This window comes from Podarcis gaigeae, assembly GCF_964106915.1.
Source record: "Podarcis gaigeae genome assembly, chromosome: 3".
NCBI classification, from domain to species: Eukaryota; Metazoa; Chordata; class Lepidosauria; order Squamata; family Lacertidae; genus Podarcis; species Podarcis gaigeae.
In genome coordinates, this window is record NC_139680.1 from 20,162,511 (window position 1) to 20,234,599 (window position 72,089).

General features: G+C 42.9%; 1 long non-coding RNA gene across 3 annotated transcripts; it reads right to left on the reverse strand.

Moving 5' to 3' along the window:
• Positions 1 to 8,264: 8,264 nt before the first annotated feature.
• LOC310840731 lies at positions 8,265 to 47,865 on the reverse strand. Of its 3 annotated transcripts, none has more exons than XR_014562056.1 (3): positions 47,780 to 47,865; positions 39,599 to 39,778; positions 8,265 to 8,473 (listed from the first exon to the last, which is right to left on the reverse strand). It is a non-coding gene; the product is annotated as an uncharacterized lncRNA (long non-coding RNA). The 3 variants fall into 3 exon arrangements; XR_014562057.1 differs by lacking the exon at positions 47,780 to 47,865 and adding an exon at positions 44,314 to 44,367; XR_014562058.1 differs by lacking the exon at positions 47,780 to 47,865 and adding an exon at positions 44,198 to 44,322.
• Between the last annotated feature and the right edge of the window lie 24,224 nt (positions 47,866 to 72,089).

The window sequence follows — 72,089 nt, forward strand, 5'->3', positions numbered from 1 at the left end:
TATCACAAACACTCTCTCATACATGCAACAGAGTCAGCCTTTTAGTCATGCATACAACAAAAAGAGAACAGAAAAGTAGGGGGAGGATGTGGAGTGGAGTGCAAGGAAGTCTAGTAAAGTTCAAAATTTTCTCATGATGACTACTTTGATGCTGTTTTTGAAATATCAAATGTCATATATATTCCTAATTTTTTTGTGCCCCTGCTTTACTGGTCCCCTAAGCACATGCTTAGTCTGTCTATTTGGTAATCCAGTATGGATTCTCTTTTGGTTCTTTACCTTTAAATTGTATTTGAATTAGACAGCCCTTCAATAGAGGACTGTGATCCACAACGTGGGACACATGGCCACCCTATGCTCACTCCTCTTGTACGGCTTCCCCAAATGCATAAAGGTAAAGGTAACCCTGACATTTAGGTCCAGTCATGGATGACTCTGGGGTTGCGGCGCTCATCTCTCTCTATAGGCAGAGGGAGCTGACGTTTGTCCACAGACAGCTTCCGGGTCATGTGGCCAGCATGACTAAGCCGCTTCTGGCGAACCAGAGCAGTGCACAGAAACACTGTTTACCTTCCCGCCGGAGGAGCGGTACCTATTTATCTACTTGCACTTGATGTACTTTTGAACCGCTAGGTGAGCTGGGACCGAACAACGGGAGCTCACCCCGTCGCGGGGCTTCGAACTGCTGACCTTCTGATCGACAAGCCCTAGGTTCTGTGGTTCAGAGCACTGCGCCACCCCCGTCAAATGCATACTGGGCCACAAAAAAAGGGCTTTGTTTGGCTCAGTGCAGGCACAGGCAAACTTGGCCCTCCAGACGTTTTGGGATTACAATTCCCATCATCACTGACCACTGGTCCTGTTAGCTAGGTTTGATGGGAGTTGTAGTCCCAAAACATCTGGAGGGCTGAGTTTGCCTATGCCTGGCTTAGTGGGTCGCACATTGCTGTGCAGCAAACAAGCCTAATTCAGGCAACTTTGGTTCTTCAGACTTCTGAGCTGTGCTGCTCTCCCTGAGGTCAGCAAAAGTTTTCTCACTAACTGCAGTGGAGCAAAGAATTCTCCCTTGGATTCTTATTTGCGCTGTGGATTTTGGCACCCAGCAGGCAACACAATATGAACAACAATAAAAAAGCACACTGTGGTTTTCTTTCTTATCAGCCTCCTTAGGCTAGTCCTGGATGACCTGCTTTTCTAAGCAAGGTCCTGGGTCCAAGTCTCATTCCTCACAGGAGTTTCTCGACTGATTTGTCACAGAGGAAGGGAAAGGTTAAAAAATGAGTTGATTATGTAAATCTGTCTTGATCTCAACATTTGCTAGTGCTCCAAACACGCAGTGGAAAAGGGAGATCCCTATCGGCAATGGTTTAAACATCCATTTCGAGCTCTTACTATATTTTATGAGATAGCAAACCTTAATCTTTTCACCACCAAATGGCTGCGAGTATTTCAGTGCGAAAATATTCTGAAGGGGATGCCATTTCTTTAATAACAGCAGAACAGTATTGGTGGCTAGGAAACTTATCAATTGTAAGCAGTGATGGATCAGAAGGGAAAGTAAAGGTGAAGCAATCAAAGTGGCATGTTACGTGCAATATGTTGTGTGGTTATTGCCTTCCCCCCCAAGGTATCTGTTAAAAAACAATACAATATCTGTTTTCTCTCCGTAGCAAGAATAATGCTTAGCACGTATTCAGTGCTTTGGTGGGTTCAAAGCACTTCATGTATGTTATTGATGTAATCTTAGAACCCTGTAAGAGAGGTCAGCCTTATTATCCCCATAGTCTATCATATATTGGTTTCTCTAAATAGCACTATTTTTTGGAGTTCATATTTGTGGAAAAGGCATTAGATGTCCTCAGTGGCTTGCCTGAGGTCATGCAATATGTTCATATCAAAGGTGACATTTGAACTGGGTGCTTCCTAGAACCATAGCTCAGCCCACCATCTGCACGCTAGTCACATCAAGTTCTCAAGATGCAAATTTTTCTTCAGCCTGGAGAAGTGCTATAGTGCTATACTATAGTGCTACCTATTTTGGCCGGAATGCACATCTGTGGCTCTTAACTTGAGAGCTGGATTTTACAACTTTGCTCTCTTGTGCCAGTGTTTTATGTACATTTAAGGCTTAGCGCGGAGAGAGACAAGATGGCCTATCAGCCCCAGTCAATATGGTCAATGGTGAAGGCGGTGGTGTAGCATGGAGCTGCTGTACGTATGGCGCGTATTCATGTGTGGTGTGTAACAACGCATGCATATGCACTGTGCTTACGGCGTATGTGCGTGCACTGTGTGTACAGCACACACGCACATGCTGGTGGGTGGTTTGTCCCACTCCCGACACCCTACCACTGGTGCCAGTTCTCCTTCCTTTGCCCCTGAGCATGTGAGTGTGTGTTTGCAGGGCACTTGTGTGACTATGCTAAATATTCACAACTGTTAGCTTTAGGGTTTTAGCGCCAATCCACTTTCCAAGTAGGTTTACAGCCCTTTTGGGCTGCTGCTCCAAACCTTTTTTTTTTTAACCCACTTTCTTTTAGCTCCTAGGACTTAGATCTCATCCGATCAAAGATTATATTGTGAATGCTGTAATGGGACCATCCAGGCACTGTTTTGGGGGGAGAGAAGTGACTAGAGAGGGTGGGGCCAATGGCAGTCTTCCAAATTCCAAATATGCCAACAGGTTGGCAACCTTGGGGGCAGATCTACGCTCATGGTTTTTAAAGCTAAGAAAGAGTTAAGGAATAACCATATAGCCACAAGGTGTTCTATTCTTAACATTATTAAAATGTGGCACCAGAACGTGCTGCAGAGAAACCAGAAACCAGTGAGGCAGCGGAGAGAAAGCAAAAGAGAATGTTTCCAGCTTTGACAGAGGTAAGAAACACTTTATTTTCAGGAGTATGCCTGTGATGTTTCAGAACAATATTTCTATTATTGTTCTAATAACGTTTAAAAGGTCAGTGTAGATCCAGTCCTGAAGGCACATGAAGCAACCATCTTGCTGGGTCTGGCCTGGGTTTGGATGGGAAAGCTCCTGGGAACCACCAGTATTTTGCCTCAGAAGAAAAGTGGGATACAGTGGTACCTCGGGTTATAGACGCTTCAGGTTACATACACTTCAGGTTATAGACTCCGCTAACCCAGAAATATTACCTCAGGTTAAGAACTTTGCTTCAGGATGAGAACAGAAATTGGGCTCCGGTGGCGCGGCGGCAGCAGGAGGCCCCATTAGCTAAAGTGATGCTTCAGGTTAAGAACAGTTTCAGGTTAAGAACGGACCTCCGGAACGAATTAAGTACTTAACCCGAGGTACCACTGTATATGCATGCAAGAAAGGAAGCACACAAAAGGATAACCTCCGAGTAAATTTGTCATTGGTCTTCTTACCCTAAAAGTTTTTTTTATTCTCCCCCCTCCCCCCCTTTTTTTGCTAAACTGACTCATAAAACAAGTTCGGTGAACTATTCCAGCGATTCAGGCATTTGCCTGGGCATGACAAGCTGGTAAACTGATTACAGTCTTGAATAACTGAGAGCTAGTAGATAATGAGATTTCCATGTGCCATATGGGCACACAAATGTTTTCTATTTCTCTCTCTCTCTGGATGCTATCTGCTCCACTTGATAACAACACATGATAGAAATTTTTTTTATATTTTTGTTTTGAGGGGAGGGATACTTCCTGCAGCCCCTGGCTGTGAGATAACAAAATATGCAAGGTTAAGTGATAAAAGACAACAGCTCCAATGTGAGATGTTCTATTACATTCATAAATCCAAAGCGAATGGGGCACTAATGTGATTTCAAGCATGTTACATGCTAAGGGCAGCACATCAAGAATGGAACAGAATCTGCTCAGGAGGAATGAATTGAAAAAGCTAGAAAGCTCAAGAGCTCTTACCCTTCCTTTTTTTATAATATTTTTTATTAGTTTTATGAAATACAGAAAAAAGAATAAAAAGCATATTATAAAAGTAGAAAAGGAAAGTTACAAATTTTTCTTACTCTTTTTTCCAAATCTGTTGGACTTCCCCATGTCCTCCCAACCCTGCATTCTCTGTGATGCATAACGTCTGCAATTTGTTAACTTGTTTCAATACTTATTGTATCTTCCTTTTTATCATGTTACCCAATTTCAAATATATTGTGGCCCAAATCATGTACGTTTTCATTTTAACACAATAAAGTTGTTTCATTATTCTATCTCTGACTCCTTGTACCTTAATTTCCATTTCTTTAATTTAACATTACTGAAGCTAGAATTTCCTAAAAGGTGCGTTTTTTAACATTCATACAACTTATAATATTTTTCCAAATAGTCTTTAAATTTTCTCCAATCCTCCTCGAATGTTTCTTCTCCCAAGTCTCGGATTCTGCCAGTCATTTCGGCCAGTTCCATATAGTCCATCAACTGCGTGTGCCATTCCTCCAGTGTGGGTAAATCTTGTGTCTTCCAATGTTTTGCAATCAGGATCCTTGCTGCTGTAGTAGCATACATAAAAAAGGTTCTGTCCTTCTTAAGCACTCTCTGGTCCACCATGCCCAGGAGGAAGGCCTCTGGTTTCTTAGGTAAGGTAAATCTAAGTACCTTTTTTAGTTCATTATGAATCATTTCCCAAAAGGCCTTCACTTTCGGGCAGGTCCACCAGAGGTGAAAGAATGTCCCTTCCGCCTCTTTACATTTCCAACATTTATTATCAGACAGGTGATATATCTTAGCAAGCTTGACTGGGGTCATGTACCACCGGTATATCATTTTCATAATGTTTTCCTTCAAGGCACTACATGCCGTAAATTTCATTCCGGTGTTCCATAACCTTTCCCAGTCTTCAAACATAATGTTATGCCCCAAATCCTGCGCCCACTTTATCATGGCGGATTTGACTGTCTCATCCTGAGTATTCCATTTAAGCAGCAGGTTATACATTCTCGAAAGTAGTTTACTTTTTGGTTCTAACAATTCTGTCTCTAGTTTCGATTTTTCCACCTGGAATCCAACCTTCTTGTCTACTTTAAAGACCTCTTGAATTTGTGCATAATGCAACCAATCTCGCACCTTGTTTTTTAGTTTTTCCAAGCTCTGCAACCTCCAATTGTCTCCAATCTTTTCAATAATTTCCTCAAGAGCTCTTACCCTTCCTTTAAGGTAAGAGTTCCACAAAGGCTATAAACATATCTAATATTTTCTACTTTAAACAGTGGTGCATGTATGTTTTGTGTAAGCACAATGTTGTTGTTTAGTCATTTAGTCGTGTCCGACTCTTCGCGACCCCATTGGACCAGTGCACACCAAGCACTCCTGTCTTCCACTGCCTCTTGCAGTTGGGTCAAACTCATGTTGGTAGTTTCGAGAACACTGTCCAACCATCTCATCCTCTGTCGTCCCCTTCTCCTTGTGCCCTCCATCTTTCCCAACATCAGGGTCTTTTCCAGGGAGTCTTCTCTTCTCATGAGGCGGCCAAAGATTGGAGCCTCAGCTTCAGCATCTGTCCTTCTAGTGAGCACTCAGGGCTGATTTCCTTCAGAATGGAGAGGTTTGATCTTCTTGCAGTCCATGGGACTTTCAAGAGTCTCCTCCAGCACCATAATTCAAAAGCATCAATTCTTTGGCAATCAGCCTTTTTTATGGTCCAGCTCTCACATCGTCATTTATCATTTTTCTGGGTTCTCTTTCACTTCCCCACACACCCCAATTGTTATATGTTTAACAAGAGTGATCAGAAAACACCAAGAGACCTGTTATTATAATCCAGTCTTCCTCAGCCTGATACCCTCCAGGTGTTCTGAACTACAACTCTCATCAGACCCCTGGAGCATGGCCAATACATGCCCTGCAGGGCACCAGGTTGGGGAGGCTGTTATAATCAATGTGCTGAAGACAGGAAACTGACCTACTGATAGGGTCAATCCAACTAGGAGTGAGGCAGCCTTTTGAGATAGCACATTTTGGTTGACATCAAGGATGGCAAATTGTCAGAACGCAGACTTTTGTTTTATCCAGCCTATGGGTAGTTCGAAAGGTGCTGTCTAGACATTGGACTCCAATTCCCAGCAGCTCCAGCCAGCATGGCCAATGGTCATGGATGTTGGAGCTGTAGTCTAACAACATCTGGATGGCAGCATGTTAGCACCCGTAGGCTAGTCCATGGTTTCTTGCCCTCTTTATTGATTGCTATGGGGTGAATTGGGATGCGGGTGGCGCTGTGGGTTAAACCACTGAGCCTAGGACTTGCTGATCAGAAGGTCAGTGGTTCAAATCCCCATGACGGGGTGAGCTCCCGTTGCTCAGTCCCTGCTTCTGACAACATAGCAGTTCAAAAGCATGTCAAAGTGCAAGTAGATAAATAGGAACCGCTCCAGCGGGAAGGTAAACGGCGTTTCCGTGCGCTGCTCTGGTTCGCCAGAAGTGGCTTAGTCATGCTGGCCACATGACCCGGAAGCTCTATGCCGGCTCCCTCGGCCAGTAAAGCGAGATGAGCGCCGCAACCCCAGAGTCGGTCACGACTGGACCTAATGGTCAGGGTCCCTTTTTTATGGGGTGAATTTAGATATACCAGAATTTTTGGTGTAAGATACACAGAGATTTGTAGGTGGGGGCAGTGAAATAAGGAAGTTAGACTGCAGTATAACTTTGTTTATACCTCTCCCCAACAAACCCATTCCCCACTCTTGACATGCCCCCTCCTTTTGCCCTCTACCCTGGAGTTACTTCTGCCAGCTTAATTTCTTAACACCATCTCATCCTAACATTTCCCAGCCACTCTATCTGGAGTTGAGGACTATACTGATATGTATTAATCACCAGTCACCTTTCTGAGTTCCCTTATTTTCTCAGGAGCTCTTCGGCAATTGCCAAGGTTAGATTGGTTTATTAAAACAAACAGCTCTACAGTCCAGACTAGAATAAAGGCAAGCATTATCTGTTCATTCTTTCTCGCAATTGGAATATTTCAAAGGCCTCCCTTTTCTATCTGAATTATATTTCCTTTTTGTTTAAGTTAAAAAGAAAAGAAGTTTGGGAGAGTTGGAGAAGTCATGATCAGCAAAAATTATAATTCATGCACTTTCCTAGTTAATAACCTCTTATGCACTTTAATAATTTAAGCTAATTATCAGTGGGACTGACTTCTGTGTATACTTCAATTATTGCTTTTAGTACATTTTCTCTCTTTTCTTTCATGTTAGCAATGCCACATGTCTTCAATGTGTCTCTCGTGCCCATTATTGCTGCTCTTCTCATATGATAAACTTATTATCTGTGAGAATATGACCTTGACACAGCAGAGGGGAGGGGGGGAGTCTTTAAAGGATAGCTCAATTAAAATCAAATTCCTCTGCTTAGGTCTGCATGCCATTACTATTCATAAGACTGTGCAACATGATTCGAGCCAGAAGTGCTCATGCAACTTGAATGTTTGTTCTGAAGGAATCATTTTGAAAATGTTTGTGCTGCCATATGCTCTGTTTGTTTCAGTCACTTGTTTGGCTTAACATAGAATCTGATGAACATCAGTTCCTTCTTTCAGATGTTCAATTAGCAGATGTGGGGCAGGAGAAGGGTTGTGCAGTCTGTTCCCATCTCTGACCCCCATATTATCATTAGGCTCAGCATCTGTTGTTCCTTCCTTTCCCCAGCCTTCTGTACCAAGCATGGAAGTCAAGGAGGAGTGGAGGAGGACCAAGGAGCTGGGAAGCCTCTGTAGGCTGAATTTGGAGTATGATCTGAAGGCTCCCTTTCCTTGCCAAAAGATGACTTGTCCTCAACCCATGGCCTTTATGTTTACTTAGGAGTAACAATACTCCTGGTAGGCATCTGATGACCACTGTGCGAGGAGATGTAGTGATGTCCACCAACAGGAATGGCTTTGAAAGAAGAGTTGATGCAGATTATCTAGACCCATTTCTTTCTGGATTCAGACAGAGGTATGGCCCTGAAACAGCCTTGGTTTCTTTGACTTACGAGAAAGGAGAAAGATGTGAGTGGGACATAGCAGAAGACAGCTTTCTCCTGTAGACAGCATAACCAGAAACACCATTCCTTGGATTCTCCATCTCAGTCATGCTTATTGCCCTCCACATACTGAGCTTTCTAAAATATATTAATCCTTTGTGAGAATCCAGTTTAAGGGGCAATTTATATATAACTGATATATATATTCGGAAGTACTTACAGGTGTGATTAATTTATTCTGTAATGCAATATGTGTAAAACAGTGCTGGAAGCCAAAGTTTAAAAAAGTAATTAATTGGTGGAGTACATAATTTGGAGTTGAGTAATTATATTGTGTTTGAATTCAGTATATGATGATAGAATGCCTAATTTCTTATTCCTGCAGCTTGATTATCCTGGATAATGATGTGCAATTAATGCTGCTGTTTCAACCATAGTTTGAGTTGTTTTGCCTTCGGATCAAGCTTAATCCCCGCTGGTCATTCAGTTCCCCGGTTATCTTCCAGCAAGGCTAACTCACCTGTAGAACAGAATGAGTTTTATTAGCTGTGCGGATCCATCCCGCTGAATAAGAATGAGAAATACTGAGCCCAAATGGACAAATGGTACCAAGAGCAAGTGCAATGTTAGGGCTAAGAGCCTTGATTTTGAACCAGCCAACCAAATCTCACCTCAGCCTTAGGTAAGCTGCCTCTCCTCACAATGACTGGTGACGTACTCTGCACACTTCATATGCTAGCACCAGCCAATACAACTGATAACAGGCTTACTCAAGCCATGCCTTCACCCCACCAGCATAAGTAGCTAAGCACTGTGTGAAGGCACCCTTTCTCAACAGAAGGAAGCAAGGGCTTTCTCTGAAGCAATGCCTTCAGCCACACACACTGAGGAGAGGGCTGACAGCGATGGCAGGATGTTGGGGCCCCAGTGTAACACCCTGTACACCATAGCAGCCTCACCAAGGTCCACTGTCCACCACAAACCCATTATTTTGAAGAGGAGTGTGTTCGTTTCTACTTTTGGGGAATCAGTTTGAGAATGTTGCTTCTTTTCTTTCTCTGTGTGTTTTCTCTGAGTTCTGTGCATGTAGGTGGTTCTGACTATCACCTGCTTTTCTTCTGTGAAATGGCTACTTTTGTGCTGCCTGCAACAGATTTTTAGATTTCCAAATATACCCCCAGGTCCAAATAGGTTGGCACCGCTGATAAAACTGGTGCTTAAGCCCAGTCAGGTCCAGATGCTTATTTAAGATTTGACGGACCAACTCCGAATCATTGTGCTCAAGGTCTGGGAGTTTCCCTGAGTGTTGGCTATGCAGTTCCATGAACTGTGATTAGTGTCCTGGATGTGGATGAACAAAGGAGCACAACGGCTTTGGTTTTCATCTTTCCCCCTCTGCCATAGCATCAAGTCTTATCGGACAGGTGCTTTTGAGACTCAACTCTTTTGCCATGTAAGTGCTTCAAAAGCAGAAGCCCAAAGCTCCCTTGGAACAAGTCACCCATGTAATAATGGGCAAATCCGTCAATTTCAGTTTCTCTCCATTTCTTGCTTTTTTCAGTCCTAAGTTCAGGCCTCCAAATTTCTAAATTTATGTACTTTTTGTTGTTGAAAACAAAGTCCACATGAAAATTCACCAGCATTTTAGCGCAGATTTATTCTAATATGTACATTTTTGTACACATTCTTGCAAAGCTGTTTCCCTCAGTATAATGCATCTTTATATGTTATTTTCTGGGAAAACCATAGCTATGGTTTTCCCAGTAGTGATGTATGGAAGTGAGAGCTGGACCATAAAGAAGGCTGATCGCCGAAGAATTGATGCTTTTGAATTATGGTGTTGGAGGAGACTCTTGAGAGTCCCATGGACTGCAAGAAGATCAAACCTATCCATTCTTAAGGAAATCAGCCCTGAGTGCTCACTGGAAGGACAGATTGTGAAGCTGAGACTCCAATACTTTGGCCACCTCATGAGAAGAGAAGACTCCCTGGAAAAGACCCTGATGTTGGGAAAGATGGAGGGCACAAGAAGGGGCGACAGAGGATGGGATGGTTGGATAGTGTTCTCGAAGCTACCAGCATGAGTTTGACTAAACTGCGGGAGGCAGTGGAAGACAGAAGTGCCTGGCGTGCTCTGGTCCATGGGGTCACGAAGAGTCGGACACGACTAAACAACAACAACAACATGTTATTTTCACTAATACAGTACATACATTTTATGCACATTTGCACCCTAGTACACACACTTCTGGACATGTTGCTTGGCTGGAGAACTGCTATGCAAAATTCAGATAATTACAAATTCCAATGATTGGCCCTGTTTTGGTTCACATACTGTTTCAGTAAGCGCAAATTAGGTAGGTTCACCTTGGAATCAAATTTCTCCCTCACCCACGCACCCAATGCATGGGCTGTGATTCTGTCTGTGGTTCATTGGAGTTGTTTTTCTCAAGAGCAGAAGCCAAGCCAATTTTATACATTGCTACTGTCTTCCTTCTTCTTTTAAAAAATCTACTCTAGAGATTTTACTTGTGGAAGTATCAGTGCAGGGAGCAAGAATCACTGCTATGCTATAATGTTTGCTTATGAGAAAAGTCATTTAAAGTCTTCTAAAGTCTTTTTAATGAATAATTTCAGCTTTGCTGTAGCAATTATCTGCACGGTTATTTTCAGTGGATTAAGACATGTTTCAGGGAGTTCATTTTCCTTGCTTCTGACCAAGGCCAATGTTCTACAGATTTTGCTATCCACTTTGCAAGTCTTGGTTTCATTTCCCAAGAAATGAAATAATTTCTCTTGCTCTGGATAGGAATGGAAAGAACGCAGGGGTTGTGCCTTATTCTTTATTACAAGATGTCCAAGGCAATTGCTTTAGTAGGTCAGCGATCATAATTACATACAATATTGTAGTTAATAAAATGCATGCAAGAGATATATAGTCTATGAATATTAACTCCATTATGACCCATTCATCACTTTCTTATCTTGTACCTGTGAAAGTTGGCACATTTTACATGTTTTCAAAATGAATACAATTAATTTTTGTCCGCATGAAGGAAGATAGCTTTATTAATTTGTTTGGCTTCAATCCTGTGACTTATGGGGCAAGGAACAGATTGTGAACCTATGGATAAGCCCACTGACTTCACTGAAACAATTTCATGGTGATTACCACCAGAGGTTCATGAATGCTTTGCCCCAGCTGAAACCAGACCAGCAGCAGGAGCAAAGAAGCCCTGTCTGGGACTTGCATTTTCTGGACACAGTAGGCGCAGAACAATTTGTAGCTGTGAGCTAATATATGAGTATTTGCTTCTGGATAAACTCACTCGCCCAAAGATGTCTGTGCAGCCATTTGTAGTACATTGAAAGCCTAGATGAAGCTTTTCCCAGTCTATTTCTGTTACTTGGTTTGGTGACCTATTGGTGTTTTTTACTTGGTAGGGATTCAGATAAGAGAATATCCTTGGAGAAGCCTGCAACTACGGTGAGAACTTATTATATGCAATGCATGTGCTCAGTTGTGTGGTTTGGGGAGAGTTCTAAGGGCAAGAGAGAAAGGACTGGAGCATCGCATTTGGCTCCCGAGCCTGAGGTTGCTTATCTCCACTTTCCTAACTTGCAGTCAGCCCTCTGTTTGAGTGCCACATGTCTCATCACTCAAACTGAAGGAGAAACAGCCCCTTTCCCTTCTCTCTCTCTCCCTCTCCCTCTCCTTCCCTCCCTCCCCCCCCCTCACACACGAGGCAGGCAAGTAATAACATTGCCTCAATATTGAACATACTATGCATGATCAAGAGTTTGCAGAGGCAAACAAGTAACAACTCAGAACACAGTGTTATTAAGGGGCGGTATTCTGTGTTTTATTTTGTTTTGCCTTTTGATAGCACCTTTGAGTCTTGTTTAATTAAGGAATTTTTAATTCCTCCCAGGCAACAGTGAAGCTATCATGTCAGGCACAAATGATGTGTTGAGCCCAACATAACTGTAGACCTTTGCACATGGCATTTGTTTAAGGTTATTATCGAGAAATGATAGACTGCACCAACCTCTCAACAATAAAGCCAAACATTCGCAGGAGTTACGCTGAGCAGGAGGGAGGTGCGCCACACATAAAAGTGACTTTTTTGTTTCTATTTAAAGTTCCCCTAAGCAGCGCCATTCCAGTGGAGATTTTCCAGCATTTATGCCTTTGTAACCTTTATTTGCGATTTTGGGGGGGAAAGAAAGAAAACCCTTATGTAAACTGTCTCAGAAATAAATGAAAATTCTGCTCATGTGGAAATGCCACCAGCATCAGCGGGCAAATCTATAGAAAGTTCTTTTGTGTTTTGTTTTTTTTAAAAAAATAAAAATCCTGTTTGTGGTATTTGCAGAAACACTGGTTAATTATGAAGAATATAAAGTTTGTTTTGACAGGATGCTAAAGAAGGGGGAATAAAAACAAGAAATTACATATAAAGTAGGTACGGTAAAGGTACACTTGATTGTTACCAAGTGTTCGTTTTTGTGTAATACATTTCATCTCATTCGAAAACACCTAGTAAGGTCATGACTATAGCTGAATAAAGAATCATTATTTACACAGGTCTTCAAATGGTAGGCCCAGTAAGGGAAAACAGAGAAGCTATTTCCATTAGTTTTATTGGAATCAAACCTACTCTCAAATATGGAATAATTCTGACTCATGAGCTTGCATATATAATTTGGCACTTCTGAAGCTGCCTTATATGTCATGGTTAATTGTTGACCCATCTGATCCAATATGGTCCTGTGGTCCTCCAACTACCATTAGCACCAGCCAGGATGACCAGTGGTCAGGGATAATGGGAGTCAGTCAATCAATCAATCAATCAATCAATCAATCAATCAATCACCAACTAGAGCAGGGGTAGGTAAACTAAGGCCCAGGGGCCGGATGCGGCCAAATCGCCTTCTCAATCTAGCCTGCAGACCATATGGGAATCAGGGTGTTTTTACATGAGTAGAAGGTGTCCTTTTATTTAAAATGCATCTGTGGGTTATTTGTGGGGCCTGCCTGGTGTTTTTACATGAGTGGAATATGTGCTTTTATTTAAAATGCATCTCTGGGTTATTTGTGGGGCATAGGAATTCATTCATTATTATTATTTTTTCAAAATATAGCCCAGGCCCCCACATGGTCTGAGGGACAGTGGACTGGCCCACAGCTGAAAAAGGTTTGCTGACCTCTGAACTAGAGGGCCTTGATTGTTTTTCTTAACAAACTAAAGGCACCAATCAACCATGTTTTGTGGGGGGAGGACTAAAAGATCTGGGAATCGGGGCATAGAGAAGTGAAACAGGAGTAATACAATACTATTTCCCCCTGACATCTCATAAATGAGTGACCAGAAGACTGGAGGATCAAGTCCAAATAAGGACTGGCCCATTAGCGCCCATTATGAATTGGATCTTATGGGTTAAGAGCCGATGCATAATGCATAACTAGGTAACAGGTAGGGATAGTACCAAATGGGGTGTTAGGTATCTGTAAGAAGTCCACATTCAAAGAGTTCTGATGCCCTGTCTCACAAGGATGACTCCAAGTAAAAATTAGTCTTATGGCGGATTCATCTGTCTTCTTGACAACCTGATATACATAAGGGGTGTGTACTACATTTGGCCAAGGCCTGAATACTGAGCTAATTTGGGTCTATTTGTGGGACGCGGGTGGTGCTGTCATCTAAACCACTGAGCCTCTTGGACTTGCTGATTGGAAGATCGGCAGTTCGAATCCCTGTAACGGAGTGAGTTCCCATTGCTCTGTCCCAGCTACTGCCAACCTAGCACTTTGAAAGCACATCTGTTCAAGTAGATAAATAGGTACCACTGTGGTGGGAAGGTAAACAGCGTTTCCATGCACTCTGACCTGCCTGTTTTGGTATTTGTTTTTGTGTGAAACACCAACAGACATGGAATTACAAAAGAGTGAGACGGAATAGGTCCTATGCTGGAAGTGAGGTGGTTGCAGCGATGGTCTTCTTGACTTCTTGAGCCTGTAACAATCCTCAGCTTGAGATCTTTTGACTTACCTGGAAGGCAAGTGAACTTGGTGGGGTGGCAGAAAGACTGGTGTCTTTAGACCCATGTGAGACCTGAGAACTCATGGGCTAAAGCAAAGATGGGGAACCGCAGCCCTGAGAGACAGATGCAGCCCCACCCCAGGGTTTCCATCTCATCCTTGGGACTCTGCCCCTTCCCTATCCAAGCTAGCTGTACCACCTTCCCAGCTCAAATCCATTTTGAGCAGGACAGTGGCAGGAGAGAACATTAGCAATGGGCACAGAAGAACAGCTTTCGCTCTTTAATGTGCTACAGAATAACTCCAGGGTGCTCATCATACGGCTTCATGATTTGTTTAGTATTTCACAGTGTGTCCTCAGCATCTTTACCACAAAATTGTTATAATTTAAGGCAGTTTTACGCAGGAGTTACTCTTTTTCTAATCAGAATCTTAGATATGATTGTTTCTGGAAGAAACATCTTAGCAACTGTATTTTTAAGCTTAGGCAGCCATTCAGAATCTGATTACCTTTCCACAGTTTCAAACAAAATGGATTAACGTGTCTCAGCTTTTATTACATTTTCGACACCTGTCATTTGGCATTAAGCTGACACTATGCAGATCTATTGCAGATCAGTATGAATGGACAGAATGTAATGGTATATTATACATAGGAAATGGTGATGGATAAAGCGAGGGTAATTTATGTTATGTTCCTATTAGAGTGAAATATTTCTGGGAGAGCCTTACACGCTTTAGGCAAATCAACTTTTCTGTGGAGTTTAGCGGTAGGAAGGCAACTAATTAATAACTGTTGTTATTGGGTGAGATCCAATGTAGCAGGAGAAAGTGTCTGCTCATACAATAGAGCTTCCCCTTCTCCCTCTTGCAACCTTCTGCACACTCCCAAAATCTATTGTGGGGTTGAAGAGAAATCTTCTCATTGCAGAAACAGATTTCCATTAAACAAGCAAACAGAAATCATTGGATGTCACCTTTTAGCTTTATTTACTCATTGTCTTATACAGTCCTACCTTGGTTCGCAAACACCTTGCTAGTCGAATGTTTTCGCTCCTGAATGCCACAAACCCAGAAGTGAGTGCTCCAGTTTGCGAATGTTCTTTGGAACCCAAATGTCTGACATGGCTTCCGTGGCTTTCAATTGACTGCAGGAGCTTCCAGCAGCCAATCAGAAGCCATGCCTTGGTTTCTGAACATTTTGGAAGTCGTACGGACTTCCAGACCAGATCCCGCTCAACTTCTGAGATGCCACTGTAGCACAAGAAGTTTCAAGATGACTCAACATCAACAAATGCAATGGCATTATGAAATTAAATGACAGTTAAGTTGGTAAAGGTCAAGGGTAACCTGGATGGTTAAGTCCAGTCAAAGGTGACTATGGAGTGTGGCACTCATCTCAGTTTTCAGGATGAGGGAGCCGACGTTTGTTCACAGATAACTTTTTGGGCCATGTGGCTAAACCGCTTCTGGTGTGACGAGTGCCAGAGTGCACAGAAATGCCGTTTACCTTCCCACAGCAACATAATGGCATTATGTTGGTGCTGGTGCTGACCTTTAAAGCCCTAAACGGCCTCTGCCCAGTATACCTGAAGGAGCGTCTCCACCCCCACAGTTCAGCCTGGACACTGAGGTCCAGCTCCGAGGGCCTTCTGGCAGCTCCCTCACTGTGAGAAGTGAGGTTACAGGGAACCAGACAGAGGGCCTTTTCGGTAGTGGCGCCTGCCCTGTGGAACGCCCTCCCATCAGATGTCAAGGAAATAAACAACTATCTGACTTTTAGAAGACATCTGAAGGCAGCCCTGTTTAGGGAAGTTTTTAATGTTTGATGTTTTATTACATTGTTGTTGTTGTTGTTGTTGTTGTTATGATGATGATGATGATGATGATGATGATGATGATGATGATGGACGGGGTATAAATAAATTATTATTATCATTGTTATTATTATTATTATTATTATTATTATTATTATTATTAAAAATTAAGTATAATAAGGGAAGACTGAAAATGATTATACAAAAATCTGCAACAATTAAAAGACATCAACGGCCTCCCTAAAATGTCAGCATGATCAACACTAAAGTACCAGCCAGCAGCTAACTACAGCACAGCAGAAAGAAGAAAATTAAAAATTAAATGCTTGGGAGAAAAGGAAAGTGCTTAGAATATACCATGACTTTATGACTGAGCTACAAGTCTTTCAAACTAGTGTTACTTTCAGACTTAGGACACCACAATGCACCACCAATCTCATTTACTGCAAGTGTCATTTACGTGGGGAGTGGTTTGCTTTCTGCCAAATTCGGAGTCTCTATCCTGCCCTGGACCTTATACCTTTCTCTGCAATTCATTTCTGTGAAAATTAGGTATGAAGAAAACAAGCAGAAGTGCAATTGATTGCAAGCTTTCAGACTTTTAAGAGAATTTATTCATCTATTGTTTCAAAACAATAAAGCAGCCCTTACATTAAGCCACTCAGAAGACATTACAAAACATTTCCCCTCTTTCTGTCATTTTCAAAAAGCATTCCAGACTGACAAGAATCTTCTGTTCTAGTGTGCAAGGGAACAATTGTGAAGTGAAGCAATGCAAGCAGCTGACTGGTGTTCTGCATTGTTGTACATCCCATTATTCCCTCCTTTTTTTGAATTTCACACTCAAGAAAAGTAAGTTTTCAAAAGATGACCTTAACATTCTTTGTACTAATACAAATGCTAAACAGTTAATTTCTATTGCACACATTTTTGTGACAGAAGGACGAGACACACAGCAGGCCTAGTTCTGTCCTCAGACGTGTAACAAGACTGTTTGGTCCTGGAATAGAACAGTATTTGGCACCTAAAGAAATACACAGAAATGCTTTCTCAGATGTGGATTTTAGGAATCATGGTTTATCGCCGTGTAGGAGTTTAGGTGATACACGTAGCTAACATTACAAATTGTGCCTAAAAGTGGACCAGCAACTGGTGTAACTGAAACGATAATGAACCTGAATGCTTCCTTGACCAAATGCTTGTCAAAACTCTTGCAAAAGCTTTTTGTCCTAGAGGAAGTTTACAGAATAGGATGGCAGCCTTCCTGACCAACAGCACATTTGTCCTGTTCAAATTAAGTTTCATCCTGCTCACCTAACTCTGACATGAAGCAATTGTTTGATACCATTAGTATGCACTTTCCTGATCATGAAGAAGTCGACTCAGAACCAAGAGCACCTCGTCAAGAAAGTCTGGACTGGATTTTTCTGTCCCACTTGCCCATTCTGATGTACGGATGTTGTTTCTGTTTTTGTGTGGGTAACAACACCTAGTAGGGGAGGGTTTATTTTAATGCCCCTGGATAATAGGAACTTTATACTGATGCATCAGGGCTCCTTGGCCTGAAACACCGGCTGAATTCAAGGGGAGATTTCACAGAGCAATGTAGGCAAATGCAGAATTAAATGAGAAATGATAGGATGACATTCTAAAAATCCTTGCTCCAAATTATTCTAAAAGTCACGGTGCAAGAGGTATAATTGGCAGGAAAGCATAGAGCTTGTCAGTCCACTGCACTAATTACCCAGTCAAGAGCTTGGAGTGAACTCCTACCAGCCTATGTCGCGGGTCTCTTCCGTCTTAGACAGATCTGCTTCTTTTTCACTTCAGCTCCAACACATTATTCTGAATTTTTAAAAACAGCATCTTCAATTTTTCAGACAAAGATCACCCCTCCCCTGCCGCCTGCTAATATACAAATGTTACTGAGGATTGGCTACTGGCCTCATATTTTGTTTTGGAAGCAAGATGGGAGATTAAGTGCAAAGTATATTTTATATAAGACAGCCAGAAGTCAGTCAATCTCTCTCTCTCTCTCTCTCTCTCTCTCTCTCTCTCTCTCTCTCTCTCTCTCTTTCTCTCTCTCTGAATGAAACATGCAAAATGGCATTAAATGTATTTCACTGTGTCACCAAGAATTCAGTGGAGCCAGCAGTAATGAATATGCTTTTCTCCTCAGCTGGATGAGTGTTTCATTTCTGCCTGACAAGATCATCCGACAAGCAGACCCTGCACTGGCAATGTTGTATATTTTCAAAGGCATGTAAATTAGGTTGACAGGCTCATAAACATAAATTGGCAGGCATCCCACAGCAATGCTCGTTAAGATGCACTAATGCCATATAATAAATACATACTGGTATAATATCTCCATCCATACAGGCACACACAGCTAGGCAGAACATAAGGTGACCTACAATGCGTTTCGTACACTGCAGCATGTGGTGGCATTTAATGGCAACTGCAGAATTACTAAAGGGGTCCTTAGCCCTCGTAGTCAGGCTGATCTGTTTTCCAAGTAAGAAATGCAAAGAGGTCACATTGGGCTGGTGAGCGCATTTGGGATTCCTCTCACACACATCTTGTTAGGAGCGTTTGTTTGTCGAATGCTACAAGCGTTGGCTATTATTTATCACTCCTGCTGTTATTTGTAGCACTATTACTTTCAGTTTTACACATATCTTTATGGTCTTGTGTTCACCTTCACAACAACCCTGCATCATTCTCATTCTCATTTTACGGACAGGGAAACAACTGCTGAGATATACAGTTTTGTTAAATGCATCCTGGAAAATTCCAAGGCTGAAGAAACAGGCCGCTAACACGTGCCCCTCAGGCTTATGCTTGCTGCAGTGGCATAGCATCCTTTATTGGCACCCGGGGCGTTTGTCTACATGCACACTAGGTAGGTTCAGGGATTGGGCACAGAGGGTGAACAAAACCCATTACAGCAGCTGAACCGTCACCACCACCACTGGGCAGGCACAGGGCATGGAGGGTTCACAGGGTTGTACTGCGCCACCCGCCCATGCAGGGGGGAGCCCAGCCAGCCGACATAGCCCTTGGCGGGCACATCCCCCCAACACTAGCCAGGTGGCCATTCAGCGAGGGGGCAGGAGGCACATTGGCAAGGCTCTGAGGCCCAGAAACCCTTGGCAGCAAGCAGGGCAGGGATACCTGCATGGGTGCACCTGGCTCACACACCCTCAAAACCGTGCGCCAGGGGTTATGGCCCCCATGGCCCTCCCCACATTATGCCCTTGGTTCACTGAGCCTTATCTAGTTTCCAAATATAGGCCAGATCAACTTTATTCAGTGGGCTGATCTATTTTTAGCCAAGGTCTAAGTATAAGTGCCACCTAACTGTGCACTGCAGGACAAATGCAGTTTCCCATAACTTCGTAAAGTTTTGCAGCTAATTTCAGAGTCAGACAAAAGGATGCCAACTGAATAAAATATATGGGGGGCCCAGGCAAGACCCACCCTGTATAATCGATCACAAGATGCAGCACATGCACACCATGTGAATGGCATGCCCATCAACTTCAGGTAGGAGTTGGCTCCTATGGTCAAACAACATTAGCACAGTACAGGAGAGGTGGTATCTCTGCCACAGATTTTCCTGCGCATATTTTAGCTGTAAGTCATCAAAAACAATCCATCCAGTAATGGTTATGTAGTGTGCTGATTATACGCAAAGCATTTCATAGTACAGTGGTACCTCAGGTTACAGACGCTTCAGGTTACAGACGCTTCAGGTTACAGACACTTCAGGTTACAGACTCCGCTAAGCCAGAGATAGTACCTCAGGTTAAGAACTTTGCTTCAGGATGAGAACAGAAATCGCACAGCGGCGGCGGTGCAGCAGCAGTGGGAGGCCCCATTAGCTAAAGTGGTACCTCAGGTTAAGAACAGTTTCAGGTTAAGAACGGACCTCCGGAATGAATTAAGTTCTTAACCCGAGGTACCACAGTATAATATAAAGTAAGCCATGTAGAGGCTGTATCCACTGATGCGGTCCTGTTTGCGCAATGACTCTCGCTTGTGTAATGAGACATCCCTTCCTCCCCGTGCCTCGCAAATCTACTCTGAAGGGTTAGGGGACGCCCTCAGAAAAAAAATTGGGAGGAGAGGGAGTTCCATTGTGTGAGCAGTAGTCCTTGCATAATTGGGAAGACTTCATTGGATATAAGTATGAGCAGGGCTTTTTTTCAGGGGGAACTTGCCAGAACGAGGGAGGTGTTCGTGGTGGGTTCCGGCACCTCTTTTTCTAGAAAAATAGCACTGAGAACCAGTCATGACAGATTAGCTCCAAAGGGGGAAAGGAGGAGAATTTAGGGCCAGAGCGGATGATATTATTATTATTTATACCACACCCATTTGGCTTCGAACACATATAAAACACATAATAAAATTTAGCTATTAAAATGCAAACACACACAACTCAGATTTGTGAGATGCAGCCACCCATTTCATGTGTCGTCTAGTCTGGTCTTCAGACTTTGTTTCCTATTGTCTACTGCATCCCTCTGTACAAAATATTGTCTATGGTTGAAACACCCAACTGGAGTCATGTTTTAAGGGAGCAAATGTCTCAACAGATTGGCAAGACTTTGCTTCGTAAAGTGTACACCCATACTAATTTAAGTTGTGCTATATACTGTATTGCAGTGGGAGGGAATTAAGCCCCATCTTTCTATAAGCAAACAAAAAAACCTTAGATCAAGTAAAAAATAGATCTATACGGCAACAGCCTATGAAACTATCAAGAGATTTTGACATTATGTTTTGCAATTTTCAATAGAATGAAAAACAACAATACAACAAATGGCTAAAACTCTCTTGCGTTAATCTTACAGCATATCATTGGAAAAAGCGATATGCATATAAAATAAAATAAAGAACAAATAAGACAACTATCTGATATAGCCACTGCAAAACCAAGCATGATTTTTTCTTCAAATTTAATTTCAAAGAACCTACTTTTTATCAGTTAGCTCTAGAATAGCCTTGGAAAAGCTCCTTGGAAACCCCTCAGCTATTTAGCCATTTATATACACGAGCCAACCAGGAATTTGGGTAGAGTCTATCCATCGCAACCATACCTGTCAAAAATAATTTTGGTAGGTTTATATCTTCTATAATCTTGTAATCCAAGCCAGTAACCAAAGAACATAAACCTAATTTCAGATGTCACTAAATTCTCTACAGAGGTTAGCGAATAATACAATGTGAAAACAGGCACTAATATGCCAATAAAAGTGTATATAGCAATGTATATCCATCAGGTTTTTGAAATGAATTTTATAGCTGTGAGCCACTCAGAGGACTGTAAAGTCAAAAAGCACTACAGCAATGCTTAAGTGAACAAAAATAAGAATAAGTCTCAGGCACAGACTGTAACACCAGAAGTGGCAAATTTAGATTGTAATATCTGAGCATTCACTGCAAATGAGGATCAGGAAGAGCAGGCACCCCAGAAGCTGAGCAGAGGGCTCAGTAATACAGGGAAGGTGCTTGTGACACAGCACCCAACAGGATTGCACTAAAGAGGTCAATCCTGCTGACTGCAGGCTGCTGCTGTTGTGGAAGCATGTTCCTACATTGAAGGTGCTTGCAAAGCAGCACCCAGCAGGATGGCACAGTCTGCTTGCCAGCTGGTGAGCGGAGGGTTCAATCTTGCTGGTTGCAGGGGTCTGCTTTGCAATTGTATTCCCTGCAGGGCTACCACTGCCGCACCCAGCAGGATTGAAGCCTCCTACTCTGTGCATTGCAATTGAGGGGCGGATTTATTTCTCCCCCTTCTCATTTACATGTTTAACTTGAAATAAAACCTAATTATACATAAACCCCAAACCAGAATAGATTGGAGGCTGGATCTGGGTCAGGTCAAATTTTTCCTGGGCTGCCTACATTCTGGCACACCCAGAGTCCTGGGTAAAGGTAGATAAAGGACCCCTGGATGGTTGAGTCCAGCCAAAGGTGACTATGGGGTTGTGGCGCTCATTTTGCTTTCAGGCTGAGGGAGCCAGCATTTGTCCATAGACAGCTTTCCAGGTATTGTGGCCAACATGACTAAACTGCTTCTGGCACAATGGGACACCAGGACAGAAACCAGAGTGCACGGAAATGCTGTTTACCTTCCCACCACAGCGGTACCTATTTATCGGCTTGCACTGGCATGCTTTCGAACTGCTAGGTTGGCAGAAGCTGGGACAGAAGTTGGCGGAAAGACCATAGCACAATGTGAGAGTTTTCAAATAAGAGACATGCCTTCCAACGTAGCAAAAATTAATTGCATTTGACACTTTTAATTTCAGGACCACTTAAGAACAGTTAATACTCTCTGAATCGGGCTTGTCTATTTTTCTTTATATTGTTGTAAGTTTGGGGCCAGGTGTATGTGTGCCGAACCTCTCTAATTCCTGGATCCAGCATGTGTTAAAAGCTAATCAAGCTTTCTTGTTCCAGAAAGTAGCTAAGCTAGTTTCCTGGTAAGGTGATGGGAGATTAAGGGGCTTGGTGCAAGAGGGCAGATAGGTGGCAGGCCCTCCCTCAACAGGCAAAGATAGTTGGGAGCGGAGGTCTAGCAATGATGGGACCTAGAAGCAAAGCAGGATACAGTGGTACTTCGGGTTAAGTACTTAATTCGTTCCGGAGGTCCGTTCTTAACCTGAAACTGTTCTTAACCTGAAGTACCACTTTAGCTAATGGGACCTCCCACTGCCGCCGTGCCACGGGAGCACGATTTCTGTTCTCATCCTGAAGCAAAGTTCTTAACCTGAGGTACTATTTTTGGGTTAGAGGAGTCTGTAACCTGAAGTGTATGTAACCTGAAGCGTATGTAACCCGAGGTACCACTGTATTGGAGAGCGAGAGAACCAGTAGAAATGTTTGAGAGCAATCCTTAATTTCTGTTTGAATCCTAGGACACAGCCATGGGAGAAACAAGGCCCTTTTGAAGTGCTAAGGTTGCATATATGTGTAAATAAACCATATATCATAAAGACACCACAGTCTCCAATGTGCCTCATTTCCAAAAGGAAACATAAACCCTGGGCAAACACCCTGGAAACTTGTACCGTTAGGAGATTGTGGTGGCATGCAACAATATTGTTCATTGTAAAAAGACAAATTTTCTGGATTTGATAGTTAAATGTGGCTACTAAATCAGAGTTGTCTGAATGCCTGATTCCAAGCAGAAAGGGTAGAGTCTGACAGGAATCCTAGGCATGTTTGTACTCAGAAATAAGCTCCAAGGAGCTACCTCCATAGCGAGTTTACAATTTCACTGCACATAATGAAAATTATCCAACGAGTATGCAATAAGCATCTGAACTTCTACCACTCAAGCAAAACTTTTTGACACTGTCAAACGTTCCCTACAAGTTTCCATTCACAGTTATTACATTTAAAAAAAAATATATGTTCCAGGTTTCACCATATGTATGCTGTACATAAATAACATATTTATTCTGTTCCATTGGTGTATTTTAATAAGCATTGCTTTGGGACACCATGCCTGACAATTTAGGTTTATGAGGCTGTCAACAGAATTTACATGGTTAGGAAAATGTGATACAAAGTTGCCAGAGTAAGCTGCTGTCTGTCAAACGTAGCTGTCATGGAGAAATGAAACTTATAGAAGCTTGTACAGGCAGGACCGAATCGAATATGACAGAAAGGGTTTCCCCTTCCTTAAGAAATGCAAAAGATGTGGGGTGCCTGTGACTGTGAGTCATATTGTATCATTCGTTTTCATCAGAAACACTTCTTTAAATATATTATCAAAAAGCAACATATTCTCCTCGGTGGGACGTGTTGTGTCATGCATACTCTGAGGCAAAAGTCACCAACTCTTTTGGCACATTTGGAATTATGAGAGAGTTGCTGTGGGTATAAGTCACCAAATGGCTGTTGTGGAGGGTGTGTGGTAACATCAAATGGATGCCATGGAGCCATGGCTTAACACAAAATGGCCAGCTCATCTAAAAGAGGTGAAAAAGAAGAAGAACCACAAACAGCATACCCCCTATGAAGTGCCATATCCCTCAAGAATGGTGGGGGAAAGGGCACCTACATCAACTACAGCAAAGAGCTCTTTCCACTTCTCACCTGTTCAGAATGGAATGGTGAGTGGCAAGGATGCCAACTTGAATAAAATATTGGGGTGTGTGTCTGTGTGCAGGGACATCCCATCCCATATAATTGATCACAAGACATACATACCATTTGAATGGCAAAGCCCATCAACTATAGGGCCTCCCTTCCCCCAGCCCCATCAAAATATTTTTTTTGGGGGGGAGAAAGAGACCTCAGCCCCTAGGAATTGGCTCCTATGTTGGGCGTATGTCCACACCTGACATTCATTTAAATGTGGATGTGTCTGGGGAGGGCATATTCAATGCAGGAGAGGCTGAGCCAATTCAAACCAGACCGGAGCATGAAGACCAAACAGTCTTTCATGGATTTTTGAGGGGATATTTACTGAGAGCTTTTACAGGTGCCATATTGACAGGGGGTATTGGTGGTTGCTTGTGAGTGCCTGCTTGGTCATCCTTGCTCTGAGGCCTTCTGTTAACATATCGTTCTTCTGACCAGAGCCAGGTCCCAATTTGAAGGTTCTCTAAGTGCCCTCTAGATTCCCTGTCAGTGGTCCCTAGTACCTTCCCTGATGGTGGGGATAAACAGCCGCCATTTACATTTTCCACAATGCCCCAGAATGGTGCTGTAATGGTGTGGGAAAACAAAATGATGACTATACTCAGTTACCAGCTGCTACCTGGCATACCAGACTTTTTTGTTAAGGATAGCAAAGGCTGGTGTCAACTGAGGGCCTTGCTGTTGCTGAGGAGACCAGCAGCTGCTCCTGACATTTGTTTTACAGGTGAGTAGACAGTAGTTTGTTAGCAGATAGCAATTAGTAACACTGCGCCAAAGGTTTTACCCACGCACACCCTCCCTCAACCGTTCTCCATCAATTAATGAGAAAAAGAAGAAGTTGCATTTGAAAATGATTAAAGGAAAGAAAACAGCTCAGTGAACTTCTTGGTGGTGCTGGGAAGAGGGTTTTTTGTGCTTCACCTATTTTTCAAGGCAGTCAGGGAGTGATCTGCAGCCTTTCTGGGTGCTTGCCTTTCTTGAAAACCCTGTGGCATCCTCAGGCGGGCTTTCCTATAAGTACAGGAAATCTGGAAGTCTGTCTGCTGTGTGTCTTAAATCTGTTCACTATTAGTCATTTCCCCGTGTGTAAAAAGTCTTTTTACTGTTTAAGGTAAAAGGAGAGACTTCCCTTCGAAACAAAATCAGCAAGCACACCAATCTCAGTAGTCAAGTGTCCCCAGCATCCTATGCTTCAGTGGAAGACATCATGAGGGAACACATCCAATGTTGTTTGTTTTCTTTTTCAGACCAGGAAGCATGGGAAGCTAGGAAGGCTACAGAGTTCTGGAGAAATATTTATTGAAAAGAAACCACACACACATACCACCCGTGTCCACCATGCAACCATAAAATGGTTTTCCCATGCGGATGAATAGTTTTCTCCTGTGGGTTCCTGCTTTGCATTGTTTTTAATTTTGTCTCCTGCTATTCTCTGAGTTCCCTTTACCTGCTTTCTAGTCGTTTTTATTGTATTTTGAACATCTTCTTGAGACATGTATGTGGAAGGCAATAAGTAAGTAAGTAAGTAAGTAAGTAAGTAAGTAAGTAAGTTAAACTCGACCCCACACCCTCCAACATTCAATTAATTCTAAAGTGCTCTGACAATGAGGTGGAAAAGCAGAAACCCCCTTTAGAGGTGAAGAACTCTTTTGAGAAATCGGAGTACAGGTTTTAGCCCAGTGATAGCTATTATCATCACCAACTGACTATTTTTTTATTTTTACAAGCTATACAGTACTCAGTCTATTTTTAAACATAATAGCTTGATGTACGAACCCTGACTCAACCTCCCTTGTCCTCGCCGCCCCCAATTGCTTATTTGGCAATAAGGGAGTGGACTGCATGGAGTCCAAAGAACAAGGAGAATCAGGATGATTTATTGGTCTCCCCCCCCAAAAAAAGTAAAAGCATTATGTCAATCCCTCTACCCTGTGCCAAATCAGGGTCTCCACAAAGTCACAGAGCATTCTGCCACTCTGTTTTTCTGCACTTTTTGGTCCCAAATAGCCTTTCGTTTTCATATGTATCCATGTTTATTTCAGTCCGTGTCTTTTGCATGGGTTTTTCAAGGAGTGATGCTGTCAAAAATGTTGCACATGAAGTACCAAAGAGATTCTGGTCTGCTGCTGTTGCTGTTGCGTGTTGAGGTCCCCCAAAACACCCCTACCCCAATAACTCACACATCACTCATAATTTTTGTTTAAGATTTTTGGCATAATTTTGGCCACAACTTTATTAAACATACATATTGTGAGTGGTTGCTTAGGCATTGGTTATGACTATCTGTCCCCTCCGCCTTGGGGGACAGCACTGACTCCCGGATTCCAGTGAAAGCCAGTGTGGAGGAACAAGATCAAGGATAACTGGAGCTGCGACACAGACCCTCAGCTTCTCCCCGCATGCTCCTAGGGGCTTACACGGCCCAAACCCGATTCCAGGGATTTGGACGAAAGGATGGTAAGCCCCTGAATTCCTTTAATGGAATTCCCGTGCAGCAGCAGCACTGGAGGGGCAGGCACAGCCAATCCGTACCCCTCCACCAACCAATTTAAACCAATGCCTAACCGCCAACTTTACAAGTTGTGACGATTTGCTACGCAGTAGGCAAAAACCAAATGGCACACACTAATCAGCCAAATGGAAAAATTCCTACCAGGCCCCCGCACCAAGGCGGATGACCCCATGACAGGCATAGCAAGGTCAAAGAACAAGCCCAAACAAGGGAGGGTGGGAGGGTGATCCGATGCCCACAGTGAAAGAGAAAGCAGCTTGCTGTGGGCCTTACTTAAATATCCTCTGATCCAACCCCCAAATAGGCAACATACAAATTGCCTCAGCAACACCACCACCAATCCTCGCCAGGCCCCTTCCTTTGGTCCTGCCTGGCAACTACAGGGTGCTTTGCCTGGCCCCAGCCGCAACACGTGCTCTCCTTTAATGAGAACACGCCTTGTTAAGCACAACAGCTGAAGGTACCATACTTTTCCGTGTATAAGACGAGGTTTTTTTTTTTTACTGTAAAATAATGTTCAAAATTGGGGCGCGTCTTATACATGGATAGTGCATTGGGGGGTGTGTGTGATGGGTTGCAGCCCCAAGCAGGAGCTTGTCCGTGGCAATTGGGTGGGTGATTGGTTGCTGCGGAAAAGGTTGCTTTGGATTGGCTGTTGCTGCTGTTGGTGAGCGGGCACACGCTTGTTGAATTTGGTGGTGTGAGCGATTTAAAGCATTTTCAATCTGGTTAGTGATTTTCAGCATCCCACCCAAAAAAAGCTCAACAACTCACAACTCTGGGCCATCTCCCCCCCATTTTCTTAAATTTGAATCTCCCAAAATAGGGGTCGTCTTATATAGCGGGGGCGTGTTATACAAGGAAAGATACGGTATTTTTAAAAGTTGAAAGCTTGGTTAAAGTTTTTTTTTTAAAAAAAATAAATAAATCCCAATTGCTCAAGCAAAAATCAGACACCCGGAGCTCTTTAGAACCCTGCAGGTGGTGTTCTAGACAGAGACATTTTAAGCCTGAACACCCCTAGAATCCCCTTTCAGACATCCCCTCTTGATGTGAGGATGTCTGAAATGAAGCCATCTAGTGTGTGGACATTGGATTCACCCCTTCTCCTCCCTACGTTCAGGGCACACACTTTTAGGTGATGACTGAATCAGACTAGTTCAGGGTCCCTTCGCCTAACTCAGTCAATGTGCTGGTCAGCTCTCACTGGAGACAAAACAAAAACGGTTCACATGAACCTACCTCCACATTGACTTTCTGCAAAGGCCTTTTTCAACTACCCAGGACAAATGTGTGGGGGTCCAAAGTGGGGTTGGGGAGAAATGCTGCACCAAATGGTTTGTGTGAAAGGCGCTGACACCACAGATCCAAAAGTTAATGGAACAATTTTAAATATGCTGCTCCAACTCAACTTGCTAATCTACATTTAACTAATCCTCCCACTTTATAATGTGACTAAAAATGGCATTCTCTCCCTCACTTGTCGCAAAGGTTTAACAGGAGAGCCACTGAAATGAGAAATAATAATAATGCTCAGCTTCATTATTTTTTCAAAACCTATGTGCTGTGCATTGACAAGTGCAAAGGGTTATAAATAATTGAAGCGGAATCTGCATTGTTAAGCTAAATGTCACCCTACACGTTTGCTCACTTCCTTACTAATTCATCAGATTTGAGAAATTCGCATGGGGGTCTTTAATATGACTTGGATTGACAAAGTCCTACTGAAGTAATATTTTACCGAGCCAAGAGGGGGAAAGGAGTGTGGCGAAAGAACCAGAGTGGATTATTTTTTCATCTAAAGCAAATCCTAGTTTTGCTATTCTCTAGAGTAATCTTTCTGTAGGCATCATCATGTGACTTTTAGGCCAAACACTGAATGGGCATACGTAAGTCACAGAAAGGCCACTGTATCATGACATGGGGGAGTAATTAAAATAAACAAATACATGCATTAATTGGTTTTTGGACTTTTGAGGAGATAAAAGTTATGGGCAGTGTCTGTATTGTTGGGCCTACTCTGATACCATACCCTCCAACGTTTCTCTGATGAAAATAGGGACATCCCTTTCCATAATGATAATTTTACAATTTACACCCCACACATCTGTCTGGGTTGCCCTAGCCACTCTGGGCAGCTTCCAACATAGATAAAGACATAATAAAACATTAAAAATTAAAAAGCTTCCTTATACAGGGCTACCTTCAGATGGCTTGGGCATTGGCTAATTCAATTACCCTCCAACATTTCTCCAATGAAAATCGGGACATCCTAAAGAAAAGTGGGACAACCTGGGATTAAATCAGAAACTGGGACAGCTTCTCTAAATCAGGAACTGTGCCTGGAAAACAGGGACACTTGGAGGGTCTGAGATACTAAACTGAGGATTTGAGTGATCTCTTCCACTCCAATTGTTAGATTGTAATTTAAAAACAGTATCACCTAAAAATAAGTGTTTCATATTGGCCATGTATTGGCTCAGATAGTATGATATCAATGTGTGTGTGTGTGTGTTTGTGTTTGTGTTTGTGTGTGGAATATAATGTGCTTCCTGAACTATTCCCTCAAGAGGAATGTTGCTCTTTCGCCAATGCAATAAGCTCTATATGATAAATACACAAAGTCACTCTCTTAAAAGTCAGGCTGTATGAAAATATTTTTGCCACCATTTGGTTAATGCTTAGTGAACAACCTTAGGCCCAGTAAAGTTATTTAGGAACCAGATCTGGCAATGGCCAGCACTGCGTTAAATTTAAAACAAGGATTTAAGATGCCGGTCCAATATAAGAAACATGGACTTTACCATCTCCACCTAGAATAAATTATAGAATCTCTGACAGCACAGAACCTTAAAAATGGATCTTTCTAGGGAGATGCTCTCACATCTTCCTCTTCTTGAATGCATGCTTTCTCGGACCAAATAATCACATATCCCTAATTCTTGCTTTCCTCTGTTCTGTGTGATTGATCCCTGGCCACCCTTGAACATATTTCACTTCCTGATCCTGCCTGGAGCCTCTGTGCGAAAAGCATGCCCAGCGCTTCAGTTCTTGACCAGCTGTACTGGACTACAATTCCCATCATCCCTGACCATTGGACATGTTGGCTGAGAATGATTTGCAATGGAGTGCAACAACTTCAAAAGGTCCATAGGTTTTCCACTTTTCTTCTATGGTAGGTGCATACATTTTTAATTCTAACATGCATTAAATAAATGAAGGCATACCTCTGAGTAAACTGTATGGGATTTCTAATGCTGCAAGTCTTTTCTCCTTTAAACGTAAAGGTAAAGGGACCCCTGACCATTAGGTCCAGTCGTGACCGACTCTGGGGTTGCGCGCTCATCTCACTCTATAGGCCGAGGGAGCTGCCGTTTGTCTGCAGATAGCTTCTGGGTCATGTGGCCAGCATGACTAAGCCGCTTCTGGTGAACCAGAGCAGCACATGGAAACGCCGTTTACCTTCCCGCCGGAGTGGTACCTATTTATCTACTTGCACTTTGATGTGCTTTCGAACTGCTGGGTTGGCAGGAGCAGGGACCGAACAACAGGAGCTCACCCCGTTGCGGGGATTCAAACCGCCGACCTTCTGATCAGCAAGTCCTAGGCTCTGTGGTTTAACCCACAGCGCCACCCGCGCCCCTCTTTCCTCCTTTATTTGCTTTAAAACAAACAAACCAAAAACACCTTAGTATTAAGTAGCATCATCCAATCCAGAAGCAGACTTTAAAGCCTGCCACACTATTAAACTGCCCCTTGTGTAGTGCAAAGGAAAACTGAATGTTCCCTGTTTCTTTTAGCCCAAGGTGACCAACATACATCAGCTACTTTGATGCGAAAAGGAAGGCTGTAATATGTTTGCAGAGAATTTATGAGCTCAAAGGACTGTAAATTATCACAATCCTAGTGGGTTTCAGGCCCATATTGCCCAATGTACAAAAAGGAAGAAGGTAAAATATAATGGGTCCCCATATTTTAAGCCTGTATATAACTAACATCTCACATAGCAAAAACTTTAATGTCATTTCCTATCTCAGTCAACAATCCGATACAACATTTTTTCCAAAACTTTCTGGGCACCTATTACGGTTTTCAACTTGTATCTGAATTTCTTAAACTCTTTGTGCTTTTGTGGGTTGCTAAGTCATTACAAAATAGCAAAATTAACGGTATTGTAAAGGTATATGCAAGGTACACCAAAGAGAAATAGCAACAACAGCCAGGAAGAATATGATTTTTTAAAAGACTTTCAAATTCTGCACAGTCCTATGCATGCCTACTCAAAGGTGAATCCCGCTGAGTTCAGTGGGACGTATTTCCTGTTGTGTCTGTAGGAACACAGCTTTTTAATCCTGAGAATGTTGCAAATAACACATCCCTTCCCTTTTCTGCATGCCTTTACTGATAATTCTTCTTTCCTTCCAACAGCTAACTCAGACTGTAAGCGCCAACAGGCATGTAGTCAAAACAAGGCCGCTGAGAAACAAGAGTGAGGGGTCAGCATAGCTGCAGGAGGATAAGGTTTCCAAAGTTTGCTGGGGTAACAAAAAATATTAAAGGGGGAAAAAATCCTAAGGGATAGCAAAATAAAACAAAAACACCCTCTCCTGAAGTGGGCAGCATGTTCATTAATTACAATCTGAAAACATATGTTGGAGGGGCAATGGAATGGAATATTCTGAAAAAGAGTGTGGTTGGTGGGCTGGCTGGCTGGAATACTAAACCAGAGTGTCCCACACTGCACAATTCCTAAAATAAAAAAAACCCTGTGCTTTAGCCTAGTAGTTATTTCCCCAAGCCACACAACAACCTGTAAGTTAACTGCTGTTTTTCAGAGAGAGAGAGAGAGCGCACACAAGCTAAGAGGAAAAGCAAGCCGATTTCCCATCGCAAGCGCAAGTCCCATCTGAAACATGCTTCAGTACGTTTCAAGCTTCATAACATAATGCTGCCTCAGACATACGAGCAAAACACTCTATTAACAGTTTTGCGAAATGGAGTGCTGAGCTAGGCTGCGATCTACACTTACTCATTTACTTGTATTTCTAAACATTTCAAATTCAAGTGCTCAGGTCCAGACCTTTCTGGTCTCTGAGACAGCAAAAAGTTCTGAAGCATGAAATGACTTGGTTGCAAGGCTGCAATTTTTGCTGAAATGTCATTTATTCTTACATGGTACAAGAACCTACAAGCTATTGATTTATTTGGTGTCCTCTTTAAGAAAATTTTAGCTTGAACGGCATGTTTAATGGGTTCATATTTTGTTTCGCATTTCGGCTGCCCCATATTTCTTCAGCCGCACGGCAGCTCACGGGGACTGCAGAGCTCAGGCAAACAGAATAAGTTACTGTCAGGATGTGTGTATTCCCTACTCCCCCCCCCCCCAATAAAAGTTGATCATCTTAGCAAAATGACTTCTGCTTCCTTAAACCATCTTTAGCCATTTTCCCCAAGTAGGAGCCTCTAAATTCTTCCTGCAAATTGTTTTCTTTGAAAGACAAAATTCAGTAGTGAATCCATCCATGTCCCCTACTACAGGCTTCCTCACCCTCGGCCCTCCAGATGTTTTTGGCCTACAACTCCCATGACCCCTAGCTAGCAGGACTAGTGGCCAGGGATGCTGGGAATTGTAGTCTCAAAACATCTGGAAGGCTGAGGTTGAGAAAGCCTGCCCTACTGCATAGCTCAGAGGTGGGGGAGAATCCTTTTTAGCCCAATGGTGATCACATTGCCTCCTGGCAACTTTCTGAGGGGCATATGCCAGTGGTAAAGGTAAAGGTACCCCTGACCATTAGTTCCAGTCATGGACGACTCTGGGGTTGCAGCGCTCATCTCTCTCTACAGGTCGAGGGAGCTGGTGTTTGTCTGCAGCCAGCTTCCGAGTCATGTGGCCAGCATGACTAAGCCGCTTCTGGTGAACCAGAGCAGCGCAAGGAAATGACCTATTTATTTACTTGCACTTGACGTGTTTTTGAACTGGTAGGTGGGCTGGAGCTGGGACCGAGCAGCGGGAGCTCACCTTGTCGCAGGGATTCGAACCGCCAACCTTCTGATTGGCAAGCCCTAGGCTCTGTGGTTTAGACCACAGCGCCACCCGTGTCCCATATGCCAGTGGTAGCCAAATCCTAAGGTGGGCAAAAAACTGAATTTTATATTTGTACAGTAGGCTATTTTTTACACACCATCTAGGCCAGTTTTTGCCCCAAACTTTGGTCTCCAGCTGTTTTGAACTGCAGTTCCCATAATCCCTGATCACCTATCTTGCTAGCTAGGGATGATGGGCATTATAGTCCAAAACAAGAAGAGACCCAAATTTGGGAAACACTGGCCCATATGGTATGTAGAAATGAATACAAAATTCATTTTTCTGCTCACCTTTGGATTTGACTACCACTGCTTAGCTTCAGCAGGCCTTGAGTGCCTTCAGATAATATGCTGGGGCTGACATGTTGGTGACTTGGCAGCCTCTGTGTTTCAACTACCACATTGCAATGCCCTCTGATAAGGGTGGTGGTACCCTCCTTCTCCACCCACTCCTTGATCATCACTCAACAATGAAATTATTATTATTATTTATTACTTACTGCCCATCTGGCCAGGCCTCGCCAGCCACTCTGGGCAGCTCCCAACAGAATATTAAAAACACAACAAGACACCAAACATTAAAAAATTCCCTAAACAGGGGTGCCTTCAGATGTCTTCTAAAAGTCAGATAGTTGTTGATTTCCTTGACATCTGATGGGAGGGCATTCCCCAGGGCAGGTACCACTACCGAGAAGGCCCTCTGCCTGGTTCCCTGTAGCCTCACTTCTCGCAGTGAAGGAACCACCAGAAGGCCCTCGGAGCTGGACCTCATTGTTCAGGCTGAATGATAGGGGTGGAGATGCTCCTTCAGGTATACTTTCAAAACGTCTCTTTAATTCCAACAAATCACTTTTCAAGATGCCACTGACTTTACCAGCTACATGCATCAACTTATTGAATAAAGTGCTTTCAGAGTTGTTGGTTTTTTCTGGAGGCAAAGTGATGCAAGGCATTCAGGGATGTAAAGCAGCAAAGGTCTAATCAATAGGACACTTTTGTTGCTGACAACCATTGTGAAAAAATGATCGGTGCTAGTTCTCTTTTACCAGAGAAAGCAAATAACCTGAGTGGCATGCTTCCTCAATGCATTCCAAGTATTTATGGGTTACTTAGAAAGAGAGAAAGAACCCATAAACAAGGCCAGAACAAAAAATAAAATAAAATGCAATTTTATTGATATCCATCTGATTTATGTTTACAGCATATGCTGATAATAACCCCATTTGTCAGAGAAACCATCATGAATACTAAGTTGGAGTTACTGAGTCAAAATCCAAACACCCTGCATTTCCATAGAGAGACCTTCTTGGAAGAAGAAATTTCACCATGACACTTTAGCCCAAAAGTTTTGGTGTATATTTTCCTGTGTGCATGGAAGTTTGTCTAGTGTCAAGGAAGCTTCACGTAGACCTTTCTCACTGTTTGCTTACTAAGATCTAAGCTTAAAAGAAATATTTTTGTTTTTTGCCAGGAAGATCAATGACACTAGTTCTTTCTGAAAATACAAAGTGGGACCAGGTTTATGCATAAGCTCAGGAAAATGTAGCTCTAAATCAAGTCTTGAAGTCAGGGCTGTCTTACGCATATGTGGCACCGAGGTGCAAAGATCCACCTGGCGCCCCCCTCCCAGGTTGCCCTAGGTGCACCCTCCCAGTCCTAGGTGCACAGGAGGGTGGAGCTGGTTGGCTGCCTCAGCATCTCGCTGGCTCGGTTGCCCCTGAACTCGTGGCGCAGAGCTGCCCGCAGCAGAAGAGCCCACCATGGCGCTTCGACCAATGGGCAGGCTCTTCCTCAGATTCAAATCTCAGGCCCCGGACTCTCGGCCTGGCGCTCCTGAGAGCCCGGCACCCGGGTGCCTCACACCCCTAGCACCTATGGGTAAGACGGCCCTGCTTGAAGTTACAGAGATGTTGGCAAATCCAACCACCTATGTGGTCATATTTAGTTCTCCATTTACTGTGCAAGCCAAATCCTGGATTTACTGTGCTATTGATCATAGGTTACTATGCCCCTGCCTCTGCACCTTGAAGCCCGTGATGGCTAAAATACACTCTGCTAGCACAAAATGCATTCAACAGGCAGAAGTCTATCCATGTGCACAGGGCTGCCATCAGATGGGCAGAAGGGGTAGGGTTTAGAGGAGGTCTAAGGCTAGCAGTTGTCTAAAACCACAGAGACTAGGGCTTGCCGATCAGAAGGTCTGCAGTTCGAATCCCCATGACAGGGTGAGCTACCATTGTTCGGTCCCAGCTCCCAGCCTAGCAGTTCGAAAGCATGTCAAAGTGCAAGTAGATAAATAGGTACTGCTCCAGCAGGAAGGTAAATGGCATTTCCGTGTGCTGCTCTGGTTTTGGCAGAAGCGGCTTAGTCATGGTGGCCACATGACCCGTAAACTGTCTGCAGACAAACACCAGCTCCCTCGGCCAGTACAGCGAGATGAGTGCTGCAACCCCAGAGTCGTTCGTGACTGGACTTAACTGTCAGGGGTTCTTCACCTTTACCTAAGCCTAGCAGGGGCACACTCTCTTAGTTTCACTAAGAGTAATTCAGACATTTTTTGAAGGAAGAGCACAATACACAGACATAGCCCAAATGCCCTTTCTCCACATCCAGATTATGTCATTCCCAAGTGTGATGCCTTTACAGAATAAAACACAATTGGCTGTTATTTGTATGTTTTACTTGGAAGTAATGCCCTTGAAATAAATGAGGATTCTTTTCTGTCCTACTGAGAAAAGATTGTGATATTGCATTCCCAGCACCCCCTTTCTGGTTTCCCTTGTCCTCCATGGTCTTTGACACCAGAATGTGTGTTTTTGAGGTCTCACCCTATTCCTGTAACTGTGACTGCTTTCAACACTGACTTTTAATTTTTCCCCAGTCCAAGGTACTAGAATAAGGATGTACAAATTAGGTACATCCTTTTCTTTTCTGAACAATTCCACATATTCTATGATCCACTACTGAGCCAAGTCCTAAATTGAAACATCAACATTCCATATAGGACTGCTAGAAAACCTCTCCCCTCCCCAAAGCCCATGGATACAAGCGAGTCAATTTTCAGGAACTGCTAGCATCTGTATGTTCCAACTGATCTCATCAAGAATTTCTAATTCCCAGAGGTTATGAAAATCACGCATCTTCAATTAAATTGACGAGGTAAACATTTCAGAGTGACACAGAGCACATTCTCTGAGTGAACTCCTTGTTGTTATGGTGCTTCGACTGAGAGAAAGGCAATAAGTGTGTGATATGCCTTTCTTCCTACCAAATGGTACAATGCCTCCCCCCTACCCAACAACAAAAATGCACCAAACTCAGTTTTGGAATCTAGCTAGAAGAATGTTTGTTTTATAACGTTAGGATATCAAGAGGCATTTTATTTCATTTCCGCATTTTGATACAATCCATACTTGTTGTTTCAGGGCAATATGTCTCGGAGGCTCCCAAAATGCCCAACAGAAAGAAAGACAGCCACCTGGCTGATCTGAATTTTCCTTTTGAATCAGGTTCTACAGTGTTGGAGTAATATCCAACTTCTGTCCATTTCCCCAAGCAGAAAGAAAGGACTACAATCTGTGCAAAGTGGGACTTAATTAAAGAGAAGAGCAAAACCACAAAGCCACCACTACTGCCCCTGTCAATTGAAGTTTTGAAAATGAGAGTTTTGGAGTGCCCTGTTGCACTTGATCTTTTGCCAGCAGTGCAGCTTGAAGATGGTACAAGAGCAGGACCGTCATGCTGCCCTATTTCAGACCTACTGTGGTTTAAAAAGAGTCTGGACTACAAGTAATGATGAACTCAGAAATGGTCATTCTGGAGCCCCCACGGGCAAATTGGAGTAATGGAAGTGTATGGAAAGCATTTGTGCAAGAAGGCCTCTCCTCCTTCTGGAGGGGAGGTACTGTGAGTGGGAGACGATTCCCACGTCACGCAGGGCTCGGGTGGCGGTTAGGCATTGGAATGTGTTGTTGGTGTTTGGAAGGGCAAGGTGTGACCATCACCTACCCCTTCAATTTTGGGTATTCTGTTAAAGGAATCTGGCGGTTGTGGATCCTGTCCGATGCCTGTGCGGCTGGGGGCCATGGCACAACCTTAGGTGATATCAGGGGAGAGCTTATAGTTGTATTGGCATCAACAGGCTCCCCCAACTGGTGGTTAACCCCTCTTCAGACTTACCCCTCTCTGAGTGAGTGGAGTCAAACCTTTCGTGGTCCAATGCCTAAGCCAATACCTTCTCACATGCTGTAATCAATAAAGTTGTGGCCTTTCCTTGCCCATTAACCTTATATACCATGTCCACGTGTCTTTATTCCCCAAGCGGGGATTGGATCCTCAAATCACAAGCTCTGGACGTAATCCAAGAGTGCACAAACCATTTCTCCCATTTTGGTCTGCTTCCTGAACCCGGCAGTATCTCAAAACTTTTCCAGCCCAGAATATATTTGGGGGAAGGTGAGAAATGGAGTTTGCAGCATTTTCGTCCTCTCTATGCCCTCTCAAAGGTTGGGCTACCTCAGACCTCCAGGACTGACATGAATTTTCCATTATGAACATCTTGTAGACAGTGTTGCAACATTTACTTTGATGGCCATTTTCTATTGATGTGCCAGAATACCTCCTCAGATAAAAGTTCTCATACCCAAGACTCCCTAGAAGAAATGCCAAGCCTATTTTACAGTTGCATACTCAAACTTTAGACCTTTCCTACCCAGCTGTAAATGCCAGGCACGTTCTCCATCCTGTTCTTCTTGCGTTTTGTTTTCTATTTTGGCACATTGACATATTCCATTTTGTCATGGGCTTCTGCTCATAATTTCTTATTAAAAGCAGTGCAGAAATGAGTACATATTTGAAAATACCAAGTGCCTAGTTAATGCCCTGCAAAATTTCCACTCGCAACTCTGCATCACCAGCTGGACTTCTGAAGCAGGGCCAGGGGCTGAGTCAAGGGTTGGCATTATTGGTCGGCATCCAAGACCCGTTCCTCTACGGGTGTGTGTGTGTGTCCATTGGCAATCCCTGAACCCTGCAGGCCTGATGTTCATTTTCCTTCTTATTGCTGCTTCTTTGCCTGCCCTCCTAGGTGAACGAGAAAGTGCAAGAGAAAGAAAAAAGCAGAGCTGTTGCTACTGCTGCTCATCTCTCTCCCTGGACAGTGAGTCTCACTGGGCCCAGAGGGAGAGGAAAGGCTATTGAGCAGTAGTGGAAGAAGGAGATGATGGAGCCACTGACAAAGACCTCCTGAAACCTGGAGTTGGTTTAATCTTTCTTTGAATGGGGGGGGGGGAATGAACATAGCTGTAGAGGGGACCCCCCATTCTGAACTATCATGGAGAACCAGTGTGGTGTAGTGGTTAAGAGTGATAGACTCGTAATCTGGGGAACCGGGTTCGCGTCTCCGCTCTTCCACATGCAGCTGCTGGGTGACCTTGGGCTAGTCATACTTCTCTGAAGTCTCTCAGCCCCACTCACCCCACAGAGTGTTTGTTGTGGGGGAGGAAGGGAAAGGAGAATGTTATCCACTTTGAGACTCCTCCGGGTAGTGATAAAGCGGGATATCAAATCCAAATTCCTTCTCCTTCTCCTCCTCCTCCTCCTCCTCCTCCTCCTCTTCTTCTTCTTCTTCTTCTTCTTCTTCTTCTTCTTGGATAAGGATAGCATGAGGATACAGAAATCAGTCAGAAACACTACCCACTGCCAGGAGGTCCTACACACGAGTAGGAATCCGGTAGAGACACATGCCTGACTGGCATGTTCTCTCCCTTCTGGTCGGTCGGGAGATTTAAAAGCTTTCTCCAGCCCGAACATCACAGCGACTGATATGAAGAGGCAACAGCACACTTCAGAATCAGCAGAGTTAAGACAGTCAGCATACAGTCTCAGTAGCGCAGCTTTATGGCTAAACTATGTTTATTTACATATACACACGTGGAGCATCGTAACTGAGCTCCTTCCTCTTCAGCATCAGACAGCAAGGAGAGAAAGAACAAAAGGACAAATGTCCTATATCATGGAAACAGAGTAATAAAAACATCTTGTCTCTGTCACTTCCTACAATGTGGAATGAAAACATACACCGTCATGTGATAAAAACAATCCCATGACTGCAACATGGGGAATGAATCCTAACATCCACATCCTTAAAGCTACAACAATTCACTTTCCATTTCTCTCTAATTCCAGACTGAGCTGGTCCAGGATCCATTGGATCCCAAGCTCATCTCGCTGCCATAGTGAAACAGCACCAGGCCTGATCTGAGCCTGGTCACCCTGCCCTCCTCCTTTCACTGGGGCTGGCATAAGTTGCAGGTGTGGTGGTTTTCCTTCTCCTCTGCAAATCCCTGCTGGCGGTGGGTAGGAAATACGATTGTGCTATGTGTAACTCTCTCCTCGCCGCTCTGAGTCCAACTTTCTGAGAATTGAATTTTTTAAAACATGCTTGCTCTCATGCTTACTCACTTGCTTTTTAATTTTCTCCCTCTCTTTTGTCTCAGTCTGCTCACACGAATAGCCTCTGGTAGTCTAGAGAATATGTCACAAGACAGAATACATCACAGTTACTTTCACAACCTTGATCAACAAAGGGCATTGGTTCTCTTAATAACGGTGTAGTTTATTGGCTTTTCATCCATTAAGTATGACTTCTCCACGCCCCTCCTTTTTTCCCACAGGGGTCTACAATATTCAGGTGGTCTTGCTGTCCAAGCTCAAAACCGTAGTCACCCCAATCCCCTCCCTTCCATCCAAGGAAGTTCTTCCCCAGTAGATTGTGGAAAAGGTATTGGGGTGCCTTTGGTATAAACCAGCAGGGCTCTTCTTATAAGGCCACACCTGTGGGTGAGTCTGCCATTATAATGGAAAATCAGCAGGGAGGGCAGGAGGCAGGGGGAAAAAGTGGATTCTGTGGCTTATGAATAAAAGAAAATGATTCAATAGACTGATTTGAAAGTTGACAAGGTAGGAGAGGCAAGTCTGAGGATAGCCCATTCCAAATTAGGGGTAGAAGGATAAGAAACGACTTACTTTGAAAGCAGTGTACAGGCTGATAATAATTTGGTTGCCAACTGGTAGCTTCCTTTAGTGGGCACGCTGCTACATGAAGAAATGGTTGTCTGTCTCTTTAGCATCTCATCTGGTCATCTCATCAGGCATGCATTTTGACCGAACATTTACACAAAACCAGAAATCCAGGGAACCAGAGGACTGGTCAGTTTGTGTTCACCTCTTGTCATGATTTTGTTTTTGCATGCCTTTTAAACAAGGCTCTTGACTTGTAATGTTAGATGGTTAGATTCTGGGTTGCATGGGGCATGATCTCCACTGAATAGAGGTAAAGTAAAGGGTAAAGGGACCCCTGACCATTAGGTCCAGTCGTGGCCGACTCTGGGGTTGCGACGCTCATCTCGCTTTATTGGCTGAGGGAGTCGGCGTACAGCTTCCGGGTCATGTGGCCAGCATGACTAAGCTGCTTCTGGCGAACCAGAGCAGTGCACGGAAACGCCGTTTACCTTCCCGACAGAGCGGTAGCTATTTATCTACTTGCACTTTGACGTGCTTTTGAACTGCTAGGTTGGCAGGAGCAGGGACCGAGCAACAGGAGCTCACCCCGTTGCGGGGATTCAAACTGCCAACCTTCTGATCGGCAAGTCCTAGGCTCTGTGGTTTAACCCACAGCGCCACCCGCGTCCCTGAATAGAGGTAGGAAGCAGAAAAACAAGAACCTCTTAACTTTAAGGTAAAGGTACCCCTGCCCGTACGGGCCAGCCTTGACAGACTCTGGGGTTGTGCGCCCATCTCACTCAAGAGGCCAGGGGCCAGCGCTGTCCGGAGACACTTCCGGGTCACGTGGCCAGCGTGACATCGCTGCTCTGGCGAGCCAGAGCCGCACACGGAAACGCCGTTTACCTTCCCGCTAGAAAGCGGTCCCTATTTATCTACTTGCACCCGGAGGTGCTTTCGAACTGCTAGGTTGGCAGGCACTGGGACCGAGCAGCGGGAGCGCACCCCGCCGCAGGGATTCGAACCGCCGACCTTTCGATCGGCAAGTCCTAGGCGCTGAGGCTTTAACCCACAGCGCCACCTGCGTCCCTCTCTTAACTTTAGATGCAGTATAAACCAAAAGAGCCAAGGATTAGCAGTAAGCACTTGTTTTACCTGACGGTAAGAATGATGTGTTGCTATTTCCCCGAGTTTCTGCTCAGTATGGACAACCAGAAAAGCTGCATCAGCAAAACTAACTCTAGAGTAAGCTGTTCAGTCTGAGTTTATTTTTTCTCTCCTTTTTTTTACCTTCAGGCATGACAGATTAAAGAGTTTATCTATAGACATGGGAAGCATATTTCTCCCTTCGTTTCTTTTTTCTTTTTTTCTTTCTTTTGCCAGAAGAGTAGCTTTAAGAATAGAATAGAATTGCCGGGGGTGGGAGAGAGAGAGAGAGAGAGAGAGAGAGGGACAGTGAAATTGAAAAAGGCGTGTGCATTCACATAATAACCTTTGGCTAGTTGTTTGTTGCTGCAGCAAACAGAACTCAGCAAACCACCAATTGCACGTTGATATTTCCTGCACCGTTCGCAAAGAGCAAGCGATAGAAAACCACACTGAAAATAAAGTTATATTCTTTCTCTTTTCATCATAGGAATGGGAAGATAATAATATGAAGAGTTAATGTGGCTGACACAAAGAGAAGCACAGCACACCCTTCTCCCTCTCCTCCTTCCCTGACATGAGTCAAAGAATTCCTTTACTTATTCTGTGCAACCCATGCTACCTTTCCTGGGATGCTGCAACTAAAACAGCTGACATTTGGGTGAGTGTGTGCATACATTTAAAATAGTAGATCTGTGAGCTGAAGACCATATTCCTTATCTCCAGCAAATGCCAATGGAATTAATAGTGTGTTGTTTGCTTATTTATATTTTAATGTGAGATTAAGCAGGTTAGTGCATGGGAAATAGATTTGAAGAAGTTTTTTGTGTGTGTGGTGTGTGTTTTCATATCATGACTGCATCACTGGATGTTTATTGTTTGGTTAGTACCTTCCCATCTGGTGCAACACCAGTAATTTGGGAAAGACCTATGCAGTGATATTTTTCCAGAAAAAGAGGTGCCCAAACAGCTCCCTCGTTCCCTCAGCGCCCACCTGAGAGGTGCAGGAACTGAGTTCCGGTGAGTTCTGGCTGAAAAAAAGGCCCTGGACCTCTGTGACTGGACTCTACTTATGCTGATGCTATATTCACTGATTTGTCGAAGCTAACGTCATGGGGAAACAGTGCCCTTAGTCCTTATAATGTGTGTGAGAAGTACTTGAAGCAAAGAGAACACGTCTGCAGCCCAAACCACTTTTTCCTACAAAAGTGGGGTTACGACTAAAGCCTATGATGCTATGATTCCATGAGGGTATTCAGGTGATATTATTATTATTATTATTATTATTATTATTATTAACCCATTCATAATATGATTATGCTATTATGCAGAAATGTTCTTCCTACTAATAGTTAACACTTTTTATTTTATGTTTAAATCTACCAGTAAATCACCATGTGATGAAAGTTTCAGGTAGCTTGATTATCAGTAGAATTAGGAACCATTACCTGAACATTACAGTTGTCTGAATGTTCCTGGCCTGTGTGAGGAACATGGGTGCATGAAGTTGCCTTCTACTGACACAGAGGTACATCTAGATAATATTTTAATGGTCTGACTGGCCATGATGACCCAGGGTCTCAAGCCAGCATATTTTCAGCCCTATCTAAAATATCTTTTTGCTGATGGTCTTTATACATCCAAAGCATTTGCTATGGCACTGAACTATGGTGCTGCCACTGGCATCCTACATTGGTTATGAACTGTTGTCTTCACTGGTGACTAGAAGTCAAAGATTACTTAAACTTACGAACAACAAAGCATTTGTAACATAGAATAATAGAATCTTAGAGTTGGAAGGGCCCCAAGGGTCATCTAGTCCAGCCCCTGCAGTGCAGGAATCTCAGCTAAAGCATCCACAAGAGATGGCCATCCAACCTCTGCTTAAAAACCTCCAAGGAAGGAGAGTCCACTACGTCTCGTGGGAATCTGTTCCACTGCTGAACATCTCTTACTGTCAGAAAGTTTTTCCGAATGTTTAGTCGGAATCTCTTTTCTTGCAACTTGAAGCCATTGGTTCGAGTCCTACCCTCCTCCAGAGCAGGAGAAAACAAGCACCCTCCCTTCTCCATGTGACAACCCCTGAGATACTTGAAGATGGCTATCCCATCTCCCTCTCACACTCCTCGTTTTCAGGCTAAACAAACTCAGCTCCCTCAAGTGCTCTTCATAAGACTTAGTTTCCAGACCATTGATCATCTTGGTTGCCCTCCTCTGTACACGTTCCAGCTTGTCAAAATCCTTCTTAAATTGTGGTGCCTGGAACTGGACACAGTATTCCAAGCGTGGTCAGACTAAGGCAGAATAAGATAAAGGTAAAGGGACCCTGACCATTAGGTCTAGTTGTGGCCGACTCTGGGGTTGTGGCGCTCATCTCACTTTATTGGCCGAAGGAGCCGGCGTACAGCTTCCGGGTCATGTGGCCAGCATGACTAAGCTGCTTCTGGCAAACCAGAGCAGTGCACGGAAACACCGTTTACCTTCCTGCTGGAGCAGTACCTATTTATCTACTTGCACTTTGACGTGCTTTCGAACTGCTAGGTGGGCAGGAGCAGGGACTGAGCAACGGGAGCTCACCCCGTCATGGGGATTCGAACCGTCGACCTTCTGATTGGCAAGTCCTAGGCTCTGTGGTTTAACCCACAGCACCATAGAGTGCCCTAGGCTCTGTGGTTTAACCCACAGTGCCATAAAGTGGTACTATTACTTCCCTTGATCTGGACACTATACTTGCATGATCAGTTGCAGGATGAAGCGGATGGTAGGGTACTCAGATATACCTAATGAAGTGGGTTCTAGTCCACAGAAGTTTATGTAGTTCATATGTAACAGACTAGCATGGCTCCCCCTTCGGGAATTCCCCAGTAAGACACACAAATTGCAGAATTGTCACCAGGACAGTTTATTAGTTTAACTCTGGCTTGTGAAGTCTGATATATATCACGTGTTTCTAAATAGCAGTCAGCAAATGAGAAGGCTGTTGTGGAGTAACCCAATAATCCATCCAACCAGCAAAAGTAATTTAACTAAGATGGAGTGAGGGCTTACTATGGAACAATCTATCACTAATGACTGGAACAGGTGCACAAAGTGTCTTAATAAATCAGTAACCTGAAAAGCACATAAATTACTTTGAAGGTTAATGTATTTTCCCCTTGTTTCCCAAACATCTTGGAGGTATTTTCATGAATATTTCAGACACAGCACAGAAAACCTCTGCGGAATATGCTTGAGGTGCTAGATAAAGGAAGAAATAGAAATGATGATACTTTCCTAAGTGAGGATCATTATGGACCATTGCCTTGCAGATCTTCCTAGTAGTGAAACCTACTGAACTATAAACTTTAAAGAAGACTGTTGGATTCACATTATTAACTTCGCTTAAAATCGGATTTTTCAGATCCTTTCAGTTGGTAGTCTAGAAATATTTTTTTAAATGATAATCTGCTGAAGTTTAAATGAGGTTCAGCTGAGTACCTTTCTCCCAATCCCCAGTGCAGGAACCAGAATATTCTGAGATTGTCTGCATTCACATGTCTGAATGTTAACATTGGGGGGGGGGGAATGACATCCCTTTCAACATATATATTTACCACTTTCTCAGTCCACTGCATACATCTGATCAAGTACAGTGGTTACATACGCTTCAGGTTACATACGTTTCAGGTTACAGACTCCGTTAACCCAGAAATAGTGCTTCAGGTTAAGAACTTTGCTTCAGGATAAGAACAGAAATCGTGCTCCGGCGGCGCAGTGGCAGCAGGAGGTCCCATTAGCTAAAGTGGTGCTTCAGGTTAAGAACAGTTTCAGGTTAAGAACGGACCTCCGGAACGAATTAAGTACTTAACTCGAGGTACCACTGTAGGCTGTTTACTGAAAAATACAACATAACTTACTTAGTCTCTTAGGAGCTGCCTGGGCAAAAATGGACAACCTTGGGATCTGTGTAAGGATGTCCCATATGATGAGCTGCAGAACTGTACACAGGAACATCTGTTTGTGCAATATCATATTTCCAGGATCTGGCCTGGCCCCATCCATCCCAACTGTCCATTGAGAGCCAGTGTGGTGTGGTGGTTAGATTGTTACATTCTATGTTACATTATAATTAGAGTGAATATTTTCATAGGGGCTTGCTGCATTGATGAATAATTTAAACTTATGTCTTCCATATTGAACCTACAGCAGCATTATACGCTATGTGGTAAGCCCAAAATTGTATTGAGGTTTAAATGGAAAAGTGGAGAATTATAGGTTTTTAGCTTAATAAAAGCCTCTTTTTTGTATTTTTTAAGAAGATCTAAGTTCACACACAAGCAGGAACTCTCCAAATAGATGCCACTGAAGAAGACGGAGTCAAAACACTTTTGACAAGCCATTTGGAATGCAGCTTTTGTAATCAACGTGTTTCAAGACTTTGGACACAAACAACTTTGTTCATGTGAGATAATACACCATGTGTTGCATGTAAATGTTGGAAAGCCACACAAGATTATTCAGCTATTATTGCAGGGGTCAGCAAACTTTTTCAGCAGAATGCCAGTTCACTGTCCCTCAGACCTTGTGTGGGGGGGACTATATTTTTTTTGGGGGGGGGATGAAAATTCCTATGCCCCACAAATAACCCAGAGATGCATTTTAAATAGAATCATAGAATTATAGAATCATAGAATCATAGAGTTGGAAGAGTCCACAAGGGCCATCAAGTCCAACCCTCTGCCAAGCAGGAAACACCACCAGAGCACTCCTGATATATGGTTGTCAAGCCTCTGCTTAAAGACCTCCAAAGAAGGAGACTCCACCACACGGAAACCTACGGAAACCTTGTTACGACTTTTACTTCCTCTAGATAGTCAAGTTTGACCGTCTTCTCGTAAGCACATATTCTACTCATGTAAAAACATGCTGATTCCTGGACCGTCTGTGGGCTGGATTTAGAAGGCTTTTGGGCCAGATCCAGCCCCCAGGCCTTAGTTTGCCTACCCATGTATTATTGCATGTTCTATTGGCTATCAGCTATAGATTGCATTTTGGTATAGTTTAAAATTCTTGCATATACAGCTTAAAGAAATATATTATGTTCAACTAGACCTTGACTTCACTTGTTTGTCTCAAATCCCCACTCAACCATGAAACTAAGTAGGTGACCTAAAATGGAGGGGGGGGGACCACGTATGCCACCTTGAGCTCCTGAGACAACGACAACAAAAATAAGAAGTAATGGCCTTCAGGGGGGGGGGAAAGGGCTATAAAAGCCTTCATGTTTGTGCTGGGATGTTCTTGAGTAACTGGCCTGCTTCTGGTATGCTCTCATGTGATCTTCAGCTCTGCCCTTTGCTCATCTTCCATACTTCTTGGTTGCCTTCTCGTTCTAGCTTCTGCTTGTCTTTTAACTCTGTCTCCTAACTGGTTCCTCAGCTTTGATTTCCTGGCTTGTTCCTCAGCTTTAGTTTCCTGCCTCAACTTCTTGCTCCTGGTTTATGACTCCTGAGTTATCTTCTACAGCAGCCCACAAGTCACCTCTGACAGACTGACAGGGGCAGTTTCTGTATAGAGCCAGCTTTTATCATTGAAAAGAACAAAACTCTGTTGGAGAATTTGGGTCAAATATGATGTCAGCAATCGTAAGCAGATGAGCTGTGACTGTCTGGCTTTACATATAGTATATATATAAGGCTGCAAGACCAGTCTTATAAGGAGAAATTAGTCCCAATGTCTCTTTTCCATTTTTGCCTCTAGATATAGTTAATAGATATAGTTCCCAGTAGTGATGTATGGAAGTGAGAGCTGGACCATAAAGAAGGCTGATAGCCGAAGAATTGGTGCTTTTGAATTCTGGTGCTGGAGGAGACTCTTGAGAGTCCCATGGACTGCAAGAAGATCAAACCTATCCATTCTTAAGGAAATTAGCCCTGAGTGCTCACTGGAAGGACAGATCCTGAAGCTGAGGCTCCAATACTTTGTCCACCTCATGAGAAGAGAAGACTCCCTGGAAAAGACCCTGATGTTGGGAAAGATGGATGGCACAAGGAGAAGGGGACAACAGAGGACGAGATGGTAGGACGGTGTTCTCGAAGCTACAAACATGAGTCTGACCAAACTGCAGGAGGCAGTGGAAGACAGGAGTGCCTGGTGTGCTCTGGTCCATGGGGTCACGAAGAGTCGGACATGACTAAATGACTAAACAACAACAAGGTTCTGCCTTATTTAGTTTTTAAAATAATAAATATATTTCGCCTAGTAAACTTTTCATCTTATCAGAGGTAGGCATGCTCTGGAATTCTGTCGTCCCCAAATATGATGATATATTTAATATTTCTTGAGGGTGCACAAAGTATCCTATGTTAGAAAATATTGGAACAGAGAAAGTCAATTTCCACCCTGCTTTTCACCACTTCTCGAAGTGATATTGTTCGATTATCAATTATTAAGGGACCAAGCTTTAAGAAATTGCACATATACTATATTTGCCAATATATTCCTGAGAGGGATTTGCTTATAACAGAAGACAAAAACGAGGGCTCAATTTGTGTTTAAACTTATATTGCACCAATAAAATACTTATAACAGAGGATACATTACAATTTTCAATATCTATTCTCTTATTGTCATTCTGTAGGAAACTTAATAATGGATGAGCAAATTTCTCTTGTTCAGCAGAAAAAAACTTCCCTACTTTTCTAAAGTAAACCAATTTGTTATAGCTGATAACTTTATTGCCTAATACTACATGAAAATACAAGTGGAAGAAGTAGGTAAACCCTCTTTGTCATCTAACTTGTGTTTGAATAGGGAGTTTGCCAATATTCTCAAGGAGTTTACCCTGCCAAATGAACTTCAAAATTTTCTTAAAAGACTCCAGCTCTCTTTGAAGTTATTTGAGTCAGGCCCTAAATTAGTGGGAGGATAAAAGTAAACAATAGGCTCTAAACATAATGAAGCTGTCAATAAAACAATCAGACTAGCCATCCGCAAGAAAAAATAGACATTAAAAGAACATTAAGGTTGTGGTGCAAAAACAATAGACGTGAAAAAGAATTAGTTAAGGGTGACACTTACCATATGTTTTTGCAATGTATTGTCATGCTGAAGTAAATTTTAAAGGTAGTTAAGGAGAAACCCTGTTGTGCCTAGGTGCAAAGTACCATATGTTAATTCTTCTTTTACATCACAATGGGGGTGCCATCTTTGCCTCAGACATGCTGGCCCTGACTGCACCATAGATTTGTATAATGGCTTTATTAAACCCCTATTAAACAGCCCACATTGATTTTATTAGGTTCCAACACTCTTCCTAAATTCTGAGGGCATGTTAAAAAAAAAAGTGAGTGCTTTAAAAGCAAGCTGGTTAAAGATCAATTTGTTTTTCATTCAACTTGTTGCTCCATCTCTCACTGCCTATGGAGATTGTTTGTCTATGTTTAAAATCAAATGGCACAAAACATGGCTCCATGGAGCCCTCAGGCATAGGAGACAACTCTTAGGGGCTGAGGGGTCTTCGCCCCCCACAGAAAATACTTTAGGGGGCTGCCCCCCAAGGTTGATGGGCATTGCCATTCAAATGGTGTGCGTGCACCACGTCATATGATTGATTATGTGGGGTGGGGCTTACTTGCCCCCTATATTTTATTCAAGTTAGCACCCCTGCCCTCAGGGTAAGGTAAAGGTAAAGGGACCCCTGACCATTAGGTGCAGTCGTGACCGACTCTGGGGGTGCGGCACTCATCTCACTTTATTGACTGAGGGAGCCGGCATACAGCTTCCGGGTCATGTGGCCAGCATGACTAAGCCGCTTCTGGTGAACCAGAGCAGCACACAGAAACGCTGTTTACCTTCCCGCCAGAGCGGTACCTATTTATCTATTTGCACTTTGACGTGCTTTCGAACTGCTAGGTTGGCAAGAGCAGGGACCGGGCAACGGGAGCTCACCCCGTCACAGGGATTCGAACCACCAACCTTCTGATCAGCAAGTCCTAGGCTCTGTGGTTTAACCCACAGCGCCACCTGCGTCCCACCCTCAGGGTAGCTACGAACTAAATGAAGCAACAGCAAAATCATATAAAATCAATGAGGGAGTGGACTACAGGTCATGTTTTTCATGTAGAAGATCCAAGGTCCAAACACTGACATTACTGTTACTGATGGCTCCAGGACAATTGCAGCAGATAGATGAAATCAATCTTACTTTGAATTGCTCACCAAGTGGCCCCCACAGGCTGGAGACAGCAGTATACAAGGCATTGATCTTAGAGATGAAATTTTTGTGGCCTTGAAAGGCCAGGTAAAAGAAGGACATTTGATCAAGATTATAGGTGCCAATTCTCTGGGTCCCTGGATACCCACAAAATTCCTCATGAAGGGGCCGGGCACTCACAAATTTGCTCTCAAGATATGCATTTGTAAATGTATTTTCACCCCAAATACACATTTTAGAATGCATTTTGTTATAGTCAAGAACTGTGCTGGAATATCTGATTTCCCAGTTCTGATTGTCATATTAGTCCTGAAGACAAGGATCATTTTGGCTCCTATCAGAATCCCCCCCAGATCAAATTCCTCAAACATGCTGTCTAGGAAGTCCTTCCTATCAATACATCTAAAACTTTTGCATCCAAGGTGACTCCTGTTGAGACAAGTTATCATTCACATGCCTGCTATCTGATGGAAGGCCCCTTCCATTTTTGCAGCATTTCAGAATTTTGAACCTTTCTGAGCTGCAGTGGAAATATATTTAAGGACTGCTGTTCTAGGGCTTTTCTTCTTACCCATTTCCTCAGAGGGATCAGTGCATCTTCACACAGTAAATATCTTTCTCAGATGTGAAGACACAAAACTTTTAGCAGAGCTGCCAGAACCAAACATCACCTATTTTCTTTTTATCAATGTGATAACAGACCCTAACAACTCAGTATAGCTTCTGGGTTCTCAAGTGCAGCATAACCTTCTAGCTAGGCATTAAGAATAACAATTGTATGATGTTTGTCTAGCACCTTGTATCCTGTCTGATTAAAAATCATTTGTCTGAACTGAAAATGTGCTTTGTGTTATTGAAGTTTATCTTATTGTATTGTATTTATTAGTTGGTCCCCCCCCCCAAAAAAAAAGCAACTTACCAAAATGATGAGAGCTAATTATAATCATGGGTTTATCTGTCATCATCCCACATTCAACAAAACTACTAGTTGCAAAATGACCCACCGTTATTCTTTTTCTAACTAAATTAAGAATCTAACCTAGTGGTTACCAGAGCATAGACAACCTAAGTTAGGGCATAACTCAGCAACAAGTTGAAGCTACTCCATGCCACCAAAATCACTTGAGGCTTCAAGCAAAAATAATTGACCCAGAAGTACTCCAAAGCAAGGTCTCTGCTTCTTCAGGAAGAGCATAGCTTCCTCCAGAACAGGCCATGTACCACCCATCCAGTGTAGATTAAACTTCAATTTATTGGCTCTCTCATCCATTCTATTACCAAGCTCAGACATTACTCTAATACATTCTGTGCCACACCTACAGATGTAAAGGAAAAAACAGAGGTGTGTATAATCAGCAAAATGTTGATAATGCACACCAAAACTCATGATGGTTCAAATCATGTAGTGGTTTCCTGCTGATGTTTCCTGTAAGCCTCTCCTCTTCCCCGAGGGAAAGTGTTGTGAGTGGGAATCACTTCCCACACTTTCGGGGGGGGGGGTATGACCGGGCCCCTGCGTCACTGGAGTCCCATGTCTGCGTCACGCACCCTGGCCAGCCAATCCACCTGGCTGGGAGGGGCATGGTTTATCTGTTTAAAAATGACCACGGGCACACAAGCGCTGCCTTGTTGTTCCTGCTTCCTCAGACTTGCTGTGGACCTTGGTTGGTGGCCTTGGTTGTCCAAGGGGCCTGGTAGGATTTTTTTCCACTTGGCAGATTGGCACCAGCCACTTGGTTTTTCACCTACCTCGAAGCAAATTGTCACAACTTTGTAAGGTTTGGCGGTTAGGCATTGGAAAATACGTTGTGTGTTGGAGGTGAGGTTGTGACCATCACCTACCCCTCCCCTTGAAGGATATTCCATTAAAGGAATCTGGCGGTCGTGGTTCCTGTCCAATACCCAGGTTAGGGCCATGGTATGACCCTCCGGTGACTCTGGGGGAAAGATTCCAGCTGATTTGCATCAACACACTCCCCTACAGATTGTTAACCCTTGTGTGACTCCCTGCAGAGCGGGCAGGAGTCAAGTATAGTCTTTTCAGATCCAATGGCTAAGCCAATACCACTCACATTCTGTAACCAATAAAGTTGTGGCCTTTCTTAGCCCATTAACCTAAAATGCTTGTGTCCATGTGTCTTAAGGTAAAGGGACCACTGACCGTTAGGACCAGTCGTGAACGACTCTGGGGTTGTGACACTCATCTCACTTTACTGGCTGAGGGAGCCGATGTTTGTCCGCAGACAGTTTTTCCAGGTCATGTGACAAGCATGACTAAGCCGCTTCTGGCAAACCACAGCAGCTCACGGAAATGCTGTTTACCTTCCCACCAGAGTGGTACCGATTTATCTACTTGCACTTTGACGTGCTTTCGAACTGCTAAGTTGGCAGGAGCAGGGACCAAGCAATGGGAGCTCACCCCGTTGCAGGCATTCGAACTTCCATACCAAAACTGGACATAAACCCCATAGTTTAGTTACCTATGACATGTGGCTCTGTATTTAGATGTACCAAAATATTGTAGCCTGGAATTGCAGGAGGAACTTACAGCTCTTCCTTATTAGATAACCATACCTCTGCATCAATATTTTTTCATAATAAAATAAATAAAATAATTATTTAAAAACATAAAATAGAATGAATGGGTTGTTTGTGTCCACCACTCCGCTCTTCCACAATAGATTTTCTGCCACACGTCCATTAAAACTCGATATCAAAGCACAGAAACCAGATTCAACCAATGAAGGAACTTTTTCCCATTTAGTAGTCTTGATTAACACATCACAGTGCTCTGTATATATATAAAAAATTAGTGTTAATAATTTTATTAAAACTATAAACCCTTGGGTTATACTAGATGCAAAAGTTGTGCCCTTTCTTTTATTTTCTAACAAAGATGAAAGAGGAAGTGGCTCTGTAGATCTTTTATTAAAAAATATTAACCACCCCTTAATTTGGACTGGAAGCATCATTAATATTCATTTGTATATAATTGTCTTAATTTTTTGTAATAATGACTTCAGTAACCAACTGTTTGATTGATGGAACTCATGTCTTCTCTGTGAAGGAAATAGGTTGTCTTATAAATTAAAAAAAGGCAAGGAAACTGCCATATATTCATGCATGATATTTTTAGCTGCCCTTAATTACAAGCTAGCTAAATACGCATGCAAACAGTGCTGTGATTGATAGGCTCTTTCTGCTGAAGTGATTGTTTGTCATAAAATGGGAAGGTGTGCAAGTCAAAGGTGTTCTAAAATAAATTGGACTGGAATCAGCCGGGTCCTCAAATCACTGCCTGCAAAACTAAATGGCACCAGCAAAGACAAGGACATCTGGGGTAGGATCACACAATGCCATGCCACATACAACCTACTCAATACATTTTGAAGTCTGCTAGTGTCACAGGGGAGCTGATAGCTCAGGGCTGTGACTTCTACTATTCCTTGCCCCCCTGACTCCCAACTTCCAGTATTTCCCAGCTCTTTTCCTCCTCTGGGGTGTATCCTGCTTCCCACCACCACGAACCTGGGCCCAGACTACCCTCTTCTGCACTCTCCCTGGAAGCTTCTTGGCAAGATGGTCTCCACCACTCCATCTCATCTAGCCAGACCCTGACAGCTAGGTTCATGACAAACAAATATAAACAGTGCCAGAGGGACAACTGAAATAGGAGATGTATCAAATCCCTGGTGGCGGGTAGCCAAATATGACTAGTGCTCTGACTTCAGCTGGATGTAACCCAAGTGACCAACTGTGACCAACGGCTGAGATGAGTGTCACATTTGAATATGGGAAGCTCAAATTCAAACTTTTGCTCAGTCACTGTACTGACCTTGCTTGGCAAGCCAGCACTGTGCCTAAGTCAAATCTACATTTCAGAATTGGTGCAAAGATTAAAAAAATAGATGATTCCATGAAACCACCATGAGCTTCTTGAAGAAGAAGGGAGGGATACAAGTGTGAAAAACAATACATAACTCAGTGTTATATTTCCTCTCAATCAGTAAGACTAATAAGAATAAAAGGGATAAAATAACACAGAGAGAAAGAAATATGCTATAATGTGCTGTGGTTTAGTTAATGATGCTGGCTGGATAGCTCTGTTGTTTAAAGTGTGGTGCTGATAACGCCAAGGTTGCAGCTTCGATCCCCATAAGGGACAGCTGCATACTACTACTACTACTACTACTACTACTAATAATAATAATAATAATTTATTATTTATACCCTGCCCATCTGGCTGGGCTTCCCTAGCCACTCTGGGAGGCTTCCAACAAAATATTAAAATACAGTAATCCATCAAACATTAAAAGCTTTCCTAAATAGGGCTGCCTTCAGATGTTTTCTAAAAGTCTGGTAGTTGTTCTCTTTGACATCTGGTAGGAGGGTGTTCCACAGGGTGGGTGCCACTACTGAGAAGGCCCTCTGCCTGGTTCCCAGTAACTTGGCTTCTTGCAGTGAGGGAACCGCCAGAAGGCCCTCAATGCTGGACCTCAGTGTCTGGGTAGAACAATGGGAGTGGAGACGCTCTTTCAGATATACTGGACTGAGGCGGTTTAAGGCTTTAAAGTCAGAACCAGCACTTTGAATTGTGCTTGGGAACATACTGGGAGCTAATGTAGGTCTTTCAAGACCAGTGTTATGTGGTCTCAGCAACCACTCCCAGTCACCAGTCTAGCTGCTGCATTCTGGATTAGTTGTAGTTTCTGGGTCACCTTCAAAGTTAGCCCGGGTCACCTTCAAGGTAGCATAGTCCTGCGTTGCAGGGGGTTGGACTATTGTAGATGATCTTCAGAGTCCCTTCCAACTTTATGATTCTATGCTAATAAAGTCCGCAAACAAGGTGTCTGTACCACACATTTTTCTCAGCTCACAGTACTAGATGATGGTGACAACAATAAGTTATCTGAGATCTGGAGTTTGTATGTTGCTTCAGTTAATTCCGCAGGCTTTGTGTAATTGGTCTGTAAGAACAATAGCAATAAATGATTGATGTCTACTAGTTTTTATTAGGAGTCAGGCATTTGTACTCTGAAACTCTTATTGAATTTATAATGAATAACAAAACATTTCCTAAGCCAGTGCCTGACATTTGTCCCTGCACATCACGAACCATCAGATCAGATGGCACCATGGCTGGTACATACTCAGTTTTACTCAAACTTGTTGAGAAATTACTATTCCTTCCTGCATTTTAGTCCAGCTTTAGCAGCACATTGTTAGCAGGAAGTTTCCCAACCTAATTCAAGGCTCATCTACATTAAACATTTAAAGCAGTATCATGCCACTTTGAACAGTTATGGTGTTCTCTAAAGAATCCTGAGAACTTTAATGTGCAAGGGTGCTTAGAGTTGTTAGAAAATCCTTATTCTCCTCGCAAAGCTACAATTCCCAGAGTTCTCTGGGAAGAGGAATTGATTGTTAAACCAGTCTGACAATACCGGGGTGCCTGCATTTGCCATCGTTACAAGACAGAAAAGAACTTCTGGAACCTTCCCCAATGCTAAAAAGTATCACACTAATTCCATGTCAAGTTGAGAACAGTTTGTGCATCACTATGTCCAAGTTAGAATGGGGTGTATTGTGGAATAATGGTGCCTTTTAATTGTCCATTGGTTCTTCTGCGGAACAATGAGGAGGAAAGAGTAGTCAAAATGACTTGTGAACCTTCTCCATGGCTGAAGGTGCTTGAAGCATTTCCACTGAGGAGAAATGAGAACCAAGGAGGGAAAAGACAAAAGTTTTGGGATGCCATATCAAAAGACTGGAATTTGGGCTCTTAAATGAATAAGAAGGAGTTTAGGAATGGAAAACGGGAATTATTATGTCAGACAGCACATACTTAATGTATGAAATCCACTGCCCTAGTTTAGGGGCTCTTTAAATTTTACTCAAGCTGTGCAAAGCGACATTTCCATGAGTGGCTCATCTGTGGGCAGGGTAATGCTTGAGTGAATCAACCACATAGCTGAGGGCCAATGGCAAGTCTTACCCATTCTGAATCTATCATTGTATCCCAGTGTGATCCAGCAGGGCTCTTTTTTATGTTCTTGTGCTAGCGAGGAAGCAGAGCCTGAATGTTCTACTAATGTCTATTGGAATTGCAGGAAGTGACTTGCAAGTGTTCTGATGTCCCTGTGTTCATGCCTCCTGGAAAATATCACTTGCAATGCATGAATATGTTATTGAGATTCAGAGGGAGGGAAATATTCATGCAATCAGGACCTTTGTGGGTGAGGATCCCAGTCTCTCCAGCTGCTTGCTGTTTCTTTCATCCTCTTCTAAAATATCACATCATCGTGCTTGTGACACCCAAATCAGCTTGTACAAAAGGAGCTGATGATGAAGGTAGCATATAACTTTATAAGGAGAAGATTACTCAAAAGAGCAGGTGAGCACTTTTAAATATGAGGCTCTGGATCTGTGGAACTTTCCTCTCCTTTGAGGTGTTGTAAAACTTATCAAAACTTTTTCACTTCCTGTGAAATTCTTTGTATGCTTTGCCTGCTTTGCCAGCAGGAATTCCCACTTCTAGGTCATGATTAGTAAAATCCTAGGGATATGCATTATCCCCCTGAGAAATTTGGCATAGATGATAGATATAGATAGATATGAAAGATGATAGACAGATAGATTTAGATGATAGATGATAGAGAGAAAGAGAGAGAGAGAGAGAGAGAGAGAGAGAGAGATGATATAGATGATAGATATAGATAGATAGATAGATAGATAGATAGATAGATGATAGATAGATAGATGATAGATAGATAGATGATAGATAGATAGATAGATATAGATAGATGATAAATAGAGATAGATAGATAGATGATAGATAGATAGATAGATAGATAGATAGATAGATAGATAGATAGATGATAGATAGATAGATAGATAGATAGATAGATAGATAGATGATAGATAGATAGATAGATGATAGATAGATAGATATAGATAGATGATAGATAGAGATAGATAGATATAGATAGATAGATAGATAGATAGATAGAGAGAGAGAGAGAGAGAGATAGATAGATAGATAGATAGATAGATAGATAGATGATAGATAGATAGATGATAGATAGATAGATAGATAGATAGATGATAGATAGATAGATAGATAGATAGATAGATAGATAGATAGAGATAGATAGATAGATAGATAGATAGATATAGATAGATAGATAGATAGATAGATAGATAGATAGATAGATAGATATAGATAGATAGATAGATAGATAGATAGATAGATGATAGATAGATAGATAGATGATATAGATAGATAGATAGATGATTGATAGATAGATAGATAGATGATAGATAGATGATAGATAGATAGATAAATGATAGATAGATAGAGATAGTCTAAAGATGGCTTACCAATTAACAAAATCCAGTCACATATTTAAAAAATAAGAGCTATGTTAAATATCTAAACTCACGATCACCACAAAATTATCAACCAAAGAATAAGAAATGCCCCCAACAGCACAAATAAGATCTCAACAATCAAATGTTTGGGAAAGAGAAAAGTCTCCGTTGAAAATATGTTAATAAAGGTGTGAAGTGCTCTGATGTGCTTCATAGAGCAGTGTTTCCCAACCTTGGGCCTCCGGCTGTTTTCAAACTACAATTCCCAACATCCCTGACCACTGGTCTTGCTAGCTGAGGATTATGGGAGTTGTAGTCCAAAAACAGCTGGAGGCCCAAGGTTGGGAAATGCTGTAGAGGAACGATCTCAATGTCTCTCTCATTCTAAATCTTCCTTTCTGTCTTGCAACATTCTCCTCCTTCTTTGTCCCCAAACACAGAAGCGCCACACCAGAGCTTTGATTCACTGCCACCTTACCTCATTCCTTGTCTCTCCCCTTCCTTCTCAGATTATTACCAGTAAATCCAGTGGTGGCTGCTGCCGATTAGGACTGCTGGGGTGAAAGGCAGGGAGACCACAGTGAAATCTACATCCATATAAAAAAAAAACGCTGTGAAAATGCTTTATTTTAAAACGTTTTAAAACTACATTGAATTTTGTCACTTTTGTATGTTGCACTTTACAACACCTTTAAAACGTTTTATTTGCATCTGTGTAGCTGAGTCCCAGGAGCAGGTAGAGCAGGGTCAATGACAGGCAAATTCTAATTCTAGTTTAGTTCCCATGCCTCTCACTGCTGAGTTGAGCCAGGGCTGTCTCTTCTAGTCACTCTTGTTCCCAAAGGGCTCATTTTCTGAGCACAGACAAGTAGGTTGCTGTCAGTTGTAGAGATAAAGTGTCCTGAACAAGTGTTGTCCCAGATTTGTGTAGTGATGTAGGTTTCAATATTATCAGCAGAGGTACCCCCTTGATCTTCCTGTGTAAATGAACCTCAGGTGTCTCAAAAAATAATTGTGGTCTGAGTTATGTAAGTATGAACTGCTTCTATGTTTTTAATAGCTCATTATGAAATCTCTAACAAAAACATACAGGACTTTGTTGTTGACTTATCCTTGTTGAATGAAACAGAAGGGGCCATCATCTTTGTGTTTTGCTTGCAAAGAAACACAGAAAGAGGTCTATAAACCAGAGTCCTCCAAGATATAATTGGGATTAATGCAGTTTAAGCTGCTGCAGCCCTCTGAGAATTGAAACCTCTAGCTCAGATCACTTGAAGAAGGCACAGCCTTTCACAGGTCAAATAGTGTGCTACACGGGAAAGCCATGTGGGTAATGCCATTAATGGAGGGTATTCACACTGATAAACCTTATGGCTGCAAAAATAAAACAACAACAACATGCAAGCCAGCTTGATACTTTCCCAGTTATTGCTTACATTATTCCAAAAGAGAAAGGAGCCATTTATATATTGGTATCACCATCACTTGGGATGCGGGTGGCGCTGTGGTCTAAACCACAGAGCCTAGGACTGGCTGATTGGAGGTTTGAATCCCTGCAACAGGGTGAGTTCCCATTGTTTGGTCCCAGCTCCTGCCAACCTAGCAATTCAAAAGCACGTCAAGTGCAAGTAGATAAATAGGTCTACTATTTACCCCCAGTGGGACGGTAAACGGCATTTCCATGTGCTGCTCTGGTTCACCAGAAGCGGCTTAGTCATGCTGGCCACTTGACCCAGAAGCTGTCTGCAGACAAGCACCGGCTCCCTCGGCCTATAGAGTGAGATGAGCGCACAACCCCAGAGTTGTCCGCGGCTGGACCTAAGAGTCAGGGGGTACCTTTACCTTATCACCATCACTAATACTATTGACATTACTGCCCACCATTACTAAAGCTACATACCTGTGTTTTGCACCTAGGATTTGTATCCTCAAGTATAGAATGTCAATATGAAGTGAAGTGTCTCCCATACCTAGGTCCACAGTTATGATATGACATGCCACACTTTGTCTGATCAGATGCATGAGGCTAACATACAGCATAAGTGAAGCACACAGGCTGATTGTGAAGTACACCTTGTTATCAATTAACAGAGGAGTCTGATATAAATATACCACCTGAAGTCAGCACATTACAATGATGAGACAGAGAAACATCAGGCTGAAGGTTACACAAAAAATAAATTTATTATAAAATGTATTAACTCAGGCTTAGGAAAATTCATGTACAACTAAAACATGTACACATTGGAATTTTACAATAAATGTATCTATATTTCATGTGCACCCATTTTCCCCCCTTGTGGATAAATGTACCTGCGAAAGAGCTTGCCAATGACTAGTCTTTCTCCTCCAACACTGATTTATTCACCTACACAAGCCCTGTACTTTTGCCTTCCCTTGTATTAGATTTTCTCCGGCAATATTTGTTGGCCTTGCTCTTTGAAACCTCACAAGAATAATAAGGGTCAATATTGCACATTAAGTACCTTGAAAAGTTGGCAGCCATGTTGTCGATTCTCTCTCTGAGTTATGAGAGCACAGAATGAAACAGATGTGGCTTCATAAAATGTGTGCTACATTACATACCAAAGTCCTGAAGAACTAAGCTGAACTCATAAAGATATTCTCCATCACAAAGAAGCAAAATATAAGGATAACAAGAACAGGGGAACAATACGAGGTCTAGGCAAAATTCCAGGTACTCAAAAGTTACAGCTTGCAGTCAAATGGTCAGAGGCAATGGTCACTGTCCAGGTAAGCAAGGATCAGTTCCTCAAAGCAGAAGCAGCATTGGTGGAGGAGTTGAGAGATCTAGCAAGGTCTTCTCACTAAGAGACAAGTAGCTTAGAGTATAATGTAGGATCCAGGCTTTATAGCAGTGGCAGTGGAAAACGTGTGGTTCTCCAGATGTTGTTGGACTCCAACTCTCATCTGCCCTAGCCAACAAAGCTAGTGGTCAAGGATGGTGCTAGCTGGAGTCCAATAACATTGGGAGGGCCACAGGTTACCCTTCCCTGCTTTACAGAGTCAAGTGAAATGGCATTGGTTACCTGACCAGAGGTGAGTTAGCTAGTGTGGTCTAGGCAGTGCCTGGATAGCAAGACTCTGTCTTCAATTCCTTTGGATAAACTTGATGACTGAACAGGTAAGGTGTTGAAACTAGAGCTGTGCGTAAATTGCTTCTCGAAATTCCCCACCTTATTTGTGGACACCCTCTTTTGGGAGTCTATTACAGGCTTCCTCAACCTCAGACCTCCAGATGTTTTGAGAGTACAATTCCCATCATCCCTGACCACTGGTCCTGCTTGCTAGGGATCATGGGAGTTGTAGGCCTGGTCTATTATATCAAATTTCCCCAGTTTGTGGGGAGGGGGAGTTTCTTGGCAGTGGGGCTCACCATTGTCAGTGACACCAAAATGGTGACAAAATGGTGGTGGCAACAAAAAGAACATTTGAAGAAATTTATCTAGAGTGGTCTTCTTTTCCTGGGGAAGTGCAAAAAGGGGAAAATATCAGAAATTTTGAGCCAGCTCTTGTCAAAGCATGCTTGAAGTGTATTAAGAGATCCCTGGCACCTCGTTTTTCTCTTCTCATGACTTCTAGACACTTTGAGCAATAAAATACAGCTTTCGTGAAATCTGTTTGAATGTTGAGAACAAATGCAATGCTCAGAATAATCTCCATATTTTTGTGAGCTTTCCCAGTAGGTGTCCTCCACAGGAGTTGCAGTGTAAGGTATATCATTCAAGGGAGAGAGAGAAATAGCACACTGCATTACAAAATGGCAGAGAATCTAGTAATATGAAATGCTTGAAAATAGCATCTCTGTTAAATGGCAAAGCTATCCGCTGAAACAGGCTCAGCTGACAAGGATAATTTGAATCCACAATGCCTCTGTACTTTACACCACAGCTCCTAAGGCCATTAGTTCCCCTGCCATAGCCATCACGGCCAGACCAAAGCTTCAGAAATAAGGAACACTCTGATGCAGAGATGTTTGCAAAACAAGAGCTGATGCTTCCTTAAAATAAATATAAATAAATAAATATTCTCCCTGCCCGGAGCTGGAGACTTCTATCCACTGTGTTCTTTGAGGCTGGGATGCGAGGGCTGGAGGCCAATGCCGTCGAATGCAAAGCAACTCTTAAAATAGGCAAAAAAGCAAATGACAGGTATATGTGATCAGTCAGGGAACAAGTTCCACGAGTAGCAATGGGGAGCCTATGCTTGTTTGTATGTTTCATTTACTTACCACTTTCATCAAAGGATCACAGGGCTGTTTGCAGTGCGTTTATGTTTATCCATCAAAGGGTTAGCATTCCCTTACGGGAAATCTACTGGGGGCCACATGCCACAAAAAGTGGGTGGGGGCAAGGCTAAAGTGGATGCAACTCTTACTCAGTAGCAGTCTGTGAGATGGTCTGGGTGGGGCGCCACTGCTCTGATAGCCAGTGTGGTGTAGTGGTTAAGAGTAGTGGACTCGTAATCTGGTGAACCGGGTTCGTGTCCCCGCTCCTCCACATGCAGCTGCTGGGTGACCTTGGGCCAGTAACACTTCTCTGAAGTCTCTCAGCCTCACTCACCTCACAGAGAGTTTGCTGTGGGGGAGGAAGGGAAAAGGAGATTGTTAGCCGCTTTGAGACTCCTTAGGGAAGTGATAAAGCAGGATATCAAATCAAAACTCCTCCTCCTCCTCCTCCTCCTCCTCCTCCTCCTCTTCTTCTTCATGGCTTCCAAATGCAGCATGGCACTGGTGCTCACCCAGAGAAGCAGAGGATTGAGAAGCAGAGAGGTATATGAACCTCATCCTACTATGGACACAAAGCAATGTGTGCCATTGGTGTTTCGTCCGGAAATTTATATGACCAGAAGTCTAGTTTAAGCAATCTTCCCCTTCATTTTAAGGAGGAGGACTCACAGGAATCAGGTCTGTACATACATGGCATGGAACACATACACTGGCTATTAAGGCAAAAGGTAAAGGACCCCTGGACAGCTAAGTCCAGTCAAATACAACTATGGGGCCGTGGTGCTCATCTCACTTTCAGGCCAAGGGAGCTGGCGTTTGTCCACAGACAGCTTTCCGGGTCATGTGGCCAGCAAGACTAAACCGTTTCTGCCACAACAGAACACCGTGATGGAAACCAGAGCGCATGGAAATGCCATTTATCTTTCCACTGCAGCAGTACCTATTTACCTACTTGCACTGGCGTGCTTTTGAACTGCTAGGTTGGCAGAAGCTGGGACAGAGCAACGGGAACTCACCCCATCACGTGAATTCAAACCGCCAACCTTTTGACCGGCAAGCCCAAGAGGCTCAGTGTGGTTTAGACCACAGTGCCACCTGTGTCCCCACTGTCTATTACATTAAGTGTGACAGAGAGGATTGAATTTGTGCTTCTCCACCACACAATAAACAAAACTGGCCAGGTAAACATAACTATTTGTTACTGCACTGTTAGAGGTAAAGACACTATAAAAGAAAGAACATTGTCAAAGTAACTTCACGTGCATTGCAAAGATGGCAACATTGGTAGTCAATGGCAACAATGGACCACATAATTTGTTTTGTTCTGAAGGTGTTTTAATGGATATACTTGACCACCTTCAATAGGTACAATTGGCAGTACACCAAACCGGGTTCATACTAAGCCCACACCAATTCCTGGATGCCTTCAGTAAAGTCACAGCTTCTGTGTTGTCCTGATCAGTGATAAATTGGCAGGTTATGTAAGTTCCCACAAGCAGTCTTTATGTTGCTTTTTCCTCTTCAACAATAGTCCGATCAGTGAGCCTTGTTCTCTCCCTTACTACCCTATGGTTTTATGTATTATTTCAGGGACACTATTTTCTTCACAGCATGACAGCCATGATTAAGATCAGAGAGAGAAAAGAGATAATTAGATCGAAAATGAGTATCATTTGAAACGAAAAGGGGGATTTGCTTTTTCCCCAGCTAGCCCAGATACCCTTAATGGCTCCCAGAGTTGTTGCTTGATGTTTCCTGAGATTCTTCCTTCTTAAGGCGCATGAGCTCCGGGTGCTTGGTTAATTATTTTTACTGGCTCAGAAAGCCTGAGGTGCACATGGATACACATGTATGCATTCATCTCTATTTATAAGATCCAGGCTTAGATGTTAACCAATTCCCCTTGCATACAAATACCTCCAAACAAACTCAAATTACAACACCATCTAAAGACCCAAGGAGCAGATAAACAAACTGCCAACCATATGCAAATCCACCCTCAGCCCTGGGGAATTTGAAGACCAAAATATGAGCAACATCAGAAGAGGAAGAGCAAGTCTCGGCTTAGGAGGCAGATTGGAATTTTTCAGCAAGATAATGAAAAGCCCGACGAAGAAACAGATCATGGAGGGGGAGAAAAAAAACAGAAGCGAAGAAAAAAAGAGGAGGAAGAAGAAGGGAGTACAAGCACAAGTGAAATAAATATTCAGCGCACAGCTCTATATCATGCAATCTAGTAAACAGGGGGCAGAGTCAGCAGCACTGAAGTCGCACTGCAAACTCCACAAAGTAAGAAATCAAATGGGTTAGTGCATACTGGGAGGCATGCCAAACCACAGTGGAGAGCAATGTGTGAAGTGGCAAGCATCAGGACATCGGGACTAGTTAGCATGTGAGCAGCCTGAGATGCAGCTTTACCAGCAAGCCTGGGAGTCCGAATTGCAGATTGCAAGCATTTGAAGTCACACTTCATAGACTTTAAAATGATGTGAGACACTGAGTGAGAACCACCTCTTTCTATATGCTGCAATATCCTCTCTCACAATTGGCAGAGGGTCTGCTTCTCCCTGGCCCTGTTGCCAACTGAGCATCACTTTCTGCCATCTCTTATTTCAGGGTTCCGATTCTTTTGCCATTGATATTGTCACACAGAGACCCAAATAGCTTTTTAACTTCTCCTTTGGGCTTTCATTCCCAGACCTGCCACCATCTCATGTTCCACTAAGAATATATCCTCTTTTTAAGCTCTGTTTCCCCAGTGTATTTATTTAGTCAACTCATCCCTTGATTTGATTTCTCCTTCTGGAGCTACTTTTCCATTCACTTAAAATATTGTTATTCTAGTCCACTTTTCCGAGAAATTAAATGTGGCCATCCTAAGGATATTGTTAAAACACCACCCCAATCTCTAAGCGGTGTGAGACTCTGGTGCTTACTCTAGCGATGGCAAAGGGAGCAGATGCTGGCTTTGGGTAAATACTAATTGAATGATGTTTAGGGGTACGTGTACCTCTAAGTACCCCCAGAAAAAAGCACTGACTTAACTGATAACTTTGGCTAATTTTTAATGATGATTTTACAACATACTATCATCTATATAGGACTATGTTCAAGGTCTTGCCACTAATGCAGTAAAGCACTCAACAACTTGGGACCGGGTGACCGGGAAGACCACCGGCCTTGGTGCAGACCTATAAGTTCATTTAGATCAGCTGGATAAATTTTACTCACAGTATTCACACTGTACACAACAACACAGGGCAGGGTCTTGAAAACAGGCATTTTCTGGCATTGCCCCAGTGCTGTGGAATCCCCTTCTCTATGCATTAGTGCCTTCCAACAGCTGAGCAGAGACTTCGATCCTGTGGGGTGCAGCTGCTGCTTCGGGAAGATGCTGCTTTGAGCAGGAGTTGTGTTTGGAGGCTGGTCTTGGTGGCATTTTATGCCATCAAATGCCAACAGTGTCCTTCAGCTCTCTATATTGGACAAACAGGCCAGACCTTACGCCAAAGAATAAACGGACATAAATCTGACATCAGGAATCACAAGACAGAGAAACCAGTAGGAGAACACTTCAATCTCCCAGGACATTCTATACAAGATCTCAAAGTAGCTGTTTTACTACAAAGGAATTTCAGAAATAGACTGGAAAGAGAAGCTGCTGAATTGCAACTTATCACCAAACTTAAAACCATGGAGAGACCTGGTCTGAACAAAGACATTGGATTCTTATCTCATTATACATGACAAAGCCATTTTTCACCTTCTCACCCCTTGCTTTTTCCTGTAAGACCTATTGCAGTCATTAAGAGTCATCAACAGGCTCATCACAGCTATCTGCCAATCACCCATTCCCACCACCCTTCTGAGTAATACCCTTCCCCACCTTCTCACTATATAGAAGGGTCTGGAAACTTCTGTTTCAGTGTATCTGAAGAAGTGTGCATGCACACAAAAGCTCATACCAAGAACTAACTTAGTTGGTCTTTAAGGTGCTACTGGAAGGAATTGTTTTTGTTTTGACTATGGCAGACCAACACAGCTACCTATCTGTAACTTCAAATAATGAAGCAAGTGTAATTTTTACAAGGAATAGTATATATATTTATTGTGTGTGTGTGTGTGTTATTTTTTTTAAAATGAATAAAATCTGTAGAAATGGAAACCAATAGCATCACAGCATTCCTTTCATACTTCTAGTTTTGGAACGCATATGTTTCGTAAGAAATCCACACTTCTTACCCATTTCTGTTTTGTTCCTGTTTGCAAGGTGGCCTAAAACTTGCATGTTTTCTAGACAGTTAACTTTTTGTGTTGTAATTCCATACAAGTTACTTATCGCCCCAGTGCAAGTGAAATCTCTGCTGAAAATTAATTTGGAGAGCCTGGAAACATATTCTGTCTGTTCACCTGTTTGTAAACGATAAGGCCAATAAACAGCCCTTTAAATCGCTTGGTACGGTACTTAGTTCTCGTACATTTTATGGTCCTAAGCACACCTATGATAATGCAACCCTTTTAATCTAATGCATGCTCCACACTGTGAAGCTCAGTGGGCCATCCTGATTGAATGCAGTTTGTTTCATACGGAATATGTGCAGAGAAAGAGAATCCAAGCTGTGCATTCCGAGTCACAAAAAGTTGACTTGTAATATTAAAATCTATCTCTCGGGGAACTGGTTTTAAAGAACTGTCCTTGGCCACATTTTCAAACTTTTAGTAAATGCGGCCTACTTGTGGGAAATGGACTATTTAGATGAAAGTGATGGGTAGTAAACTAGGTGGACATGAAAGGCATGCACCAAACACAATATAGGGCTTACCATAGATTCAGTGATATGGAAATCTGTCTAATTTGACTAGGGCTGACTGAGAGTCTGCCCACTTTGCCTCAGGCCAGAACCTCACTGCGGAAAAACCAGTAAAGGCGAAAGATTTATTATGATCTGAAGAGAAACCAGAGTATTTACTGCAGAAAAACCAAAGCTCTGTGTCTCCCTGTTTAGTAGTGTGGGTGATTTTTTTAAAAATAAAAATAGCTAAAACCTCTTTACTTTCGCAAAATTTAATGACTATTGCAGGCCAGGAGCCAATTCTCAGTAGATAACACCTGTAAAAATTCAGGGAGGTGGGAATGCCAGGGGTTGTACTGCATAGCTTCGAATGTTTAGTTTGTTATAAACTAAAAATATGTTTTTCTCATTTTTTTGGCAGAAATGGATAATATTTTCAGGAAACTGTGGTGAGTGGGATTTCAGCGCAGTCTTATTTCAAACTCCCAGAGACAGAATGAAAAGCGAGCAAAGAATGGAGTCAGTCACTATCACACTTTGCACTTCTTCTGTGTATACTGTACAATACAGTGGTACCTCTGGTTATGAACTTAATTCGTTCCGGAGATTCGTTCTTAACCTGAAACCGTTCTTAACCTGAGGTACCACTAGCTAATGGGGCCTCCCGCTGCCACCGGCGTGCAATTTCTGTTCTCATCCTGAGGTAAAGCTCTTAACCCGAGGTACTACTTGCGGGTTAGTGGAGTCTGTAACCCGAAGTGTTTGTAATCCGAGGTATTTGTAACCCAGGGTACCACTGTAACCCAGGGTACCACTGTGCTGAGATGAGTTGTGATTAATGACTACGCTGTGAATGGCAGAAAAACTCATGGCATCTCTAGACAGGCTATAATAATGAAAAAAACAAAACAATTCTTGACAAGTTTCATAGGAATTTAAGAAATGCCACATTGGATCAGACTACAAGTTCCTCTGCTTCAATGTCCACTTTGTCACAGTGCCCCTCCAAATGTTCTCAAGAAGCCCAGAAGCAACTGGTCTTCAGCTGCATTCTGGCTGCTGAACAAAAGTTGACCTGCTTACTCATTCAGCATTCATCCTGAATTGTTTCCACAAAGCTTACATGGTCATCTGGTCTTTATTTAGCATTTGTTCCAATTTGTTTACAGGCAGTTACCTGACAATGAGCATTCATCCTGCATTCATCCAAATTTGCTTGCCTTCTTGTCAATCGTTCATTTGCGTCACATTTTGCAACGCATTTTCCTGTCACGTTCCAAAACATCATTAGTCTGTGTCCTTTTTTTGGAAAGTGCATTTCTTGCCGTAGGATTACAGAGCACTTCAGCCCACTTTTATTTTTTTTCAATGTTTATTTATTTTTTGTTTAAATAATAGAGGGAAAAACAAAACAAAACAAAAAAGGAAAACAAGATTGAAAACAATCCAAAAACATTGAAAACAAATATTTCATACTTATCATATAATACTCCCCCCACCCACAGCTTCCCTCCGCCACAATTCGACTTCTTTAAATCACTATTTCCACATTTATCTTTGCATTCCCCAAATGTATCATACTTTGTATTTCTTTTATCTCTTCTCTTTTCCAATTCATAGATATACTATACATTTTTATTCTAGGCATATTAATATATCTTTCTTAGAACAATATTTTAACATATACTGTATTTTTTGCTCTATAAGATTCACTTTTTCCCTCCTAAAAAGTAAGGGGAAATGGGTGTGCATCTTATGGAGCGAATGCAGGCTGTGCAGCTATCCCAGAAGCCAGAACAGCAAGAGAGACCACTGCTTTCACTGCACAGCAATCCCTCTTGTTGTTCTGGCTTCTGAGATTCGGAATATTTTTTTTCTTGTTTTCCTCCTCCAAAAACTAAGTGCATCTTATAATCTGGTGCGTCTTATAGAGCGAAAAATATGGCAATCTTCGAAACATTTCCATTCCTTTTTTAATTTTTGATTTGACTAATATTTCATGATCTTCAGCCCACTTTTAATGCACCAACCTGGAGTACCTATATGTGCTTGAGTCCCTCCTGCAAAATATTGACTGTCTAGAGTAGCAACGGCCTGCTTGGCTCTGGTGGAGGGTCACTCTGGTGGCAGCGAGGGCTGGGCTGGCATGGCGGGCTTCATTCACCCTCTATGCCCAGCCTCCCAGCGCACCCACCTATCCCAGGCACCGGCAAACCATGCTACACCACTGCATAGGGCAGAGTGTTATCGTGTTTGCCCTGCAGCTTTCTGCTGGAAAACTATCTCTTTACCGCTGAACCAGATCAAATGGCAATCTGCGGGAAATCTGATTGCCATTTGGTTTGCTTCAGCAGTGAACCCTGGGTTTACCTGAGGGAAAATGGAGCTGTGGACAAGCCCTTCGTTTCCCTGATCCTATCTTTTTGGACCCTGATTGAGCTAAGTGACTGATCCTTGTCCTGAGATGCATAACTGCATCTCAGTGCACAGATCTACTAAACCCAAATTGTTCATGCCCCAAAGGAGTTGAATGCATTGGACCTGAGACTAAAGGAACTCTTGGAGGTGTGGGCAAAAGAGAGAGAAAGTTGTCCTAAATATGCAAGGTGTAAGTAACAAAATAAATAAGGCTACTTCAGTAAAATGCATACAATCAGACATCAAGTTTAAATTACCTGCATTACGAGGTGTCCATTCCCTCGAGACATTCTGATTATTACACTTGGAATTTTTTTAAAAAAGATAAAGAAGTATTAATCACATTGTTGTGAAATATTAATAATCTTGCTAATGATGTACGGTTTCTCCCTCCGTGCCAAGTTCTGCTGCAATTGTATTATTTTACAAGGCTAAACTCAATTAGAAAAATGTATTAAACAATGCATTATGTACCTGTTTTAGGGAAGGATATGTCTCCAGATTTATAAATATTTCACTTTAGAATAAAGGCTAGCATCCTTTGCAGATCCTTTCTTGTCACTGTCCTACTTTTTACATTGTCTGCATGCCAAAAAAATTTTTGTACCTTCTCTACCTGATTTAATAGCACACCCCACCCCAAAAGAAAAACCCTTTTGGGATTAATTAGGATTTTTAGAGCAAAGTAATGAGAGAGATTTTCTCTCTCTCCTCCCTGCCACCCGCTTCTCTCTACTGATTTGCGCCTTGGGTTATTCTTAGGGCTCATACAGTCAGTTTCAATTTGCAGAACTACATGTGTTGCTCTCTGACATTAATAGGGAGAATAGAACAATAGGGTTTGCAGCATGGATCTTGATAAGATTTCATATTTTTGGTTGTTCTCAAGCAACAACACCCAATCTTCCTTTAACAGAGGCTCAGCACAACAATAACTATAGAGTATGGCTGATCTTGATTTGCAGTCCCTGCTTCTTCCGTAGGCCCCAAATGGGTAGGCAGAGGTAGAACATAGCAATCTGCCTTATTATCAGGGCAGGTTATTTTTTTGTCTGGTCCAGTATATCTACTCAGAAAGGTGGCAGCTCTCCAGAGTACTTAGGTTGAAGTCGTCTTCATCACCCCAAACCTGATATTTTTAACTGGAGCTTCCAAGGGTTGCATACTCTCCAATATTTCTCTGATGAAAATAAGAACTTCCTGTTTAACAACAACAACAACAAGAACAATTTATTGTTTCTACCCCGCCCATCTGGCTGGGTTTCCCCAGCCACTCTGGGTGACTTCCAACATATGTAAAAACATAATCTAACACTGAACATTTAAAAAAAAACTTCCCTATATAGAGCTGCCTTCAGATGTCTTCTAAAGGTTGTATAGTTACTTATCTCCCTGGCTGGGGGTTGCATAACACTATACTCACCAACATTTCTCTGATGAAAATAGGAATGTCCTAAGGAAAAGCAGGACATTCTGGGATCAAATCAGAAACTGGGATGACTTCTGTAAGTTCTTGACTGTCCCTGGAAAATAGGGACACTTGGAAAGTCTGCAGAAAAGAGAATACCCTCCAACATTTCTCTGATGAAAATAGGGATGTCCCATTCCATAATAATAATTTTACTATTTATGCCCCACACGTCTTACTAGATTGCCCCAGCATACAGAATTGCCTTCAGATGGCTCAGGGGTCAGATAACTCCATGCCTGCCAACATTTCTCCAATGAAAATAGTGACATCCTATTCCATACCTTCCAAAATTTCTCTGATGAAAATAGGGACTTCCCAAGGAAAAGAAGAGGGACGCGGGTGGCATTGTGGGTTAAACCACAGAGCCTAGGACTTGCCGATCAGAAGGTTGGCGGTTTGAATCCTTGAGACGGGGTGAGCTCCCGTTGTTCGGTCCCTGCTCCTGCCAACCTAGCAGTTCGAAAGCATGTCAAAGTGCAAGTAGATAAATAGGTACCGTTCCGGCAGGAAGGTAAACGGCGTTTCCGTGCGCTGCTCTGGTTTGCCAGAAGCGGCTTAGTCCCTCAGCCAATAAAGCGAGATGAGCGCCGCAACCCCAGGGTCGGCCACGACTGGACCTAATGGTCAGGGATCTCTTTACCTTCAAGGAAAAGCAGGATGTCCCTGGAAAATAGGGGTGCTTGGAGGATCTGAGATAGCAGACCCTCCCTCCCCCTAGAGACTATGCAACAATTTGCAACCAGCTCCTGCTGGGATGAAGCTTGCAAGCTGCAAACAGTCAGAGAGAGAGAGAGAGAAGATACATGTAGAAAACAGACGCTCTTACTCACCTGGAATTCAAGCCCCATCAGCAACCAAGAGGAGGACAGGCAAACCAGGAGATTCCAAGTCAGGCCTGGAGGTCTGTCAATTCTACCAGTATAGTCTCCATAGCTTATTTCTGGCCAGCTCACAAACTCAGCCATTCCTGTATCCTCAGACAGCTCTTGACACTACCTGCCTATTTTTAACTTGTCCATTATCAGCTTTCATATCTCCAGGTCTGTCTGTGCTCTCTTTCTGATTCTCTCATATGTGTGCGCTCCCCTTCCTTTAGCAAGGACTGCAGTGCTAAATCATGTTAAACTGTGGAGATCTTATGATATGAACAAACACCCTGCAGGGAATGAGCTGAGAACCAATAGAGACATTTGCACTTAACATCAGGTCTCCACTAGATACAAGCCATCAAGCCCGCTGTGGGATGCTTCTGCTAATTATGACATCCCCTTTCCAACCACCCCAGCAACTGCTGGTCACAGACAGGTCACTAAAAATAAACATGTTTGAAGTCAATTGAATCCTGAGAATACAGTATGTGGAAAAGACTCATAGGGACAATGATGGATCCCCAGTTTCTTTTAATGGGAAGTTCAGAATGAACTCCAATGTCCATACACCTTATTGATAGCTGCATACCTATTAATGCAGAAAAAGACGACTGAAAAGATCAAGGGGATTGAGAGACGTCCCTATGAGGAAAAGTTGTGGCACTGGAAACTTTTTAGCTTTGAGAAAAGACAAGAAGAAAAGGTGACATGATGTTGTTATTGTTTAGTCGTTTAGTCGTGTCCAACTCTTTGTGATCCCATGGACCAGAGAACACCAGGCACTCCTGTCTTCCACTGCCTCCCGCAGTTTGGTCAAACTCATGCTGGGAGCTTTGAGTACACTATCCAACCATCTCGTCCTCTGTCATCCCCTTCTCCTTGTGCCCTCTATCTTTCCCAACATCAGGTTCTTTTCCAGGGAGTCTTCTCTTCTCATGAGGTGGTCAGAGTATTGGAGTCTCAGCTTCACGATCTGTCCTTCCAGTGAGCACTCAGGGCTGATTTCCTTCAGAATGGAAAGGTTTGGTCTTCTTGTAGTCCACGGGACTCTCAAGAGTCTCCTCCAGCACCATAATTCAAAAGCATCAATTCTTTGACGATCAGCCTTCTTTATGGTCCAGCTCTCACTTCCATACATCACTACTGGGAAAACCATAGCTTTAACTATATGGACCTTTGTTGGCAAGGTGATGTCAGCAACCTATATTTTGCTTTGCGAACGCTACATGTATTTCTGTTTTAAAATCTGCTGAGTGCTCTTTTGACTGGAGAGTGAGTCAAGCCCCTCACTTTCTTTGAATTCAGGAATTTAGCTGTGGAAATTCAGTAGCCCCCAATTATTTCCCAACAGCAGTGCTCCCCCCCTAAAGAAATGTTTAGGGGCACTCTCAATTTGACTCAAGAAAATCACCATTTTATAGTTCAAATCGGGGAAAATAAATACATGGACAAATGTACAAAGATTCACAAAATGTTTAGGGGTATGTGTACCCCTGTGTCCCCCCCCCCGAAGAAAAGCACAGCCCAACCGTAACCCTTATTTACCTGGCATCTGGATTTCCTATACCAGAGTCTCCTCAGAAGCTGTATTCATAACCACTGTAGGCTAATCTTCCTCTTCTGTTTAAGATTAGCTTAACATTGTCACCACAGCATTCTACTCTATATGCTGATAAAGCTTAGTTCAGCTAGTAGGTGTGCAGAAAGCCAGGCTGGAGGAGGCTGCTGTCCTATCTACCAGAGCTACTGGATCTGCTTAAAACAATTCAGCCGGGGGCCATGGTAGAGACGGAGAAATACTTAAACAGGATATTTCCCTGAAGACATATGTTTCCTGTCTCTCCATTCCACCCCGGACCTAGTTATAGACTGCATGCATTAGGTAGGTTGGAGGTGCAAATGCACCCCATAGGAATACTCTTATTTATTTTTCATGGGATAATTGCTAAGTTTGAATAATGCATGCTGCAGCTAGGTTAATGAGTGGGAAAACAATGTCTAAAC